General features: G+C 39.8%; 1 protein-coding gene, 1 long non-coding RNA gene and 1 pseudogene across 2 annotated transcripts; 2 read left to right on the top strand and 1 right to left on the bottom strand.

Moving 5' to 3' along the window:
• Nucleotides 1-2,305: 2,305 nt before the first annotated feature.
• LOC130071718 (uncharacterized) lies at nt 2,306-2,583 on the top strand. Its single transcript, XR_008804037.1, has 2 exons — nt 2,306-2,457; nt 2,553-2,583. It is a non-coding gene; the product is annotated as an uncharacterized LOC130071718 (long non-coding RNA).
• A 23-nt stretch (nt 2,584-2,606) lies between these two features.
• On the bottom strand, nt 2,607-3,998 carry LOC130071668 (putative nuclease HARBI1; annotated as a pseudogene).
• Nucleotides 3,999-49,352: 45,354 nt separating this feature from the next.
• On the top strand, nt 49,353-58,902 carry LOC130071679 (gastrula zinc finger protein XlCGF26.1-like). Its single transcript, XM_056236538.1, has 2 exons — nt 49,353-49,498; nt 57,289-58,902. The coding sequence occupies exons 1-2, from the start codon at nt 49,414-49,416 to the stop codon at nt 58,899-58,901; spliced, it is 1,698 nt and encodes a 565-aa protein (XP_056092513.1). The 5' UTR covers nt 49,353-49,413; the 3' UTR covers nt 58,902.
• Nucleotides 58,903-72,089: the final 13,187 nt, after the last annotated feature.

Raw genomic sequence — 72,089 nt, forward strand, 5'->3', positions numbered from 1 at the left:
ACTGAACATTGGTATCATGCAATTCACCATTTCGAAAGAAATACAAACGAGGAGTAATTCACTAATGAGTTTGCCAACTAACTAGAAATTTTGTGTGAAATGAATTTCAAGCTCTGGTGGTACCTAGCCTTGTAGATGGAAGAGTGATTTCTCTGAAAGGCGGTTACCTCATAGGCGCTGTTCTGGATTAGTGGGAGTGGCTTGCGGAGCTTTGCAATGTGGTGCATTGTGGGAGTTGTTGTCTTTCATACAAATGTGCCCTAAAGTTACTTTCTGTCTTTCCTCGGTCAAGAAGGCACCAAATTCGAAAGATTTATTTATTTTATTTATAAAATATATTTTATTTATTATTTTACATTTATTTTACATTTCGACAACATATGACCCACTTTCAATAAAGATTAATGTTCCCACGAGTGAAATGCTCCTTTAAAGATGACACCTATGGAATAATGCGATCTTCAGCTGCCTTCATCCCAGGATCCACCACTTTTTTCTCCGCTACACACAGGATTCAACACTAGCTTGAGAGCATCAATGTTGACTGAACGCTTGAACAATTTGACCCTGTTGTCTTTTAAAAGAGAACTGATAAAAACACTGGATTATGACGAGATCATCAGAATCTTTAATTCAAAACCCAGGCGACTCTTTTCTTTACATGTAGGCTTAATATGCACTATAGACTTGTAGAATGTATGCAATGTTGCTTTTTTTAATGAAGCTAAACGTTATGTTATGTACATAGGTGTTGAACTCAGCCTTTTGTTCAGGGCACGACATTTCGTTCAGTTAACATGTCATTCCTTTAAATGTGCACTGAATAGAGTGTTATGTTGTTGTTGTTTTGTTAGAGCTACGTGCTCTCTAATTGATCTGCCCTATGCACTATAGGCTACTATTGTCACATGCTTGTCCTGTCTTGTGCTGCACATGGGTGTTTTGTTATTTTGGGCCATGTGCTCGTGTCATTGTCTGATCCCTCCCCCTTGTTATCTGATTATTGTTTGAGTTCATCCACCCGGGGCCTGTACCATGATGGTAGTTGAACAAACTCGGGGTTACAGGATTGGTTTTTAGTCGACAAAACCAAACCGCTGCAATCAGGCTTTATTGGTACCATGACGCAGCTCATCAACTTTCTCTGTCAATTCAGGCTTTGATCCTTAAGCTATGATTACTCCACCCGCGCGTACACATAAAAGAGTGACGTCGACACTGAACAACCAATCGCGTTCGATATGGATAGAGCGAGAGCTATATATTTTTCCGCGCAGGAGCAAGAGATTATTCTTCAGAAATATGAAGAATAAGTTAAACAATTAATGTAAATTTATGTAGGCTATCATATAATTTTTTTTATTAAATGCTAAAATGAAAATGTGTTTATTCGTGCTAATATATACATGCGTGCGTGTGTGTAGATGTATGTAAAATGTGAATGTATAGGCTATTACTTCCACCCTAAGAAAGATTGATATTCATTGATTTTTAGATGCAACCCCAACTCCAAACGTTCTTGGCAGCAGATCAAGACAAAATATAAATATATTTACCAAAACCTTTTATTATTTTTGTGAACATTTAATCACAAACACTTGTTTGCAGCAAACAGAAAAAAGTGTGAAATAAGGAAAACTGGAGGAGGGCCACCTCCTCCAGAATACACTGTGGCGGAGGAGTTGGCGCTGAGTAACAATAAGGGGCGGCCGATTATGGATGGGATTGCAAGTGCTGTACAGTCTGACCCTGGTGCTGGCTCCTCGAAGCAAGTGACACTGGGTATGTGTGTGCAATGCATTACTAATGTTTTAAAAAGAGTTAAATATGGCTGACTCTGTTCTGCAGTAGAGGGAAATACAGTGTCCCTGTTGAAGCCAGCACACATGCACACAGTCTCCCACACAGAGGTCAGTATGCAGCAGACAGAACACTATGAACATAACCTGTTTTACAACAGTTATGCTTTACATTGGCCTTTTATTTATTAGGGTGAACCAAATGATGAAGACACTCTGTCTGTGTGTTCTGAGACAGTTGCTGAGGTGAATGCACTGGGCTTTTTATTATGCCACACATTTGAATGTCATAATTAAGTGACTGGCCCTTACACATTTCTTTTATTGTAGGATTTTTCACAACCTGCCCCAGAAACTGAAGCCTCTACTACCTCAATGGGCTACAGAAGGAATGTGAACAAGGTAATGCTTTAAACCCTTGACATAAATTACATTTGTAAAAAGTCATGCCACTTTTTGTGATTTGATCAACCTCCAGAAAACGTGTAATGATTATTTGTGGTGGAATTGTTTCAGGTGGAAACAGACTCAGTCAGGGCCCTTTACAAAAGGAGTCTAGAACTAGACTGTTCACTGAAGGAGCTGGACTGTGAACTGAGGAGGCTCAAAATTAAAAAAATTAAATTGGAGATCAAACAGCTGGAAAAAACAGATCTCAGTATGTGAACTTTTTTTTAACCAAGTAACCCTTTAGTATGAACACTATGAATGTTTATTAATGTAAATTTTCTTGCTCTCTTTCTTCCTCCCTAGCCACATGACCAATAAAACAGTTTGAGACCTATCTGCAGTGTCAGTGTGCTTTTATTAAGTAAAATATTGTGTTGTGATTGCATCTCTGACAGCTGGGTGGTCAAGTCTGATGGGGTCAATTTCATCAGGGAGAAGCTGGTTTTGTGGTGGTACTCGCTCCTTTCTGATAGTGGCTATATTGTGCAGAATGGCACATGCAGCCACTATCTGTGATGCCCGCTCTGGTGACACTCTTAAATGCCTAAGGCAGTTGAAACGTGCCTTTAGGATGCCAAAGGTCATTTCGATCTTGATCCTGGTTTTACTGAGGGCCACATCGAAGCGGTTTTGTGGCCCTGTCTGAGGGTCAGGATAGGGGGTTAGCAAAAACCTCTGGCATGCATAACCTCGATCTCCTACCAACAGGCCATCAAAAAGTCCTGTCATAGAACACAAAAGGGGAAAATTGTGTAAGTTTTGCTATTGAAATTAAAACTTTAAAATGTACTGTACCAAATTTAACTTGCCTTCCTCGAAGCGCTGACACAAAATAGACTCACGGAAAATGCGTGAATCATGCACTGAGCCAGGCCATTTGGCATCCAAACTTGTAATCATGCATTCATGATCACAAGTCATCTGCAGATGAAATGTACAGTAAATAATTGTCCTATCTGTTAGTTACTATTAATTTAAATATTGATCTCAATGCAAATAAAAATCATTTCACATTGGCTATATAATAGCCCTACCTGAACATTAAGGCTGTGAAAGGACTTTCTGTTCACATAATCTGCCTCATGTTCTCCTAGAGCTGTGGAGATTGCAACATGTGTGCAGTCTATTGCTCCTATGACTCTAGGGAATCCTATCATAGGAATTAAAAATATATATTTAAAATTCTTAACAGGTAGCTAATGCAGACTATTGTATAATAGATTTCTAAGTGTGAAATATGCTTTTTTGAAGAAGAAAAAAATTAGTGTGAAAGGTTCAATTTTTTCATGTGATGTCACCCTATCAAGATATCTTACCGGCAATTTTATAAAAGCCCTCTTTTATGGACATGGTCGATAAATGTCCAGGGAACACAATGAAGCTATTTATGTACCCTTGGAGAGCGAGGACCACCTTGCGAATGGTTCGACAGACCGTGTTTTTTCCTAGATTCTCTGCATCACCGACCGCATACAAGTATGTACCACTTGCAAAAAAACGCAACGCAATACATACCATTTGCGGTACAGTAAGTGCATGGCTTCAACGAGTCATATTTGTTATGTGCGGCTCAAGAAGTTCACAAAGATAAGACATTCCTTCCGCGGAAAATCTGTATCTTTCATACAAGTAAGTATCAGGAAAGTCAAATGGATTTTGTCTGTCCCTAAAAACTCTTTCTCTACGAAGTGCTCGTCTAACAATTTGCGCGGAGATGTCCACAGGATTTGGGAGAAAAGGTGAAGCCATTGCAACAGAGAACAGACGCTGGGAATTAGTTACGTCACCTATATATTTTTCTTTGCTCACAGCTGATTGGTCAAACTTCAGTCTGAGATCTTGAATCCAGAACATAACCTGCCGGTTAGCCGTGCAGCGTAAGATACTATGATAATCGGTCTTCCACAGAAGACCGATTAAAGCCGAGCTACTTTCATAGTACGTAAAACCCAGGGTTGGCGGAAACTAAACTGGAACATAGCTGGCTAGCCACCTAAACCGGCTTCATGGTATAGGCCCCCGTTCCCTCCTGATTAGTTTCCCTTTTTAAGTCCCCTCTTGTTTGCATTCTGTGTCGGTACGTTGTCTAATGTTTACCGTTCCCCCTGATCATCCAGCACGTTTCAGGTTCTGTTGTTGTTTTGGATTTATTAGTTGTGTTTTCCCCCTCGTGGGTTTTGTTTTGTGTTTGTTTTCTTTAGTAAATAAAGATCTTTCTCCTGCACTTGAGTCCTCGCACATTTTTTGTACCAGCCGTGACATAACGTACCGACCAAATGAGGACTCAGCGGAGAGGAGGTGCGCAACCAGTCTCCTGTTTGCAATGGGAGCGGATACTCCAATTTAAGGAGCTAGTCTCCCTCCGTCAGGTTCAGTAGCACAGCTGAGGGGCTGAACCTTGGCGAGGAGGCTCGTAAGGATTTGTTTAATCATGCGCTTGACGAGCCGATGGACGGGCTGATCCGAAGAGCTTTCGATTGGGTCAGTTTTGAGGCGATGGTGGAGGGTCTCATTCGTCATCGAGAGGGAATTGCCAGGGAGATGGTCCTGAGTCCGGTGGTCCCTGTTCCGGTGGTCCCGAAACGGAGGAGGAGAAGGAAGACTCCCTCCGTGACTGTCCTGGTGGACCTTGTTCCGGTGGTCCCGGTTCCGGTGGTCCCGAGTCCGGTGGTCCCGAGTCCAGTTGTCCCGGTTCCGGTGGTCCAGAGACGGCGGAGGAGAAAGGTCTCCTCAACGACTTGTCCGGTGGCTCCTAACCCAGAGACCATCCCGGAGATGACTGCCATCCCTGACGCGCCGCCCAGTCGCCCTGCACTGCCCGCGCCGCCCATTCGCCCTGCTCTGCCGGCCCCGCTCGAGCTGCTCGCCCTGCCGGCGCCACCCCAGCGACACGTCACGTCTGCCGATTTAGAGACTGTTCACGTCACGTCTGCGATCCAGAGACTGTTCCTGTTCCTGAGCAGCCGGGGTCTGTTCCTGAGCAGCGGGGGTCTGTTCCTGAGCAGCGGGGGTCTGTTCCTGAGCAGCGGGGGTCTGTTCCTGAGCAGCGGGGGTCTGTTCCTGAGCAGCGGGGGTCTGTTCCTGAGCAGCGGGTGCCTGTTCCTGTCCCGCCCGAGGGAAAGTCTCCGCCCTGGCCATCTCCACAGCCTGCTCCACCCTGGCCCCCCGAACTCTGCGAGCCGCCCTGGCCTCCCAAACCTAAACGTTTTGTTCCTCCTGTCCCGCCCTGGTCTGTCCCTCCTGGTCTGTCCCTCCTGGTCTGTCCCTCCTGGTCTGTCCCTCCTGGTCTGTCCCTCCTGTCCCGCCCTGGTCTGTCCCTCCTGGTCTGTCCCTCCTGTCCCGCCCTGGTCTGTCCCTCCTGTCCCGCCCTGGTCTGTCCCTCCTGTCCCGCCCTGGTCTGTCTGTCCCACCCTGGTCTGTCTGTCCCACCCTGGTCTGTCTGTCCCACCCTGGTCTGTCCCGCCCTGGTCTGTCCTGTCCCGTCCCGTCCCGGTCTGTCCCGTCCCGGTCTGTCCCGTCCCTCCTGTCCCGCCCTGGTCTGTCCCTCCTGTCCCGCCCTGGTCTGTCCCTCCTGTTCCATTCTGGTCTGTCCCTCCTGTTCCGTCCCTCCGCTGAGCGCGTCCATCTCTGGCTCAGAGCCAGCCAACGCGCAAACGCACAGTTTTGGTGCGGATCCACTTGTCCGTGCAACACTTCTGTCGCGCCGCACTCCACACTATTCCTATGGGTGACGTCAAGCAACTTTAACGCGCCCGCAAAGCATCCCGGGAAGGCGGCGCTGCATTTGGAAAAATGCTGCGCGTCAAAAAAGCTGGCCGATGCCCATCTTTATGCAAATGAATCCGTTGTACGCGACGCGACTATCCAATAGAAGTAGAGCACATGGAGATGCGGGGAAGTCTCTCGAGGGTCCTTTGTTCTAGACTGTCCGCTGGCTCAAAACCACACCCATAGCGGTAAACTTGAGGAACACCCATTAATGTACAATTGAGAGGAGGCATTGCAACACCACGCTTCAGTCGTGTCACAAAAGTGGATCTGTACTATTTGAATCTGGCAGTAATGTCATGTCCCTGTACATATTTTGTCCAGACTTTGACACCCTTGCAAGGAGAGGGAACAATGCTCATTGTTCACATAAACAATCAATCGGGGGTCGGCAATCACGCCGGCGTGATCTGCTCGCTTTTTTCCTTATCAGTGCAAAAGAGACTCAAAATACTCTGTTGATTTTGATCGTACATATAAGTGTTATACATCAATCGATCCTATTAAGTGTATTTTTTTTGTGGATACTCACAATAAAAACAAAGTGTTGTGCTTTTCGTCAAATAAAGAAAAATAAACATGATGCGCGTTTTGCCTTCTCTCTGTCAGTAAAGTCCATTCTGAAACGCGTCCGAAAAATTAACTGTAACTCAGTCAATACTTGTCACAGAGATCCGAGAGATGTATCTTTACGAAGCTGAAATTCTCTTCTTTTAAATGAAGTAATTTATTTAAAAAAATATATATATACAGTTTATGTAATCCGTTTGAAACCAAGGAGAGGTACAGTTTTTTCGTTCTCCCTTCATTATCTTTAATTAGCTGAGGCCGCCACGCCCCCAGAGCTTTTCACATGGTAAATAGGAGATCTATGCATCGCACACGCGGCACGCCCCCTGATCAATGCCATAACAACACGAAGTTTCTTCATCAGATTCAGAATCACTGATAGTTCCTCGCGTTTTGAGGATGGCAGCACGCTACTCCTTCAGAGGATTATTTACAGCAGGGAAAAATTCACCTTTTCCTCAGAGGAATTTGAAACTCACGACGAACGGCTGCATTTTGAAGAACGAATTGACCCCGCCGATGATACAAGCTCGGAGTAAGTTGTTTAGTGTTATATAATTCCTTTTCTGATCATAGAGCTCAAATGAATTTTCAGACTATATTTTGCCTAGTTTTGACATAGGAAATATTACCTATACGCTCGTGTAAACTTTTTGAATAACTGCTTAGGTTATAATGATTTAGTGATATAAATCGATCCGCAAGTTTTGTTTGAGTACTTCAGTGGTCTAGTGGCAGATCTTTTGCCAAGCGTGTCAGAGGTTACGGGTTCTAATCCGCCCTCGGTATAGTTTTTTCCCCTCATCCAAACTGAATATGTTCATCAGTGGTTACAGTCTATGGGTGCTTTCACACCTGGATCGATTGGAGACGTTGTTCCGAAACAAAGGGGCGTTTCCTTTTGGCCCGGTTCGTTTGGTCATATGTGAACACAATAATCGCACTCTGAATCGAAACAAAACAACCAAGCCGAGACCGCCTAGAAGAGGTGGTCTCGGCTCGATTCCATACGAACCCTGGAGCGGTTTGTTTGTAGTGAGAACACAACCGACCCACGAACCGGAACAAATCAATGTGTTGCCTGGCAACAGACGTCAATAGATCGCTTGTCAACATCCTTTGTTGTCACATTTTTATGTTACACTGTTTGAATATTGAATTGCCTTAAGCCTGCTGTGTCAACCTGATGATTGGAAAGTACACTATTATACATATATTTTTGTTTTCACCACAGAAACATATGGGTGTATCCACGCTCCAAATCTTGGTGGTTACACATCTCCAGCACCTGGACTGACCATGAATGGCTGTCAAACTTTAGGATGAGAAAAGGAACATTCTTGGATTTGTGTGATGCCCTCCGGCCTTGGTTGACCCGGAGCACAACCAAATACAGAAAACCAGTGCCTGTTGAAGTTCGAGTTGCGATCTGCATCTGGAGACTGGCAACAAACCTGGAATACCGCTCTCTTTCCCACCTGTTTGGCGTCGGCCTGTCCACATGTTGTCTTATAACACAGGAAGTTACCACGGCCATAAACACTGCTCTGAAGCCACAGTATATTAGAACACCCTCTGCAGCTGAATTCCAATTAATAGCCAAGGTTTTCGGGACAAGTGGAGATTTCCCCAAGTAGCCGGTGCTATTGATGGAACGCATATTAATATTAGAGCTCCCCATGATGCACCAGCAGATTATTACAATAGAAAGGGTCATTATTCTATTATATTGCAAGGCGTTGTGGACAACAAATTAAGATTTTGGGACATAAATGTTGGGCGGCCAGTAGGGGTGGAGCCGAACCCGAATACGGTATTCGGAAAGGTACAAATAACGTGTTTTTTACGAATAGTTATTTCGAACAAATACTTAAAAAAATATTTGTATTCGGGAACAAGAAAAACTTTATATCAAAAAGCTGCGTTTCCTCACGAGACCGCAGTGCGTGCACGGATGAGTGAGTTAGTGAGGTTCAGGAAGAGGTGACTGACACAGGCTGCTCCACAGACACAGCAACAGAGAGGGCTCGGCTGAGCGAAAAAACACTTAACTGCATCACTATTTTTGTTGAATAGATTTTTGTACCTTAACTGGGTTCCGGAGGCAGTTTATAACTTTCGGGAAGCGGAGTTTGATCGGGAGATTATTCCATTACGCTGCATTATTGACGTCTGCAGTCGGGTGCTCTCATGTTCGCTCTGTTTACGTACGTTCGGTTAAAAAATGCTTCTGTAGTTGTGTCGAATTGTATGCACTTGTGGGAGTTATATGGTACGCAGACATCCCAAGTCTCTATTGATAGCGGCTCCCTGAAATTAGTTCAAATCTCCCGGAATCTAACGCGCATGCGAGACAGAACATACTGTGCTTCAAACTGTGTTAGCGCGCGCACGGAAGAGAGCTGAGAGCGAGAGACCTTGCTTGTGTGCGTTATGAAAGCTAGTCACCCCCCGTCACCAATCCAGTCAACTCCAAACTAGATTTTTTGGCCTATTTTGAATTTTACTCGAATACGAATACAAATACAAATACTTTTCCCCCCTCAACAAATACAAATACAGATACAAATACCGGCTGCTTTGCACACCCCTAGCGGCCAGGTAGGATCCATGATGCCCGGGTGTTTGCGCTTTCAGGGCTGTATGAGCGAGGTGTCAGAGGTGAACTGTTACTAAGAATAGAGGAAAGATTCCAAGGGGTTAATGTGCCACTTACCATTTTAGGTGATTCAGCCTACCCTCTGTTGCCATGGCTTATGACGCCTTATCGTGAGGTCAGAGGAGTAACTGAAGAGCAGATAAATTTCAACCACCGCCATAGTCAAGCACGCATGACTGTAGAGCGTGCCTTTGGACGCCAAAAAGGCAGATGGAGATGTCTCTTGAAGGTCTGTGATGCCCATATTACTCTGGCCAGCCAAATTGTCTGTGCATGTTGCGTACTACACAACATGTGTGAAATTCATAATGAACAATACCTTGACGGAGACAATGTGCTGAGGAGAGAGGAGGATGTGGACAATTGACCCTTCGCTAAGCCACACCCGAAAACCGCCACTGGCCAATCGTGGCTTAGCAACCGTAACTAGGCGCGGGAGGTCTGTCAAGCTTTCGAGCGAGGGAAACATGCCGACGCGTTGTGCGTATGGATTGTGTAAATCTGATACCCGGTATTCTAAAAGTTTGGACGGTGGGGTGGCATTTTTTCTCTTCCCGAAACCTAAAAGCCAAAGGGGAGAAATCCCGGGCGTGGATCAAGCAGTGTGGAGACCCATTCACAACTAAATGTCGACAGGATTAACAAAACAAAAAACGCCTATTGCTTGGAAATAATGGCGGTTCTTTGTTCATAATGCATTTGAACGTAAAATAAGACGATTAAAGGCAAGACGGAGGCTCACTGACATACTTTAAAATATGTTTCAGCATTTTGTTAATCGACGGCGGACGGGCTAATAACGTTAGCTGCTACCCCTGTAACTTTACCCCAATCCGATCGCGGCTCTCCCGGTGTTAGATTGATGTGTAAACTGTTTGATTTGTAATTATTATATTATTTTTTCATTTCACTTACCCTGCTGTGCATGAACATAGCTGTTCAATTTGTGTGTTTCCCATTTGAATGGTCTGCTACGGAGGCGGCTGCTGCTTGCGCTGGGACCTAACGTTATAGGCTTTGCTTTAGCTTCAATTTTGATGAAATTATTCTCTAATAAACTGCATATTATGTCGTGGATATATCCCTCGAATGCATACTGCTGTCCCTTTTGTCTTGCTCTCTCAGATATTTCACTTGTTCGCCAAAAATGACTAAATATCTCCTTGGAAATGTCTGACACCGGTGCATTCACACTGTAATAGACGTGGCAGCCGCGAAAGCTTGACAGGCGTAGCAACAGTAACTAAGAAGGGCGGGGCTTAGCGAAGGGTCAATAGAGAAGCAGATGTGATGCAAGAGCAACAGCAGGACAACGCAAGGGCTCATGACATTAGAGATGCTCTTTGTAGATATTTTTCCAGCCTGTAATCTCAAGACACGTGCTATGATGTATCTAGTGGATAAAACATTCAGGGCAGCCTCTACCTGACCTCAAACCTCTTCACTACAATGGGCCCATGGACATTTACGTTGTCACAGTCGACTGATATTCCAAGTCACTCTTTTTGATGTCATGGTGTGAATATTACAAAGTTGTAAATAGTTTTTCCTGTACAAATGTGTTATGTTTGGTCATTTTCAGGGTTATACTTAAACAAAAAGTTAAAGAAGGCTGGCATTTAATCAATATACAGTTTTATTACACTAGACTATACCGAACTCAAGAACTATACCGTCTTTCTGGTCTTCCAACCCCCGTCCATCAAAGAAATATCCACGGCCAACGGACCACAGTGTGTTAGCAAGGCTACCTAGATCAGCTGACACAAAAGCCGGTAAGAATGATCTTACTTTTGGATTATGGAATATTCGATCGCTGTCAAACAAAGGTCCTCTTGTGCATGATCTGCTCTCGGATCTTAGGTTTGACTTTCTTTGCCTAACTGAGACGTGGCAACAAAGTAATGACTTCTCTCAACTTAATCATTCTACTCCCCCGGGCTATGTTTACATCTGCAAACCCCGTGCATCGGGCCGTGGTGGGGGTTTAGCAATATTACACAATGATAAATGGAAAGTCTCAGAAATACCCATGCCTGAATACACCTCATTTGAATCTACTACATTGCAAATTACTGGGTCAATTCCTACGATTCTTGCTACTGTGTATCGCCCCCCTAAGACCAACTCTGTTTTTCTACATGAACTTTCTGTGTTTTTAACTTTTCTTTCTTCACTGTCTCCTAATGTGATCCTGCTTGGGGACTTCAATATTCATATTGATAATACTGGTAGTGTATCCACAAGGGATTTTTTATCATGTCTTGATGGCTTTGGTTTACATCAATTTATCAATTCACCTACCCATGTAAAAGGTCATACCCTGGATCTTGTGTGTTGTTCAGGTCTAACTCCTCATAATTGTACTACTTCTGATCTGTCCATATCCGATCATATGTTGGTGTCGTTTAATGTTCAGTTACCTGTTTTTAAGCACAATCAATGCCGTTCTATCTCATTCCGGAACATAAAAAACATTGATGTTACGATCTTTGCTGAATCATTTTCCAACCTTTGTAGTAATGTTCACTATTCCACCCCAGACGACCTGATTTTACATTACAATAATGGATTGCAAACTATCTTAGATGTTTGTGCTCCATTAAAAACCAGGTCGGTTTCATTTGTTAAGTCTGCTCCTTGGTTTACTCCAGAACTACGCATATTAAAAGTTAAAGGTCGACGCCTGGAGCGATTATATGTTAAGACTGGACTTGTGGTGCATAAAGAACTGTATTCTGAGCATATGAAAAATTATAAGGTTGCCCTTACTACAGCTAAAACTGATTACTTTGCCAGTGTGATTAGTTCTGGCGAAGGGAATTCAAGAACTCTCTTTTCTGTGTTAAATAATATTTTAAAACCACCTGATTCTTTTCCCTCACATCTTTACTCTGCTGATCTCTGTGAAAGTTTTATGTCGTTTTTCATAAGGAAAATTGAAAACATTCATCAACAAATGTCTGTGACAAAGTTAGACAGCTGTCAATTTAACCCTTGCTCTGATCAACCTCCTAATTTTATGCTTACCTCTTTTGAACTACCAACCATCGAGGAAGTAAGTACTATTATTAATAAGAGTAAATCTACCACATGTCAGTTGGACCCTATTCCAACGTACCTGGTTAAATCCTGCCTGTCTTCTCTATCTCCTTTAATTATGGAAATTATACATTCTTCACTTACTTCTGGAATTGTGCCATCTCAACTGAAAACTGCTGTGATAATTCCTTTACTTAAAAAACCGGGGGCTGATTCAAGTAACTTTGATAATTTTCGCCCCATCTCAACTCTTCCTTTCCTTTCTAAAATTTTGGAAAGGTGTGTTGCAGCTCAAGTCCAGAGTCATCTGTCTCACAATGGTCTGTACGAGCAATTTCAATCTGGGTTTCGACCTTACCATAGTGTTGAGACTGCTTTAGTTAAGATCTCTAATGACCTATTGTTAGCTGCTGACTCTGGACTTTTATCTATCTTAATCTTACTTGATCTAAGTGCAGCATTTGATACTGTATCACACAGAATCATGTTGCACAGATTGGAGACTATTGGAATTACTGGCACCCCTTTGACTTGGTTTCAATCATATTTTTCGGACCGTACTCAATTTGTTCAGCTGAAGCAGTTCTGCTCAAAGACTTTGCATGTCAAAACAGGTGTCCCGCAGGGCTCAGTATTGGGTCCTCTTTTATTTATAATTTATCTTTTACCCCTTGGTAATATTTTTAGGAAATTTGGCATTCAATTCCACCTATATGCCGACGACACCCAACTTTATCTGTCCTCTAAACCTTCCGCTAATTTTCCTCCATCGGTCCTCTCAGACTGTTTGGCTGAGATTAAAGAATGGTTTTCTTTAAATTTTCTTAAACTTAACCCCAGTAAAACTCATCTGTGAAAATTGACGATCTACCGGTCTCTATATCTAGACAAGTTAAAAGTCTGGGGGTCATTTTGGACAGTACTCTTTCATTTGAAGCACATATAAACAGTCTCATCCGCTCTGCTTATTTTCATATACGCAACATCAATCGACTTCGTCCGGCTCTTTCAGTAAAGAGCACGTCAATTCTAGTCCATGCTCTAGTTACGTCCCGTCTTGATTTTTGCAACAGTCTTTATTATGGATTGCCTTCTAAGGTACTCAATAAACTTCAGTTAGTACAAAATTCGGCTGCCCGCATCATCAGCAGAACTCCCCTTTCTGAACACATTACTCCCATACTAAAACACTTGCACTGGCTCCCGGTAAAATATCGTATTGATTTCAAAATTCTTCTTCTTATTTTTAAAGCACTCAATAACCTTGCTCCTTCATATTTATTGGACCTTCTTAATATCTATACTCCATCTCGGACTTTAAGATCGTCTTCTTCGCTCACTCTTGTTCTCCCTAGAACCCGCACTACTTCTATGGGGTCCCGGGCTTTTAGCTTTGCAGCTCCTTATTTATGGAACCTGCTGCCACAGGATGTGCGAAACAGTGAAAGTATTCATGTTTTTAAATCTCGCCTCAAGACCCATCTTTTCCGGCAGGCTTTTATGTGATTATTTTTATTTTTTATTTTTTATTTTACTTGTATCTAAGGTTGTAAAAATGAGTATTTGATTATTGTTGATTTGTTTTATTGTGTTTGTAAGGTGTCCTTGAGTGTCATGTAAGGCGCCTATAAATAAAATGTATTATTATTATTATTATTATTAGACTGTCACAGTAAATACAATTCAATACTAGTATAGACAACAAATATGTAACATTTTTCCTTCCTTCAAGTATAGACAATCCTAAAGATGTATGAATTACAGTGAACAGTTTTTTACAGATTATTCTAAAATGCAAAATTATTCAAACAAACAAAACTTGTCTTTGACAATAACAAAATTCTCCTTAGAAAAAATAAGTTTGGTTTCATTAAAAAATATAAATAAGTTATTTGTTCTATTTATATATTGTTTTATCTATTTGAAAAATATAAATATAAATAAAAATGTTCTCTCTGAAAAAGTAAAGATTTTTCCTCTTTATATACAACACTTGTGGAACATGTTTGAACAATTTATCATTTTTATAATTAATTGTAATTTATAACCAGAATTGTATTAGGATTGGTTTTCCACACAACTAAGTTCTACTAGTTAAAGGATTCGTAAGAGGTGTCGTCAAAATGTATTGTGTTGTGACCAATATGCAAAATAGTGGATACACAGGCGGATCAGACCTTTCAACAGGCTGTGGGTGGACTGTGGGCTGTGGAGCATGAGGTGGTGGAGGGTAAAGAGAATGCTGCTGTGGATGCTAGGGCTGGGTATCGTAACAAAATGTTCGGTACCGATACCGATACCTTGACTTCGATACCGGTTCCTGAACGATACTTTTTTCGATACCAAATTACCAATTTTATGTAACCAGGTTTAACAATATAACATTACCTAATTTTTTTTTCAGTTTGTTGACTTTTTTTACACTCATATTTTGAGTATGTAAAAAAGCACCAATGCTAAAGTTTTCTATGTTTCCTAATCATTTAACAACATGTATTCTTTACTTCAATGAGCTCATTGTTTCTGCTTTAACTTAATGCATTAATTAAGGATGAAACTGAATGAAAATTAATTGAAATGCATTACACTGTCACCTCTGATAACAGATCACTCTAAATTGTAATTTAGACATGCATTTTCTGTAAAGCTGCTTTGAAACTATATGTATTGTGAAAAATGCTATACAAATAAATGTGAATTAAATTAAATATAGGCTACTGGGGGGCGGGATATATACCTGCACGTGAAGCTTGCAGCAAAGCACTGGCAAAAGTAGCCTAATGATTATGGATGTGGAAACAATAATAATAATAATAATAATTCATTACATTTATATAGCGCTTTTCTAGGCACTCAAAGCGCTTCACATGGAAGGGGGGAATCTCCTCAACCCACCACCAATGTGCAGCATCCACTTGGATGATGCGACGGCAGCCATAGTGCGCCAGAACGCTCACCACACACCAGCTTACTGGTGGGGAGGAGACAGAGTGATGAAGCCAATCAGTGTATATATATATATATATAGGGATGATTAGGAGGCCACGATGGACAGAGGCCACTGGGCAATAGCAAGGAGATATTTTAATTGTTTATTAATGAACAAGTGTTTACTAATGGTGTGTTCACACCGAACGCAAATTTAATTATTTGTGCGAGTAGATTACATACATAGTCAATGCAAAGACGCGAATAGACGCATCATTCGCGCCGGGCGTCGCGAATGACGCGAATGAGCTGAAGATTCAAGCGTCGAACTAGACGCGATAGACGCGTATTTGACGCTCTATTCGCGTTCGATGTGAAGACCATTACTCTCAAGTGTATTTTGTGCGCTTCAGTGCCTAGATTTACCGTGTTGCCGGTCTTGGCAGCAATGATCTTGTCGAAAATATTGCATCGCGTGCATCTGGCATCGAGTCTGGCACATGACATAGGTACACTTTGGATCATTTCCACATATTTTCTATCTATCTGGGTTGGGACGCACGCTTACACACACACACACACACACACACACACACACTGCAGCCTCACGTGCGACGAGCCGCGTCTCTGGGCAGCCGCGTAATCTAGTGTTTTTCCGCCACAGCCAATCATGCTGCATGCTTATTGTTTCACTGACGTTGACGAGATTAACCACTTAGGTACCGAAATGTGGTACCGAAAAACAAGACATGTTTCGATACTCGGTAGTATCGAGGCAATTCGGTCGGTACCTAAAAAGTACCGAACTCGGTACCCAGCCCTAGTGGATGCCACATCTGTGGTGGTCCAGCGTACATGGGAGGTGGTTCGGGGGGTGGTGGTCCAGGTTGTGTAGATGGGGGTCCAGATGATGGTGGTAGTGGTCCAGGGTGTGTGGGTGTAGCATTGAATTAATATGTAGGGGGAATGATGCAAGATGAATTGTAGGGCAAATTTTGCTGTGGTTGTAATGCACTCATTAATGTTCCAAGCAGCTGCATAAACATTTGCTGATTGGCCTGTTGTTGTGCCTGCATTGCACTGAACCTTCTATCCTCTGCCTCCTGCTGAGACCTCATCATATTCTCAAAGAAAGCATTATCTTGGGCTTGATGGGCTCCATCCACATCTCGCATCTGCTCCAGGAATCTTCTTTGTTCTGTTTGGTACTGAAACAGTTCCTCGACCGGAGAAGATTTTGTTTTCCTCTTCCTGGATTGACTACCGGGAATGGGCAGTCGGGGTGTCACTTTCTGTCTTCTGCTTTCTTCTGCCTCTATGTCAGTGGACTCCAGTGTGGTGTCCAGTGATTCTTCACTCTCCACTCTCAAGTCCTGTGCTGCAGCATCTTCTCCTGTCAATAAAAGCAAGTAACACAATTACTGATATGATTAATCATCAGAGGCTAAATGTGTTAATGGCAATATCAGTAGTATGGTCCCTGTACTTTGGCCAACAGATTTTAAATTTTAAACGAAAAAACAAAAACGAAAAATGGCTCGTTACCATCAGTAATTAGGAAAATGAAAAACGGGAAACAAACCATTTTTCAGCTCATTTTTCGTTTTGATATTAAAAAACAGATAACGAAAAACAGATAACAAAAAAACAGATAACAAAAAAAAAATCTCGTAATCCGATTTTGTTTGATCTGTTTAGATTTCGGAAATTCAAATATGAGTGTATAAATCTTATTCCTCAATTTTGCTTTGGTTTTTTTGCGCGCACTGTCCTTCAACAGAGTGGTCGTATGAGATAACCGAAGTCCGTACCACAGTAATTATGTAGGCTGTGTGTGCATGAATAATGAAATTAATAACAGAAAGATTAAATTGGTACAAAAAAAATTCTGCCATTACATATGCTAAATAAAATTATTCGAATAAAAAACATCGATGCACGGTCCACTTAAATGAATGGCATGAGGGCGCATTATTATTAAGGCTCTCTACCATAATTTCTCCATTAGCTCCATTAGTTCCTCTAAATTGTTTTGGATGTAGAATTCTGTTTCCTCTGCAGAGTTTCGTCTGCCTGTCCTGTCAAGTTCATAATTACTGTTTTTAGTTTTGTTGCATGAATATCCAGGGTATTTGCTGTGACATTATTTCGCCCATGGATATGTTTAATGACTGACACAGTGTTTCCGACACAATGACAGTATACAAATACGCTGCAAATACACTGCTAGCGTCAAATCAGATAGGCCTAATGAGATTTTTTTCGTTTTCTGTTTTTAATATCAAAACGAAAAACGGTTTGTTTCCCGGTTTTTGTTTCCATACTTACTGCCTAATTGGGAAACGAGCCGGTTTTCGTTTTGGGCTTTTTCGTTTCAAAAGAAAATCTCTTGGCCGCAAAGTACACAGACCATTAAAAGTAAAACTACTCTGACAAGTACAATTTTCTCAAAAAAAGTTACTTGAGGAAATGTAGCCTTTGTAGCAAATTGTAAATTTAAAATAGCAAGGGGTTACGTTACTCACCCTCTCCGTCCAAGTCCACATCAACTGAAGAGCAGGTGCTGGGAGAAACAACTTCACAGGAGTCGACAATATCCACTGGTTCCACCACTGGTTTCGTTCCAAGTATTTTGTCCAACTCATCGAACCAGGGACATTTGTCTTTCTCATCACTTGTACCTCCACTTTTGGCAAGGTGGTCTCGTACCTTTATGTACTGCTGTTGGAGTTTTTTCGCCTTTGCGCGGCACTGCTCGACGGACCGTTCATAACCCCTCTCTTTCATTTCATAACTGATCTTCTTGTACACTTCGGTGTTCTTATGTGAAGTCTCCAACATCCTGGAGATGTGTTCTTCCGACCAAATATCAATGAGGCATTTCACCTCTTCGTAGCACCAAGTCAACCCGCGATTCATTTTGTGTTTGTGTTTAGGCTACTGTTGTCATGGCGATGTCCCACAATGGAATGCGCGACCTGCACGCATGAGGTAGTAAAGTAATGGCGTAAGGAAAGCCCTGGAAGGGTGCGTGATTTGGACCGCTTTACAACAGTGTGGTGTGAACAGAGGGACGTATTAAATTGTTTTGGAACAAAATATTCTGTTTCGGATCTGTTCTGGAACAAAACAAATCGATCCAGGTGTGAAAGCACCCTATATCAAGCAGTTGTGTGCCTTTTATTTTGTGATTTCACCGGAATGAATAGTGTCCGCCACAACGGCGATAGATTGAAGAGCGCGTCCAAATGAAGACTGCGCGCGTGCCACCACAAGAGAACACTGTATCCATGACACTGATAGCAGCGGACACGAGCGCTTAGCTTGAGTTCAAAAACAAAACATTTTAGTGCTAGATCTCTTATTTAAGAGCGGACTAAATGAATGCTCTGCTAGTTAACTGGAGATGTTTTATTTGTATTAGGTACATCCGTGCCTCAATGTTTCCAAAAGTGGTGGGTACAAAATGACTCATGACGAAATCTGGTGGGGACGCGTACCCACCGCCCCCACCAAAATCGACGCCTATGCAAATATGTGATACTGTCTAAATACAATATATTTTTTATATATAAATGTTCAGTTTTGGTTAGTCTATTAACCCAGGCTGCCAAGGCAACTGCAAAAGGCTGCAAATATAAATGGACAGATGTCAGCATCAGTGAGATGTACCGCTAACTTACCTAACTAACCATCAGCCTTCAGAAATCATTCTGATATGATTTTTTTTTTTTTAAATCAATGTTGGAAACAGTTGTGGTGCTTAATTTTTTTTAACCTGTAATAGTTTTAAGTGATAGTAATGACTTTAAGTCTTTACGTTCTTAGGAAAGATTTCTATTTTGAATAAATGCTGTTCTTTTTAACTTTTTATTCATCAGTGAATCATTCTTAGTTCAGGCTGCCTCACAGCACCTTGATGGGCCATTGGGGGAGTGTCTTTAGTCTTCCCACCGAGGTGTAAATCACATTAATATTCATAGCCATTCACACTCCCACGCATACAGCAGTGCTGACCAAAAACTGAAGTAAGAAATTTAAATCATTATATTGTTGTTTGTGAAAGAGTGGTCAGAATGATTTTCACTTCATGTTGAAGTAAAAATTCTAGCCTACAAGAATAGTAACTCAAAAGTCTTGTGGACAACTATTCAGTATGTGTTAAATGGCCTTATTGCGGTGACATTTTTTCCCCCAAAACGTACTAACCACGCATAATTTTTTTTTTTTCTATAAAATGCAAACATGTACATCCATTTTGCTCACATATTATTGTAGCAGAGTTTGTGCTGAATACAGCAAATTTATATGTTGGCAAATGGTATGATTTAAGTAGCTGAAATAAGCACAAATGTCAGGGCATGTCAAAACATCTCAAGGGCCCCAAAAACACCTCAGACCCCAGAGGGTTAATAACCATGTCTTGGAAAGACAAAGACTAAGGGGTTGTTCATATATCGCGTCTTTTGCGTGCTCAAGTTTGTTATTTCAAATGTACGTGCTCATAATGGAAGTGATGCGGTCGCGACAGATGTGATCAAGCGTCTGATTGACTTGTCAAACGCGTGCGTTTCGACAACCAAGGGACACGCGATTTGCCATAAAAGTGCGCGTTCTTAACTTGCTTGTGGCATTTTGGTTTTGTTAGACCTTAATGCTGCATTCGATACCATATGTACATATTATTGGATAGATTGCATACAGGGGACCGACCGGTCTGTGTGGAACTGTGTTAAATTGGTTTAAATCTTACCTCTCAGATCATTCCCAATTTGTCTACCTGGGTTCTAACAGATCTCAGACTGTGCCTCTGTGTCAGGGTGTCCCTCAGGGGTCAGTTTTGGGTCCTGTTTTATTTAGTGTTTATATGCTCCCTCTTGGGCAGATCATTCAAAAGTATGGCCTGAGCTTTCACTGTTACGCGGATGACACCCAGATGTATATCAGCTCTCAGCCTGATATCAATTTCAAGATCTCAATTATGCAAACATGAACGCATTGACGTTGCTCGTGGGGAATATTCCCTTCGAAAACAAAACTCAGCCACTGTGTCTTCAGCGGTTCGGATTTAGGAACATTAAAATGACTGCTGTGTTCCTTATTACACCCAAGAACAGAATACCACAATCGCTTATGCCGAGTTCAGACTGCACGATTTTAGCCCCGATTTTGGCTTGCCGACAGGTTTTGAGAAATCGCCGACAAATGCCCGAAATCACAGGCAAATCGGTGCTCGTTCACGCGAGTGACAATCACGCAGTGTGAATGAGCAAAGACGCGATCTGAGAGAATCGCCGACGAGTCGCCGACGCCCGTGAGATATTTGGCATGCTAAATATCTGGACCTGTCGGCGATTCACAATCCTGCTGTGTGAATGTGTTCTGACTGAAAACTACATCGGCGATGACCGACAGCCAATGAGAGAGCAAGATACAGGGAGGAGGAGGAGGAGTTATAGACCAGAATATCAGTATTTTAATAGAATAGACCTATATTTACAATTATATCAAACAGAAACAAAGCACAAACATTTGCGTGACCAGCAGCAACAGCAGGACGTCATTTGCAAAATTATTTATTTACCCCCAACTCTCTTTGCAAAACACAGTCCTTGCTCCCCTCGTCTTCCCAACCATTTCCTGCATAAACTGTTTTTTTATTTTTTATTTTCGCTAATCAGTGCACAGACAATTTGGATCGCAATCTTCTTGTAGGCTATCATTTTTAATAACAAATTCAGTGTCGCGCGAGAACTCCGGTCTCACGCACGCGTGATCTTCCGTTATTTCCTATCACTTCTCGTGTTTGTTTGGTTGTGAAACGCATATATATCATATAGAGATGACCTATATGATGTCTATGGTGAAACGTAGTTTGCGGACCAGGCAGAAGTTGTCTGCGATTCTTTCTTTTGTAATGTCATGCAGTGTGAAACCTCCTGTCGCCGATCCATCGTGCAGTGTGAACACAGCAGCAACTGAATGTTACCCCAGATAGTCATGCAGTGTGAAAACAACAGTGACCCGATTATTTTGAAAATCGTGCAGTCTGAACTCGGCATTAGACGCCATTCTGCTCATAGACAGTGCTCCAGCATATCAACAATGACCGCGCCGGTCCGCGCGGACTATGATTGACATGAGCGAGGGCGGGTCTGTGTTGAAACGCTGCTGTCAATCAACAATCGTGGGAGGGGCTTCCGTTTTATTGATGTCACAAAAACGAACGGCTCAATTTGAGGCAGGGGAAAACATATAAGGAGATTTAAAAAAAAACACTGGATGGATTTTTATCATTATATGATGGTTGTGTACAGGCACTGCCAACACACATTTCAGTACAATCAACTTGTAAAAGTGCATGTACCATTATATGACCCCTTTAAAAATATTTACTAATTAAGAAATTAAAATGTAAACAAATGAGGTAAGGTAACACTTCAATAAATAAAGCTTTAGTGCAGCTTGTCTGCTTAAACATTTACAAAAATGAAATGGTGAAAAACTTGTACAACAAAATGTAAACAAATGCAATGAGGTACTGTAACACTTCAATAAATAAAGTTTTTTAAGTGCAATTTAAAGCAGCCTTGTGTTTTTTACAAAGTGCACTTATTTCGTTTACACACACTCAACTTTTTTTTACAAAAAGATAATGTTAAGACTAAGTGCTCACAGCACCAGTCCCTTTAGTTAGTAGTTCCAGTTTAACAGTGGCAAGTTGCAATGCAGGAAACAAAGTTTCTCTGCGTTTACTCCAGTGAGCCTGTTCCTCTTCTTCTCATAAATTTAACCAACCTCACTAAACCAACCTCTCTCACTTGGAACAGTTGATATTTCCTTGCCAATGGTGCAAGGAGGCTCAGTCGTGACCCATTCTGTTTCCACCATTCTAGTGATTGACCACTCTTTCGGTCAAGAAGTGGCTCCCTGAGGTAAAGATTCAGTTCCTCTGTGATGTTCACTCTCATTTCCAGAGGTGTTTGAGCTCCAAGGAAGTTGGCAAAAATTTGATCAACAATACCAGTGGGTTCCTCTGCCTCTCTTCTTGATTGTTTAGGATGACTTTTTGGTCCTTGGCCTTCTTCCTGGGTGGCAGTGACTTCTGGTTGTGCTAAGGCAGTAGCATGTTCCTCCACTATCCACTTTTTGGCTTTATCCAGGGTGTCTGCAGCTGTAAACCTATGGCCTTTATAATGCGGATCCAGCAGTGTTGCCAACACCAAACATTTGTTGTCTTCTATTTTGGAAAACCTTCTTTCCGAGCTCTGCACCATTGTCTGTCTCAGTGTTTGGTTTCCTCGGGTTGTGGGACCCTCTACTTGAAGAAGCATCTTCAGCAAAGCAATACTGGGAATAATGCAAGAGGAAGATGCTTCTGCTTTGCTCATTTCAAGGGTGACTTCCTCAATGGGGCTCAGTGTGTCTACCAGATTTGAAAGGATGTCCCATTGATCTGCAGTTGGTCATGAAATTTTCCCATGTTCCCCTGCATAAACACTCAAAGCACGCTTCTGCTACAACATCCTTTGCAACGTGCAGAGTGGAGTTCCAGCGGGTAGGCACAGCTTGAATGATGCCATTCTTTGGAATGCCAAGCTCTTCTTGTATGGCCCTCAGACATGGTTTTGCTAACACGGAGTGATTAAAGTGGGTTGCACATGTCCTCAACCTCACAATTATATCCCCAGATACTCTCTGGCTGCTGATGCCATCATTCACGACAAGCTGCAGCATATGAGCACAGCAGCTAAAATCTGGCATTTCTGCAAGTCGCGTGCCTTTTACGACATTTGCACCACCATCTCTGAGCACAAGCACAACTCTATCCTTTGAAACATTCCACTGTTCAAGCAGGTCAAGGAACATCTGACTGATATAATCTCCAGTATGAGAGCCAAAAATGGCCTTACATTCAAGATAACTTGTCTCCTTTCCCAGTTCTTGTCAATAAAATGGCAGGTGAGGCTCATCAGCGATTCAGCTTTTCCAGACCAACAGTCTGTGGTGAAAGCTAAATGGGATGCAGCATTCTCATGTGCAATCAAATTTCTGATCTTATCTGTTGCTTTTTTGTGCACACTGTCAAGCATTACTGTGCGGTAGTATTTTTCACTTTTTAGGGTGTACCTTGGCTCAGCCACAGCCAACAACCGTTTAAAAGCCAACATCTGAAACTACTGTAAAAGGCTGATTGTCAGTGGCAATCATCTCTATTATTAACGTGCCAATAACTTTTGACCTAGGATCAGAGTTTTGCCATTTAAATTGCGTGTCAAAAATGTGCGTGAGTGTTGTCTGGACTTTGCTCATTGAGGAAGAGCTTGAAGCAGCATCTCTTTTCTTCTGTGCTTCTTCATGCACAGATGCATGGCGAGACTTTAGGTGACTCCACATGTTTGTGGTATTTTTTTTTCTTCCCCGTTGGAGCTCCCATTTTCACCACGTCACTACAAATATTGCACTTTGCATTCCCTGGTGATGGCTCTGTAAAGTATTCCCACAGGGGATTTGTTTTCTGTCCAGCCATCTAGCAGAATGAAAAAACTAAAAAACATTTTAGATTAAACTGTTGTGTAATCATATTTTTCAGTCACATAAATAATTACTGCTGCTTACTGTAAGTTACAAATAACATTTATCATTAATAAACCAATCTAAACAATATTCATAAATTAATGGCAAAATAGTATGTGCAATTCCATACATTTTATGTACAATACATAGTTAAATATAAATCTCACATAGTTTATTTACACTATTTACTTTAAATAGGTTGTTTTACTTTAAGTATATTTAAATAACAATGATTTATGTCTGTTTAGTTTTGTTTGTTTGTTTCTTTGAAACTTTGCAAGCCGTCACATGTATTTGCAAGCTTGATTCGCGCCATGCAGCTTAGCATCAAATCAGACCGGAACATATTGAAAGGTATACTACACACAATATTACACCTCACGGGACCACTGATCTGTAGTGCAAGCGAGTACACAGGCTTTTTTTGAGTCCGTGGGAAAACAGCGTCTAGTTTAAACGTAACCGAGAACAACACGCGTATCTGAGGAACAGCCAGTCACAGGATTTTTTACTGTTTTTGAAGTAAAATGTTTTCATTTTTATTTGAATTCGTTTATATCACATCTATGACCCCCACTGGGCTGCGGATCTGACATATCACGGTACTGTTTGAATAGACTTTGCTGCACGGCGGAGTGTTTTTGTATGTAACACAATGTAGCGTCCTGTTAGAAAGCGAATGCTGATTGGTCATTTACTGTGTCTGTCAGATGTATCTGTTCACTTCTGAGTGGCTTGTCTTACGATGCTGGGCAGAGCAGAGCGAGCGTATTCAGTTCATTCACAAACTGTTGGCCGATATTTAGAATTTTTTAGATATCTGCATTTTAGATATCGGCCGATAAATATTTCCGTTTGGCCGATATATTTAATATATATTTCATATATCGACCTCGTGTTTGCCATTGATGGACCCAAGGCAGTTGGGAAAGTTCCACCGATGGAGGAAGTCAGTGGCGCTGCTTTGCCAGTCCTCAGTGGTGGGGTTTTGTCATGACCTCCTGCACCAAGGCGTCCCATATTGCCCTGGCGACCTCTCCAACAATCCCTGCCACGGTGCTCACTCCCACACGATAGCTGAAAGCTATGGTGCGGTAGGAGTCTCCAGTGGCCAAGAATCGGCAAAAAAAACAAATGATTACTTAGGCGAAATGGTGAACAGAAGCTAAGTACATTTACTTTTTATTTTTTTTTCACCTCAACAAACTTCCTCTAAGAAACTCCAAATTCTGCTTTTACATGAATGCATGAGTAATAATAATCTAATGATATAATGGTATAATAGTCACAGCTCGCTTTTACTTGCCCTTGGTGGGGATGGAACACGGCTCTCTGGTGCTCTAAGTGTAAGTAGTTACTCACTGAGCTAACTCCCCAATACTTAAACCCAATAGCAGAAGATCAAAAGAGCCAGGAGATTTGAGTCTTGCTGTGAGGTAGTGAGGTGACAGGGGTGTAAAGTTTATGGGCAAGCTTACGGTCCATAAAATTGCCCTCCACTCCTGAGGCCAGTAAGGTGTGACAGTCGTGAGTGCCGGCTGCCCATCTCAGTCTTACCGGGAGGAGCGTGAATGATGGTGATGAGGTCTTCTCAGCGGAGATCCCACCCGATAGTAGCCTCAAGTTAACTACCGGGCTTAGCCTTTTACTGGACAGGCATTTAGGAAGTGGCCCGCTCCCCCACAGTAAAGACAGAGTCTCTGGGACTTCCGCCTCTCCTTCTCCTCCCGGGAAAGCCGAGCCCTACCCACCTGCTGGGCTGGTGATCGATTACTGGGCTGACCGTGTCCCCGCTGCTGGTTCGTGGGTCCTCCGTAACTCCAGGAAATCGGACTGGAAGGACGCGACGTTCCATTCTGGAGAGTTGAACGTCCACCCTACAACGCATGGATTCCGATTTTCTCAGATCGGATTCAGGCCTCACTCATATGTGGTAATAAATCAGATTTGAATCGGATACGTTTATTTGCGTGTGCCATGTAAGCAGACAAATCGGATATTCCCCAGTAAATGCAAGTCGTACGTCATTAAAAAAGTGACGTCAACTCAGGTGGACACCACCAACTGAGATCACATGACTTATTATAGGCGCGATGAAGGACGAATGATACACACAGTGGAGCAATGCGGCGGTTTCATGTTTTTTGAGTGTTTGGGGCGAAGAGACTGCAGACAAAAATGCAGGGTTGTTACAGAAATAAATCCTAATTTGAAGACATTTCACGAGATATGGGGAGGCACGGTTTTAAGCGCTCGTGGCTACAGGTCCACCGTAAGATAAAAAGCTTATTGACTTATTTTCTTTAAAATATTGTGGAAAGCAAAACACTGATAATTTTATTCGTATCTGCATCCATTGTATTTCGTGCTGTTTTACTTCCTTTTCCGGGTCAGAACGTCTACATTTGGTAATTTCAGCAGTGTATAGTGTAAATCCAAAAATCGGATACGGGTCACTTTTAAAAGATGATGTAAGCGGGTCGTCAAAAAAATCGGATATAGTCAGAAAATCGGATTTGGCCATCAAGACCTGCAGTGTAAATGCAGCCTTGGTTATGTTTCCCTGTATATCTCCACAGCACCACAGCTGTGCTGCATTTGTAATCAGCGCTACTGCACCTTTCTCTCACCTGTTTCTTATTTTTCCTTGGCAACCACAGCTGTGCAGCATTGTAATTAGTGCTCTTACACACCTCTCTTACCCGATTCCCCTCTTGTTTGATTTCTCACACTATTTAGATCCCTTCTTTAGCTGCCTTCTCTGACAGAAAAAAAAAAAGTCACAACACTCTGGCATTCTCCAGTCACTCAAAAATTGTTATATTTAGTCTTGTCAAGTTATTTGATCTTGTTTTGTTTCTCCTACCCCTGTAGCTTAGTTTTCCTTAACCATTTCGAATTTTCCTCTGTTATTGGACCTTTGCCTGTACCTGGATTATTCTCTGTCCTGTTCCTTGGACTGTGTTTGCTGGTTCTGACCCTGCATGTCTCTTGAACACTCTCCTGTCTTGCCCTCTTGCATTGTTGCCTTGTTGGACTGCCTACCCGTTGCTGACCCTTGTCTGTCCTTGGACTACGGAATCATCTCTTCACCCTATGCTCGGTGGCTCAGCTGCCTGATTTAATATTGTTTCCTTTTACTTTGCTTTTTGCCCAATAAACACTGATGGAACTGATCTGCTCTTGGGTTCTCTGTTTTTTTTGTCCAGCCGTTACAAAAAGGTGGCAAAGAAATAAGTGCAAAGGCTATGGGCCCTCCCTGCAACGCAAAGTTCTGTCAGCGAGTCTCAACTCGAGACTGCCAAGTCATTACAGAAGAGCAGCGGCAGTGGATATTTCAGAAGATTTGGGCAATGAACACCTGGGAAGAACGTTGGTTATGAATCTACACTCTGGTCACAAAGGTTAACATCAAGCAAAAGAAAGTTGCTAAGGGATCCCGACGCAATTCATCATTGTCCTACCAACTGAAGCTTCAAGATGGAACGATTCTCAAAGTGTGCAAGGCACTTTTTTCATCTACACTTGGTCCCCCTGAAAGAACCATTACAAACTGGCTGAACAAAGACACCATCAACCATGACGAACAAGCAGCAGTGCCTCCGTCTAAATCTGGACCTACGAGTGGCAAGCATGCAAAGCTTAAAGCTGATGTCAAGGATTTCCTTAACCCTCTGGGGACCAAGAACGCACCCGTGCGTTTTGGCAGATTTTTTTCACATAGCAGAAAAATAGACTTAAACTACTCCATAATTTCTGGTCATACAGAGTTATGAAACATATTTTAAAAAACTGTTAAATGTCTACTTTTTTATGTGCCCACCTACAATCGAAATAAAATATTGTGCTTTTGTAAAATAAAGAAAATAAACAGGGTTCTGCCTCTCCGTGTCCGTGAACTTTTTTTCTGGAGCATGTCTCTAAACTTAAACAAAACTCAGCGAATATTATTCACCCAGACATGAGCAAAATATGTTTATGATCATCTAAATTTGTACTTTTAAATTATCTAATTTAAAACTAAAATAAATATTCCCTGTTTATGTAATCTATATAAAAAGAGAGAGGTGTCAGCCGTTCTCATTATCGTTCTCGCATCTCATTCCGCTAATGTGAAACGCCCACGGAGAGCGCGCGCTATTCAAATGCTAATGATCTGAAGCAACCCATTGAGACGTGTAAACGCCCACACAAACTCGGTAAACACACTATTTTTAGTCAGATTAATGTACAGTCGTCTTGCGCGGCTGTGAGGAATAATCCTGGGACATTTACCTACCTCAGAACAAGTGCTGGTTTATTTTAATTTCGAGGAGCAACAGATCTAGCCGAGAATTGGGAATAGTACGTTTTTTATTCTTGTGCTTTGTTCTAATCGCGATATAGTGTCTGTAAACGCAAAAATACTGTTTAATTTTTAATTTTGAACGTTTCTGTGTGTGAATGAATTAACGGTACAGATGGGGGCTGTTCTTTACTATGTTACAGATGAAATATGAAAGACAACATTTCGTAGTCATAATTTAAATCAATCTATTGTTTTAAGTGAATGATTAGGCAGGATGATTTTCAGATCATTTTGAAGCAAAAACTCTAAGCAACAACATCCATTAGTCAAAAGTCTCGTGGACACATATTTAGTATGTGTTTTGTGGCCTTATTTCAGAAACTTAATTTTTTGTTTTTTCAATAACCATGCATAAACATTATTCTCTCAAAAATACAAACATGTACATGTTGCTCACATATTATGGTAGCCCTGTGTGTGCTGAATAGAGTGTAATTACAACTGAAAAAAAGCACAAATGTCAAGGCATGTCAAAACATCTCAAGGACCCCCAAAACACCTTAGACCCCAGAGGGTTAAGTTACAAAGCCATGTTCAAAAATGTGCCCAAGTCATTTATTCCTGTAATGTTACATAATTGACATACATTGTTATTAGTATACCAATGGTCATCTTCTGTCATAACCTTTTTGAGTGACATTATCAATAAATATCATATATTCAATTCAATAGTTTTTTTGTGTTTTCTGAGAAACCTGAAAAAAATTCTTGGGCAATTATTTTAGGAAGGTGACGATATTCAAAAATATTTAAAAGAATCTCATAAAATTATTTAATGTAGTTTTTTGTTTTTCAAAAACAAATAAACAACAAACAATAAAAAAGTACATTAAAAAATAAAAATAAAATTAAATAATAAAAAAAATATCTCCGCATCCTTAGAAAAGTTTAAGACCAAGTTAGGGTTAAAAAACAAGTAAGGGTAAAAAAAAAAAAAAAAAAAAACCTAGGGGGTAGGGGTAGAAACTAGAAAAAACAGGGTGAAAAGGGTTAGAATCACATCGGGAATATTCCCGGATAATCATTTTTTAAGTCCCTATGCATATGCGGGCTTAGGGAATGGACCAAATGCCCAGATAGGTCTTACACTTTCTGGTCCATAAAAACATTTCCTGTAAAAGTCTATACTCAAAACACTCTAAAAACGAATTTGTTCAGATATTAATCGATTATATATCTTGTACCTAGGACACACCAAAACGGCATCATGACAACCGACGAGAACTTCAAGAAACTGGTTAGGGACTTCTATGCATACCTCAGGGCCTTCCACCACGAGAAGACCCTGAGAGAGGGCGAAGCTAAGGACACTAAACCACGTCGGCTCCAGGTTTTTACGAAGGAATTAAATGAGGCCATCAAACCAGCTCTTTTAGCCATGAATCGGGGCACAGAGGATCTAATTTTCGGTAACGCCCAAAATTGGCTCCAAAGAGGAGTAGAAATTCTAAAGGAAGTTTGGTTCTGGCTCAAGATAAGATCACCAACATGGCGGCGAACAGATGGGATGAGGCATGGGGAATTGCTATAAAATGGGGAAGAAAGAATTTAAAAACCTTGAGGGAAAACACCATTGAGCAGGCATCCCAAGCAGTTCGAAGCTTCATGAATACCGAGAATTCGACAGAAGCCACCATAACCGACACCACCGCATCCAATTCCACCAACATGGGGGGTACCCGCCGGAAATTAGAAGAGAAAACAACAGATAATAAAGAAGACCCCGCTCCAAAGAAACACAAATCGGTGCATAAAAACGTAGAACCCAACACAGTAGCTGCGGGAGATTCTGAGGAGGAGGAGGTTTTCTACCCCACAGAGGAGACCCAACCCCCAGACGCATCAACCTGTAATTCAGAAGAAAAAACAACCACAGAAGTACAAACTAGCTTCGGGGAGGCCCAGATTCGGAGTGGTTCAACAAGTAGTACAAAACCACATTGTCCTAAACCTCAGACCGGGTCGGACACCAAAACATATGGTCTCTTCGAAAGGCATGTTAGCAGACAAAACAAATATGCTAACTGGTCCCTGACACCTAGGAGACCTATCCTCCTTCTGGGGGATTCAAATCTGTCCCGTCTCCCAAGAATTAACAGCGACCAAATCCAAACAGTCAGTTACCCGGGAGCAAAGTTAGCACATGCATACTACATCATCAAAAATAAAACCATCACCAACCCGGACACACAATTGGTCGTTATGAATTTTGGCCTCAATGATAGGGAACAAGGTAATACCACAATCCTCGGCAAAACCATTGAGAGGCTACAAGGCGTAATAAAGTCCACATTCCCGTCAGCCAACGTCTATTTTCAACCCATCAACTATGTCAAGGGACTACCAACTAGAATCCAGGAGAACCTAGACTTCCTCAACGACATAATCAGAGTGAAAACACAACACATCCCATTCTTACCAGTAAGACAGTTCAGAACGGAAAAAGATAAAATACACTGGACACCGGAAACAGCTGATGCCATAACGAAACACTGGTTGAAGTTCCTGAAAATAGAAAAAACACAACACCAATAGAAGTAAAAACAGTAACCTGGAAAATTTAAAATAGCAAATTCAAACAAAAATTTGATCAGCCCCAACTAGGGTATAGTGCCCAAGTATTCTAATCGAAGATATTGATCAAATTTAGGAATTTAAAACGAAAAATAAAGCATACATTTAATAAGATTAGGGGGAAAATTCCCTTTAAAGATGCAGATACTGCAGATTGATCAAAGCTGATTGAACACTGATGAGAATATTGCTTTAGAGTAAAGTATATTTACAACACAAAAAATAAATTTCCGGACAAGCAACATTTTTATTCGAACAAGTGAATGACAGATTTACTTGTCCCAAGGATAAGCACATGAAAAGGCTTAATGTCGAGCCCTGACGGATATATATATCATACACGCTGGATGTTAGCGCGTTGCTAGTGTCCATGTGAAAGAAGCTTCTGTGCCCGTGGCAGGTGTGACTACCCTGCACAGCACCACCTAGTGTCCGACAACCGTTATTAAATATGAAACCGGTATGAAAATTATGATATCATGGCAATACTAATTTGCATTGTCTACATAACCTACTGAGAATTTTTTTTTTTTTTTTTTTTTTTTTTTTTTTTTTTTTTCATGTCATTACATTGTTTAGAGCATAAGAAACAAATGGGAAGGGGAAAAATATTTTATTCTTATGTGACTTTAGTGGACACCAGGACTCAAGAGTTAAAAAAAATAAAACGACATGAAGTGTTTTTAGGTTTAAAGATTTTTAACAATATGTTGGTGAAATGGCCAGTAATTTCTAGTTGGTCAAATTAGTTCTTAAAACACAGTGTTTTTAATTTGACCAATTAGAAATTACTCAAGAAGCAATCAGTCTTACTTTTCTGATTCAAATTAGAACAATCTAACTTTTTATGTAACTGACTTCAGGGCCAGGGCCCACTAGGGCCAGTCTTCAAGAAAAAAATGATTAGCACAAAATATTATAATATTTCCAAATTTCACTAAATTAATGTCAGTCATTTTTAAATACTAAGGAGTTGTTGTCATGATGAAACCTCCAAACATTTGGCATCTCTGAAAAGTCCTGAATGTGCTCTTTAAAGGACACCCAGACTGTGACATGTTTGTTGTCAAAGAAATTCACTAAAATATTATGTCCACTACAGAGGACACAAGTCTATTCCTGGGTCCCATGAGGATATATACATTTACATAAAATGTTATTTACATAAACTACAGACATGCATGTGCTTCAATTCTTATAGAAACATGGCACAATTGGGAGGTTTGAGTTCTGTTACCAAATGGAGGTGTGTCCAGAATATACTTCACGATCTCCATACTCCACAAAAAAATGACACTGACACTCTAGTGGCAAGTCGCAAGGAATCTTTTATGCCAAATGAACCAACATGTGATGAAGACATGATCTGTGAGAACAACACAGACAACAACATTGACCTTGACAATGACAGTGACATTGATGACGATGACAGATTCACTGGCTGTCTCAGCAACTTCAGTGAGAAAGAATTTTTTTTCAGTGACACACTTGACACTGGCAACTTTGATGACTTGCCGGACGAACTGCGTCAATGGGTTGTAGAGTCTGGCGTGACAAAATGCAGCCGACAGCCTACTTAAAATTTTAAACAAACACATCCCCTCACTCCCAAAATGTATAAGAACTTTAATGAAAACATCACATTCACATAAGGTGAATACAATTGACGGTGGGGAATATGTCCATTTTGGAATATTGGAACATTTGCTCCAAAAGAGAGATGGATTGCTGTCACAAACTGACACAATCAAATTGCAGGTGAACGTAGATGGATTTAAAAGCCATTATTTAAAAGCTCTCAGAAGCAACTTTGGCCAATTTTTGGAAAATTTCCTTTTGAAAGGGCTCCATTTTTTATAGGTGTCTTTTGTGGAAACAGCAAACCACTGTTACGTACTCGTACGTAGTTTAGTGTTGCAATATGGACATGTGGGGGTGTTGTTGTTGTGGTCTGTGTTTCAGGTGTCCATTGGATCAGTCTACTGCCAATCTTAATGAAGGGCGATGACGTCTCGGTTCACCTCTGCCAATCACATCTTACTGCTGCAGTTAAATGCCGTGATTACTCCGATGTCGGACAGCTGTGTGCTCACTTTGTCTGTTGCGCTTGTTTGACTTGTTGTCAGTGATTTGTCTGTGTGTCTAACATTCGTGTTCTGTTAAATTGTTGCATTGTGTTTTGAGGATACTGTTCAGGCTGACCAGTTTACACGGAGTGTGTAAAGCTGGGAAGAGAGCAGGTTAGTAGGTCGCGCGACATGCACTTAGGATTTGTGAATATGTTAGACACACTAGTTTAGGAGAGTGCCCACTTTGTAAGTTTTGTTATTTAGTTAGTGTAGTTTAGTTAGAGCGTCTTGACGCCGAAGATTTCTTTTCTACATTTTTTGTTTGGTAGTTAGGTTAGTCGAATTAACTTTTAGCTAGTTTGTTTTGTTTTATTGATTTCTTTGATTTGGCATCTCTCGTGCGCTCGCCTTCCCACCTTGGGGTTTTGTTTGTGTTTAAATGTTTGTTTTGTTTGTTGTTGTTATTTATCGTTTGTACATATTGTAAATATTTTCTTCAATCATTCGTTATGGCCTTGAGGATTAATAAATCCCTTTGAGCTGAATTTGAGGAGTACGCTTTCTTTTCTTGCTCTGTCCTGCACTTTGAGGCACATACACACCATTTTTAAAAGTGTTATTCCCTTAATCTCTAGACAACATTAAAAGGGACGTAACACCACACAATCCAATCCAATATATTCAAGACTTTGCTGAGGAGGTTTCCATTTTAGAACAAGGTTTCACAGTCGATGAGAGGATGTTTCATCTGTCCCTCGACTGCTTTATTTGCAATGCTCCAGTACAATCATTCTTAAAGCAAACAAAGGGACATGGAGGCTATAGTGGTTGCGATCGCTGCACGCAGGAGGGATCCTATGTGGGATGAAAAATGACGTTTCCCGAAACCCGAAAAACCACCCGGAGAACAGATGATTCATTTGCTGAACTTCGTGATGAAAATCATCACAGAGGTCACTCCATATTACGGAGGTCGCAACCACATTACGTTTGGGAATGGTCACACAATTCGCATGACTATATGCAAAACTATATGCATGTTGTTTGCCTAGGTGTGACAAGGCAGATGCTTAAAAAGCATCTCTTTTAAAGGGCACCTATTCTGCCCCTTTTTACAAGATGTAATATTGGTCTCGGGTGTCCCCAGAATGTATTTGTGAAGTATCAGCACAAAATACCCCACAGTTAATTTATTATAACCATTTGAAAATGTCATGTAAATGAGCTGCATATCCCCGCCCTGCCTTTGGATGAGGGCGTAACTTGCATACCTATGGCAATAAACAGTCGGTAGAAGCAGAATGGCTGAGAGTGAGAGACCCGCTGTTTTGTATGGCATTCAGCCATATGATGAAGAGACTACGGCAGAAGAAACACAAATGAGAATGGACCAGGACGTCTCGGAATGGTTATTTGATACATTTATTACTTTATTATTTAGTACTTATAGAGTTGTAATCGCGTCCCCTTTGCAATTATGGATGTGCAACACACACACACACACACACACATACAAACTGTGATAACGTTGGCGCAATTTTTTGAAACTACAAACACAAATACTGTGATAACGTTTCCTACGTACAAACAAAATTACATTTCTGCGAGGGACCTGTTGCGTCATGTTTACATTACTTGTCGTACAGGTGCTTATGTGGCAAATGTGAGAAGATGGCTATAGAACAAGAACATATATACTGCAGGGAGATAGAACAGGTATTAATTTATTTACATTTGTAAATGTTGCAAAAAATAGTAGCTGACATAAAACTGTCTGACGCTATTTGTTGTACTTTAGACGCATTTGTTGTTGAATTGGCTGACATCGACTGAAATGACTATTTGCTAAAAAATCATAAAATACACTTACTTCTTCAAGAGGTGACATTGGATCGCGAACAGTAGGCAACGATCCACACTTGAGGATTAACTTTGAAGCAAGACCTGCTTTGAATTGACCCTCGTTCACAAAACAGTCAGTCAGAAAATGATTCGCGCAAACATAAACGTATTTTGAAAGTTTAAGTGGCGCCTTTACTTTGTAAATCAAATCCATCCCTTGCGTTTTCAGTGGCTCTGATGTTGGAAGTAAGTGAAAACTACTATGTACATTATTACATCCCACAACTGAACACTTATGTTTCTTAGGAGACATTACCGGCTGTCGTTGAAACAATGGAGGATGGTGTACAGATCACCGAGGGCGGGGTCTATGCCAAAACCACAGTGTCAATCAAACTACGTCGGTGGGGCTTGCGCAATTCTACGTCACAATGCACCGAATCTTAGAACAGCTCGTTCTGAGACCATGCTTATGATTTATTGAGATTGTAAAAAAAACACTGGGTGGATTTTATCATTCTAGGGTGGTTTTGCTCACACACTGCCAACACACATTTATGTTTAAACACCATGTAAAAGTGAATTTTGCATAATAGGTGCCCTTTAAAACCCATGGGGTATGTGAAGGAACTGCAGGGGGTTCGAGTTGATAAATAGCTAATCATTTATAAAATCGTAAAATTAAAATAAATCACTTGCTAAAAATATTTAAATATTTAATTTGTTTATCTGTATGCCATGTGACTATTAACCAACATCAGAGAATTGGGGGGTTCTTCATATCAATATTTGAGTTCAAGGGGGTTCGGCTAACAAAAAAAGTTTGTGAATCCCTGGTTTAATGTGACATACTCAGCATTTTCCTGCAATGTTGGACTGACTAATTTGTTTGATTACTTGTTTTGTAGGCAAAGGGAGGAAGGCAAAAGACAATCACGAATCACGAAAACAAAGAAAGAAGCTACATAATGAAATTAAACAGCTCCAGAAAGCCCTGGACAGCCAAAAGCGGTTAACAGAGAAGTATAAAAAGAGAGTACCTTAGAATCTCCTCGGTCAAAAGTGAAAACAACATTATTGAATTGCCCTGTAAACGCAAGAATTAGGAAGATCTTGTTGTATCACGAAGCTCTTATTGCAGACATCAAACACAAATATCGTAATGCCAGAAAGGAAAAAGACTCTCAAGATAAAGGCCTGAATAAAGTGCCTCAGCCACACACACACACGGTAGCTCAGCACTGTGGTGCCTCTATGAATAAATATGGATTAGACCTTTTATTTATTTACATTTGTTCAGGTATTTTATGCAAATGTTCATAAAGTAACTATTTTAAAATCCTGTTTATGTTGAGTTTTTGTGGTAACATGGCATTTTCTTTTGTGATGACCCACTGATTGTTACTTATGTTATTATGAACTTTTATCTGCTGCAGTTTTGTTTTATGTTCCAGCACTGAGGAATGTTTTAGACACTATAGTGAATTTACCTATTGTGCCCATTTGATAAAAGGTTCTTTTTGGTAATCTATTTTTGTTTTTTCTTACCAAAAATATTGAAGAGTTACTAACGACCGTACTGTCTGCAGTAGTTTTCTTTGTTTAAATTCTCACTGCAGTTCAGATAATAAAGTAAAAACGAAAATATTAAATATAACTATGTCTTTATTACATGGTTGCCTAAAATAAAATAGTGTTTTGTTTGAGTCTCAAAGAGGGATTTTCGTATTAAACAAATACAAATTAAAAGTAGGCCAATGTGTCCTTTCAAACCTGTTACAGTATTCAACCCCATCACAGTATTCTCAACCCTGTCACATTAATATTTTTGGAAAATAAAATAAGGAAGACAATAAAAAAAATTAAAGCATATCTTGCTGATTACCACCGGACATGTTAAGGGCTAACAAAGTAAAATTGTGGTTTTAGTGAAACATCTAAATATTTTTTTTTCTTACTAAAATAAAGAGACCACGGACAAACAATTTGGATATTTGTAACTTCCATCACATACAAATGTGAAAATTATCATAAATGTTACATTTGAAGTCATTGAATTGGTATGAGGGACACATGAGCAGTAGGTAGATGTTTGTTTTATAACAAGTTTTGTGTAAAATCCTGTTTAAACTAATTCAATTTTGTCCGTTACGGGGTTGAGAATAAAAGGTCTTTAATGAGATGGGAAAATATGATTTTCTGAAGGTTTGATATGTACCTAATAATGTGGGGTATTTAGAAATGTAATGTAGTTCAAAAATTAAAAAAGTCCAAGTTGAAATATTACCAAATCCCAGGAATGACCCATCTACACAGCGTGTGAGCTTGTTGCAGAGGTTAAACTATACAAGCTTGGTACTGTACATGGCTGGTGAGGATGCTTGCTATTGGCCACCTTCTAAATTTCCCAATTATATAAAAAGAGCTCAGCTGCAACATGAAAAACCAGGAGCGGACTAAGAAACCTACAAAGTCCGCTCACTGTACAAAACAAGTCATTTAGAAAATGTTGCTATACATTTGAGGTGCATTCACAAAAGCCTTAATTTTTTGGAATTAGAGACAATTCAAGTCCAACTTGTAACGCATAAATTATATATGCTCTTCAGACGGGATTTACTTTACAAAGGTAGATGGAGTAATGTAATTTTACCACAGGATGTCTGTAATATTAATGGCCAATTCCTATGGGATAAGATATCTCAGTAAAACTAGCAGAAGTGGGAGGGGTAACTTAGTTTGCGCATTGCCGTCACCTTCCTGTTGTCATGTGCGCATTACGTTGCTTCCTGATATCACATGCGCAAAGACATAACCTATATGTATATACATATATAAAACAGTTATGTCCGGTTGAACGATGAATTAACTTCAGATTGGATTGTGTTGGTAATAGGCACTTACCTAACGCTAAAAGATGTTTTGTGCCTCTAACAAGTGCTTTCAATCTTTCTGATCTGAATAGAATGTGGAAAACACTTGAGTTTTGCCACAGACTTGTCCCAGCGTCTAGAACGCAACTGAATGCTTTTTCAAGCGTCTCCATACTTGAAAAATGCGGAAAACTACTTTTAAACACGAAATGACTAAATATTTACGTACATATTTACAAAGGGTCTATTCACACAGGATTAGTCATTTTTCCGGACCTTTTTACTGAACGTAAAAGTCGCCGTAATCTTTTTCTGACATTGTCCATAATGATTACTGAGATGCCACATTCGGACAGGACATATGACATTAACTTAGTTTCTATCCACATTAGGAAAAATGTACGTTTCAGTCACGTAACATCGGTTAATGAAAACGCAGTCATTCCACAATAGTTTTTTAACGACATTTAGAAAATAAATGTATCGTTTTCATTTGGCTAGAGAAACTTTTTATCCGATAAGAAAACATGCGCATAAACTACGATGGAACCACGTTTACCAAATAAATTCCTCGATGTATAAAAATAAAAAATCATGTCACTTTGACATGGGACAGCATCACTGGACGAAACAGCGGGCCGATCTCGTTGTACAGCATCTGAAATTATGTTCTGGATGTTCTGAAATGCCTGACCAAAGTCTGTCATCAAAGTGGTTCAGTATAATTACCTACATTCATATGAATTAAATAATTTTGCTTATAAATGTCTCCTTGAATCTCTTTATTAAGGAAAAACACATTTTTAGTAAATTTCCATTGCGCCCCTAAAGATCTTGCTACGCTCCTAAATTTTTCAACTTAGGAGCACATGTGCTCCTTCTGAGAAAAGTTAGCGTCAAGCCCTGCTCCCAGAAATGGAAGCTTTAGCGTTAAAGGGTCATGAAACCCCCCTCTTTCAGCTCAAGTCTAGCTCACAATCTTTTTGAAAAATGCAACTTAAATGGGCGTGGATGGCTGTGAGAAGGGGTGTGGTAAGGCCATCACTGTCATCGCCAGTATCCCATGCATATCGACTGTCACTAAAAGCAGTGGTAAAACGTGAGGAAATGCTAGATTTTTTTTTATAGCTGGCAAAGTTAAAGTCTTATGAAATACGACACTTTATTATTGTCCTTTCAAAAGTAACTGAATGCCCTGCTATATTAGCCTACAGTAATCATAATTCTATTGAGAACATATTAATGTAGGCTACATGTATAGTTATAATGTTATTATAAAATATATAGTTGTTTATATAGACACTATAAATACATATATTTGAAAATTATTAATTTTCCGCTTAAAAAAACCGTTACGTGCATAGCTAGATCTACGCGCCCCCTGAACCCCCATAATAAAGATGGCTCTGTGGAGGTGGATGACGTCTCATTTTAGACACACACACACACACACACACACACACACACACACACACACCTCTGAAGGGATAGAAAAGTCCTCGGGACTTGGTACCGCATCACTCGCAAGACGCAACCTGCATTGGTCGTCAACAAGGCGAAGTCCACCATTCTCCAATTCTCGAAGCTCTCTCTCTCGAAAAATGTTTGCGGCACACGTTTAGATGTGTCCGTGGTTGATGGAAAACCAACCGCCCGGAGCCAGAGTCTAGCCCGGGCAGCATCGCGGGGAAACATATTCAACCCAATTGGACTTTTGCACCACGAAAACAAACACTTGCGTGCGTCCCATGATTGCCTCTCTCATCTACTACGCGATATCACAGTTTGACATGTCACTGGAAAGATCCACGTGGTGTCATGAATAATTAAGAGACAGTGTCTTCTCATAGGATATGAAAACTCAGTCTCATTAATAATTATGAGACACCGATGAGTCATCAACGCACTCACAGTGCACTGCCACGTCACACGATGAAGGTTTTAAACCCGGAAGACAAAAAAAGCGGAAAAAAACTCAAATTCAACCATTTTAACCCTGCTATTAAATCTAACTGATGCTAACATTGTCTTCAATGGTGTTCAACACATATACCTCTGATAAAATCTCAGAAAATTTGGTTTGGGGTAAATTTGGTTTGACCCTTTAAGTTCTGCCAGGAAGACTCAATTGCTACGTCACTTCCCTGCAAAGATGCCCCTGTGGGGCCCACGCATTAAGCCCATGATGGCCCACTGTGGGCCATCCCGTTCGGGCACAGAGCAGGTTTTGCACCTTTGGGCCCATGCAGGTTTTGTTTAGGTAGCCCACTTTCATTACGTTTTGGCTCCTTTTTAAAATTTAATGTGAAATTCAAGACCTTCCATTTATCTGCTCAGTAGGAATAAAAAGAAAAAATCCATTATTTGCATCAGACATTGTGTCTACAAGACAACGCATGATCCCTTAAAAACGCTAAGAACAAATCGTACTTTAAAAAGCTGTAACAGCAATTTTCAGAGGTTAATAAAAACAGCATCAAAAGGTGTAAGAAACTTTCAAGAGGCAAATTGTAATAAAGAGAAAAGGTTTATTTTCTGAGCACTCTTTTCACAATCCGCAGCCACCCAGCTTGGAAACAGAAATCCTGTTTGATTCCACAAAACATTAACATTTTATACAGCTTCTTTGGCATCGTAAACCCCTCCTTCTCAGTTACTGTAATTGTTTGGATTGGTTTCTACCTCCAGTCACTTGCTTTAAAGCCACAAACTTCATAATAGGCATACTGCAATTAAAACATATTCAAGAAAGACGTTTTTTTAGCCTTATCAAAGGCCTCAGAGCATGGCCATGGGTTAATTTGTTATGTAAGAAACACATTTTTTTTCACGGATTATCACTTTCGTTTTAACAGTCGATAATATGCAAAATTATGAGAACATTTCGGTCTCGGTGAGTATACTCTAAACACATTCGCTTATGTCTTACTCTTAAGCATAAAACAGTATAATGAAAACAGGGTACGTAAGCTCTCAAACATTTACGTGAAATAAATGCCTGCATAAATTCACATAATGATTCAGTAAGGATTATGCAATAGCACGCATTGTGTATTATCGTGCAATTTATACGCGAAAATTAGTTTTCGCATGAATTTGATACGCAGTTTATTTGCGTGTAAAACACACGCACCCCACACCACTAATTCTACCCAAACGTATAATACACACGCACCCCACACCACTGCTAAACCTACCAGAAGCGGTTTTAGGCACGGGCGAACCGGGCAGCATTTCTTCATGTCACATGGGGGGGGGGGGGGGGGGGGGGGGGCCGGGGGGGGGGGGGGGGGGGGCCGGGGGGGGGGGGGGGGGGCTGTACGAGCAGTTAAAAAAGAATCCGCGAAGGTTTTCTATTTTTTATCATTTCAATTCAATTATTGGTAATGGCGCCCCTGCTTGCTGAGAAGGTGCATGGTTGTATAGCAACAACAGCCATGGGAAAATCTGACCAAATTTTACTATTAATAATAAAAGATAAGCTACTGTGCATTATAAATGTCAGGAATGTATCTTTATTGACTCATTCTTTTTATAAAGATGATTTAAATGCTGAAATATGTGAGGATTATCTTTTTATAAAATTTTATTTGAACGTGTGCATGTTAGTAGATAACATAAAAGACACTTCTTTAAAATTTGGCCATCATCTTTAATGTTATTAACCTAATGGACCAAAGAGCACGCATTTCGACATTTGCAGTAAAAACTTGAAATATAAATTCTCAGAAAATGCCTTTAATACCAATATATTGAAACGTCTGTTTATATACTCTATTAATAAAGGAGTCCAGACATTGGAAAAATGTCAGTCCACATTTTTTGTCCACAGTCCACGTTTTATATTTAATATGAGGGAAATAGACATGCATGCGTGACACAAAAAATCTGTAACTTTTAGGTAGCTAAATATATTTTAATAATTCTGTCAATTAGCCTATACTAAGGTTAGATTTCATTGAAGGTAAATTGCGCGTCCACACTGAGCTGTGCGTAACGCCCACAGGCGTGAAGTGAACGACCCATTATTTTATTTTATTTAGTCATTTAATGCCGGGGTACAATAACGAAAGGTATTTTAGATGTATACAAAACTTTTTTTTTTTTAAATAAAAAAAAAATATAAAGTTTATAAAATTACATAGTTTATAAATTATCACTCGCGTAATGCAGAGGGCATATGTAAAGCTGCAGTCAGTGCCCTTCGCCCACATAGCGGACGGACATCTCTTCTGACTGGATCACCACGGACGACTGAGTTTTCCTGAGGTAAAGTACCTACTTATCACTATCAGATTATTTTAATTACCTTAAAGACTACATTTAATTACATATAAACAGATTGGCTATGTAAATGATGTAAAACTAGCTATAAATAGGTTTTGACATTTCAAAATATGACCAGAGTACGGTAAATAATAAATTATTTTAGGACGCAGTTTGAACAGTTTTTTTTTTCTCAGCTATTATAACAATTAAACATAAATAACATCCGTTTTCTCAAATGAAACAAATTAAATGGTTAAAAGGTTGTCAGACGGCCTTTTCCCCACACAAACAATGACTTTCCGCCTTTTTTCAACATTAGGCCCCAAGACCATACAGTAGGCTACAGTTAAATGCCGTTAAATATGCGTGACGTCATTTGCACCCAAGTTATTTAAACCCCCTCCCTCTCTCTCCTCCCCTATTTCGGGAACTTTTTTGCCCCATGCACACAAGAAGTCATTCAGACATTTGCAACAGTTTATTTTTTTTACACAAAGTTCAATTTTACGCAATTCATCTGTTTTGCAGTTCCTGCCTCTGTTGTTTTCGCCAGCAGATTGCTGTTCACAGGCTTGCAATACTTTTGGCCGCATTTGTGCGCAAAAACGGTGCCAAAAGTGTAAGCGCGGAAAAATGAAAGTCTGAAGAATACAGGTCTTATTTATTTCGCGTTAGCATGAAGCTGCAGCTTCAAAATACATGAATTACACTTACGAAGAACAGTTAAATGCAGCAAATATTTTTTTTCTTATACTTGAAGGGCGATTTACACCTTTACAAATCTTCTCTTGCGCATGCAAATTTATTTTACGCTTGCAATCTTATGTACTCTTTCACAAAATCTTACCCTGCGCATGCGATTCTTTATTTCATTATTTTACCTTCATAGACATCTCAATTCTCTAATTGCACCGTGAGGAGACTTCCTGAGGAGTCATGAGCGAGGATACACAGGTGTATCCTATTCGGAAGAGTTTTATTGACTAAACGTAACACACGTATCAATTCTCCTCCCCCTTCACATCGGTCACAATCATTTTAATTTATACTTTACCTTTGCAGTTTATATAAACCACACATCTCACATATTTCAACAGTGTAGCCTATATTTATTATTATTTAACAACAACATAAGGGCAGATCCTTTTAGCGCTGCTGATGACACTGTGGAGAGACGCTCGAGTGATCAAGTATTCCAATGTATATAAAAAAGCTTTTATTTGATTCCTCCGTCCTCTTTTCCTCGCGTCCTACAGGGGGTGGAGCTGAGACGGAGGGAAGGAAGCGAGGAAAGGAAACGAGGATGCACAAATAAGAAATGAGAAACACCCATAGTTGTTGTCAGCTTATGTATGTGTAACCCCTTATAAATGTGTAACCCCGTTGCAGATTGTCACGCAGTGTGAACACCACAACGACTTCAAGACTCCAGAGCAAGTCGTCTGAACAGCACAGCTATCTTCTGACGTTTAAAGTTGTGTAGTGTGAACTTGGCATTAGTGAAATCAGCTGGCTTTATTCTCACTCACCTGCGGACAATTTCAACTCTCATCAACGAAGATAGCAACTCTATTGGCCTCCAAATTAATGTTGATGGGTTGCCCTTGCATAAGAGCTCTGCTTTGCAGTTGTGGCCAATTTTGGGAAAAGTATCATTTGAAGAGGAACCTTTTGTTATTGGAATTTTTTTTGTGGCAATAGCAAGCCTCTGGATTTGGAGCAGTATTTGTCTGACTTTGTGCAGGAGATAGTGATGGGCAGATCGAGGCTTCGTGAAGCAATGAAACTGTTGAACCAAATGGGCCATATTGTTTCGAGGCTTCGAATCAATCCGACACCCGTCTCCACTGTGGCACCTAGTGGTCACTTGCAGGTGTTGATCTGAAACAACCTTGACGAGCCATTAAAAAATGTTTGTTTTTTTATTATTGTATTTTTCTAATATGTGAAGCTTGTAACCTATAGGCTCCTCACTGTGCATAATGTTATTTTGGTCCTGCAAAATGAATATTAATAAAAGAAATCAAGCCACAATATCTCACATTTTTTAGAGATTTGTATTCAAAAATATGAATTTCTCTGCTGTGGAAAGACTTAGCCTACTTCTTTTTTTACAGATAATTTCTCCAGCCTTTGAAAAAATCCCCTCACAAGGGACATTTGTTGCTACTGGCATGCAAAGATATTTTTTAGCTAGGACATACAAATGAGGAAAGATTACTGCTCTCTCTTTCCAGTATGTTAGTGGATCATGAGTTCTGGCCAAATCTATCTATTAATCTATCTGTCTATATTTATATCTATGCATCTATTAATGTGTCACTGTAGGCTATACTCTGTCTGTCTCTAGCCTATCAGTCAATGTGTTGTGTAAATTTAAATGTAGGCTAAGCCTAAATAGCCTAACTAATCAAATCGCACTATGTCACTATATCACCAAAATCCGCTATCTCAAAATCAAACCCCTCTCACAAAAACCCACGAGGTCAATATGCGTTGATTTCACTTTTATACAGATGTGCGATTGTGTGGTCTGTTGTTCCCGACCGTGTCAATCAAACGCTGATTTGGCAGATCACACCTGATGAAACACTTGAAACATTTCGAGGCTTCGTTTGGCCATAGTCACGTGACATGGGTGTTTTGAATCACGCTTCGGATCAGTGTTTTGAAACATCTGCGCTTCGGGATCTCGCAAAGCTTCGGAATGACTGTTTCGTGTCAGCCATCCCTAGCAGGAGATAGCTAGCCTTGAGCAAGGCTTTGAGGTGGCAGGAAAGAACTTTACTTTAAAGATTGACTGCTTCATTTGTGATGCTCCTGCAAGATAGTTTATTAAAAACGTTAAGGGACACAATGGGTACTTTGGGTGTGAGCGCTGCAATCAAGAAGGAGTCTATGTTAAGAACCACATGACTTTCCCAGAGAAGACGGCTACACTCCGCACAGATGATCAGTTCTCTAGACAGGAGGATGGGGAACACCATAGGGGCAACTCTCCCCTTGCACGGATTAACATAGGCATGGTTACAATGTTCATTCTGGACTACATGCACCTAGTTTGCCTGGGAGTGACTCGAAAATTGATACGCTTTTGGATGAAGGGGGATTTTTCTTGTAGGTTGGGCTCGCATGCAGTGATGGCTATCTCTGTGAGATTGCAGCAGCTAAGGCAGCATATGCCAATTGAGTTTCAGAGAAAGCCAAGATTAGCAGACATTGACCGGTGGAAAGCCACTGAATTCCGCCAGTTCTTACTTTATACGGGCACAATTGTTTTACAATACATCCTTTCCTCTTCTCACTACAGAAATTTCATGAATCTCTCAATTGCCATGTACTTGATGCTTTGTCCTGCCTTGTGTAATTATTACTGTGACTACGCTGATGCTCTCATGAAACATTTCTTAAGCAAATTTGAGCAGTTGTATGGTGCTGATGAATTGTATAATGTGCGCACAGTTTGACTCATTTGGCTGATGATGTTAGGAGGTATGGAGCTTTAGATGGAGTGTCAGCTTTTCCATTCGAAAACTACATGAGGAAATTGAAAAAAGCTTCCCGGAAACCACAGTTTGTTCTTAAACAAATAATTAACCAAACTACACTTGAAAGGACATTTATTACATCAAAAAAAGCAAAGAAGACAGACAGCAAGACACCTTTGCTGAAAATGAGACACTCATGTGGTTCATCAATACCTAACCTGCCTCACTGCACCCAGTTTAAAAAGGCAATCTTTCAACAGTTCTGCGTTGCCACAACTACATACTTTGTCCATATAGTGTATCTACTAGGGCTGAAGCATGTCTACACTGCTCAATGACTAAACAAAACTTAAAACATTCCATAAAAGCAAAAACGGTAACAACTTAAAAGTTAACTTAGTTTTCTCAAACTCTTTTAAACACTTAGTAGTTAACAATTTGGTCTTAAGTGTTGGAATGTGCACCAAATAAAGTAATTTCTACGTTGAAATCATTCTAAATTATTACATTTTCAGATTTTTATGTAGAAACAAAAATTGATCGACATGCTCAGGGTTAAGAGAGTGACAGCAGAATATCTCGCTTGACTTCATCATACAACCGGGGAATTGCCGTTTCTGTTAAAAACTTTTATGCTTATTTAAGACATAACCAACTGTGTTTAGAGGATAATTACCAAAAAAAAAGAGCAGGATGTGCAGTATATTGAAAAGAAATATTAAAAGTGTGATAAGTCGGGAAAGAGAACAGAATTCTACTGGCAGGATGCTGTGCACATGCTCTGAGCGCAACACAGACAAGCATAGCCTTTGTCTTCGGTTGTGCACCTAAATGGCCAAATAAACATAAAAATATATCAAAATGCCAAGTCGAGTATTCACGTAAACACAGTAGATGTAAGTACTGTGTGCATTTTCTCTCTCTCTCTCTCACATGCAGACAGAGGATTTATGCTCATCAAACACAGTTACAGTGAAAGCCCTTCGCATCTAATACGTATTGAAACTTTATTGTTTGCTGAATATTTGTTTGTTTTTAGTTGTCTATCTATGGACCTAATAATTAGCTGTTGTTGAAATTTTATTGAAAAATCCCTTTTTAATTTGTGTATGTTCCTTCCTGTTAGACTGCCTATCTAGGAACCATTGGTGGGTGTAATGTCCAGGTAGCAACTAGGAGAATATTGACAACATTGATTGGCCATTCTTTAGCTACTCAATTGAACTGGAATGGCTCAAACCAAAAGAGACCTTTTCAGAAACTGAGGCTAAGGAGGGTTGTAACAGGTAAGCATGTGGTATTAGAAATGGCATATATTAATTACTTCCCATACACAGTGTTGTTTCATGCCTATTTGCTTTTCAATGATTCAATGAATGATTAGCACACCAAACATATATTTTTTTTCCAGCAAATGTATTTTTATGTTTATTTGAATTATTTTTATATTTGTATAGAGGATTTTTAGTCCCTTTCAGAGTGTTAAATTAGCTTTAAAGCTAATAATTATTAACCTGTATTAACCTGAATTGAATGTTTTATATTTTGTAAATAATAAATACATTGATTTGAAATCCCTTTGACTACTGTATATTTTTAAAAATACAGATATTAGTTATGTGGTGACTGCATTCATTTCAGATGTATAGAATAATTGTTTTTCCCAAAGACTTATAGTTATAGTAGCCAAAAAGTATTTATAGTGAAACAGATTAATTGTGAACAAGATCTATTGTTGTAGATTAATAGTGCCCTGTGTGGGCGCTTTGCCAATGAGCAAATTGGGCCTGCTGGGCAGTGCAGGCTTGTTTGCAGGGTTATTACCTTCTCATCTATCCAATCGTGTCTAATACTTGCGGTATAAAAGACCAGTACTTACACATGTTTGAGTTTGCAGATGCTGACGCTTTCATTCATGCTCTCGTTCAGTCGCCAGCCAACATGTTTCAGGACAGTATATTGTTTACTATTATTGAGTTCCGACGATGGATATGTCCCGCCGTATCTCCTGCTACACGTCAAGGTTCCCGCGTTCAGTGCCGCATCTCCCCGTATGCACAGTGGTCTTCGGGGAGTTTTTGATCAGCCAAGGCCTCTCATGAGAAGTTCTGCTCCTCTAGGCCTAAAACACCCTGGATAACCAATCAGTTTCCATTTTCACGTCATCAAAAGCCTCAACAGCGTCAGCTCAGCCAGGATAATCCGGCAGGAAGAGAACTATGTCATCCTCAACAACTTGTCCAGCAAAAGAACCTCGCCGTCTGCACGGGTGCATTATCCCGCAGATCACCGATCCACCGAAACGAATCAACAACTCCGCAAGTCACGAGAGGCGATCTTCTCTCGCTGGTTCAAGTTCAAGCTCCACTTCCAAGGCTTTCAAGTCAGTTTTTCAAGTTTTGGTAGGCGCTTCCACCAGCCACTGTTAATATGTCCCCTCTATCATGATTAAACTTCATCCAGGTAAGCTGTTAATATGTCCCCTCTATCATGATTAAACTTCATCCAGGTAAGCTGTTAATATGTCCCCTCTATCATGATTAAACTTCATCCAGGTAAGTATTTCTCCGTTGCTTCCTACACCAGCGGCAGAGTTCAAATTGGAGTCCACGGTGACGTGGCGTACGTGTTCATAATTACTAATAATCTGCAGACTGCAATTAGGATAACATGACACGTAAATACTCCAGCGCGAGTACTTGGTTGACCTCTCAGGTGGCTGTATTTCACCCGCTGACACCTATCAAACAAGAAGACGCAGCCCGGGCCGCGCAGCTCCGCTGAGAAGAACGTCGTCTGAGCGAGAGAGTGAAACACTCTGTAGGTTTAAGATCTTTCCAGTTCTTCAGGAAAGCTTCATTTTGAAACCAGATAAACTTCACATGCTTGTCTTTTGAATTTTTAAATACTGAAGGAAGTGAACAGAATGCTAACATAAATATGCAGTACCAGTCAAAGGTTTGGAAACATTACTATTTTGTTTCTGAAATAAGTCTCTTCTGTTCATCAAGCCTGCATTTTTTTTAAATAAAAAATACAGTAAAACAGTAATATTAAGAAATATTATAACAATTTAAAATAATAGTTTTCTATTTTAATATTCAAAATGCTTTTTATTTCTGTGATGTGTATATGTGTATATATATATATATATATATATATATATATATATATTCACCACAAATACAACTATGAATACTTCTGTTTTCTGCATGCACGACTTGACATTTCTATGCACAATACGGGACTTTTATTTTTATATGACTGACGACGTGACGTCACAAGGCTGCGCCGCGCTCCGTCTGTTATGCATAGCTGTTATGAAACGGTTAAAGAAAGGTTTGTGTTTTTAGCATTTTAATCGTTCAGGCAATTGTTGTGGTTTTTAAAACGAATTCAACACTGTTGAAAGTAACATTGCAATACTGCATCTAACATACATGAACGTTATTTTGTGTGAGTAAATCGCATCCACACATGATTATCAGAAAAGGTGCGTCTCATTTCACTCCCAATATCGTGAATCAGTTTATCATAAACAATGATGAGAGAAGCGGAGCTTTTCTAGACTCGAAATCTAATACTTTCCCGACCTATTATGCAAAAAAAAGAGTAGTATGTCCGAATGTCATTCATGCTACCCATATCCATACTGTAGAACGTACTTTTTAAAGGTCGCGAAGTAAATTGTAGAATGCATTGCCTCCGACAGTGTGGGATTTCGGAACCAAATGATTCAGTGATTCAAAGCGCTTGAATCATCGCGCGCTGTCGAGACAAGCTGATCAAATCAGTGTACATGCAACGAGAACAAACTAACATGTGTCATGGTAACTTTTGTGAAACAACTGCTAATGGGTTCATGAAAGTGCAGTCTATTAAATATAATCTACAAATGATTGAATAGTAAATAAACATCATAAAAGCATTTAATGTCTTTAGTATAATTTATGTTCTTGTGTTAATATGGAGATTTAAGTCCATTAACTCTCTCTCTCTGACTGACTCTTACCAGTGCACTGAACTACTGAACTAGAGCTGATAGAGCAAACCCAGAGATTTATTTGATTTATTTTTCTTTGTTAATTATTCTCTTCTTAAACACACAGAAAAACTCCTGGTGAAGCGACTGAGATCCACGAGACACTATTATAAAGATGGCGTTTATTAAAGAGGAGAGTGAAGACATGAAGATTGATGAAACATTCAGAGTGAAACATGAAGAAACTGAGGAACAAACAGGTTGGCTTCATTCTCAAAGCTGAATTCAGTCATTTGATCCTTATTAAAATAACCAGCTCTACAGAAATTAATGATATTTTTGGATTTGCTCTATCAGCTCTGCATTGTCTTGCCAATTTATACATTCAAACAATTTTAATCACGGAGGAAGAGCCGAAAATCGGGACTCCAGCATTATCTGTGCGCACAGCCACAGTTTGAGACAGCACTCGAAAACAGAATTGATTCCTCTTTTGCGTTTACTTGCCGTTGAAGGGACACAAACACAAAATTGTCAAAATACCCATCTAAATTGCCATCTTGACAAGTATTTTCTCAGTTATGTCATAAGAGAACATGAGAAAGAAAGAAATGGATGTTTGTTAGTTTTTTTGGGTCCGTGCAGTCAGTCTTAAAGTGACAGCACACACCTCATATTTTTTTATATATATGTATATAACATCACTGTTAGATAAAATTATATATATATATAGTGGTGTCCGTGTCATTAATATTAATAAAACAACGAAATACATCTTAAACAAAGATGAAACTATATTTATACAGTGAACACATAGTGTTAATTTACATTTAGGTTTAATTAATTTCTGTACCTGAACATTACTGTTAGAGTTTGTAACTTTGTTATTTAGTATTCATCTCTGCTTGTAATTTGTACTTATTTTATTACTGACTGTTCACTTGTTTTAAATAATATCAGTTAAGTATAAGTTATTGTCAAAACATGTGGTAGCCTAAATAAACCATTTCATTACATTTAGTGACTGCATATTATGGTGCAATGACTGGTAGGCTATTGCTTTTATTATTTCTTTGATACAAATTTTAAAATTTCAATTCAATTATTTTCTTGTATCATATTTGTTATTGAAGTTTTTTGTCGCGAAATATTGTAGATGGTGAAAAAACGTTATCTTTAATCATTTTGCATAGCTGTATGTTATGCTACTATCTAAGCTAACTAAAAAAACACTAAGAACCAGAAATGTTTAATTTGACAATCTATAGCTTCGGTTATATACTAGTATATGAAACATAAAGTTAAAAGACATTATTTATAACGTAGTTCAAACGACTTGAAATCTGATATCTGATGAGTAACCAGGCACTAAAGCGATTACCCATAAAACGTGCTTTGAACCAATCGGATTGCTTGGGTCCTAAGCTGGGACTTGTCTCTTTACAGACGACAGTATCAGGCCAACATATGCTCCAATTTGACATGACCCTAACTTGTTTGTGACAGTATTAGGCATCCTGAGTAATTTAGGAGACTATAATATGGTCTGGGATATATATATATATATATATATATATATATATATATATATATATATATATATATATGCTGATATTGCTCATATATGAGCAATATCGGCCGTAAGGAATCACAGCGTGCTTATATACAGCCATATCGCACGGCTACGAGTGTGATATTGCGTTTATACAACAGTTCGACGACACACGTGAGTAAATAAATAAGAAACAAAAACATAGTGTCCTTAAAAACCCTCTTTTGTGCAGAACTACTTCCTTCTGCCAATGATTCAATCTCAAGTTGACAGTTGAGCTGAACCCTCCGTTACTAATTCCAAAATGTCACTTTAAACTAGTAACGAAGGAACGTTGAGTCGCTTCATTGAAGCTTTTTGTATTATGTAGACAGAGTATGGTATTATGAGAGGGAGATCGACTGAACGAGTGTATTGCCTGCATTTGATATAGCATTTATTCTTCAGGTCAATGTCCATAATATTATATCCATAAAATCAGTTTGAATGTCCGCTGAGGAAAGCGATATGTTCGTCTCTGTCATTCCCATGAACAACCAAAACAACTTCCTTGTTCTGACTCACTCATAAAGACTGAAGTCCATATCACAATCCTTTCTCCATAGCAAATATGGCATATTATTTATATAGAATAATAATTATTGAACAATTTTTAAATGAACCACAATAGCCATTATAAAAGATAATAGGAAATAAACACAAGCAAACAATTCAGTCAAACGTACAAACAGCACTCTAGTACAGGATTCAAGTGAAATATAGCCTAAATATAATTATGAAACTTAATTTTCCTCTTAACCAAAATCGATTTGCTCTGAAACAAGTAATAGATTAATAAGACCAAAGATCGCCCATTTGATATACCCCAAATTAATTATATCTCACGTTTAACCACTATCTACATAAGAGCCAGCGGCAAATTCCCGAAGGCCTGGCCGAGATGACGCTGTTCTCAGCGGGAACATGAGCGCTGAACGGCCAACGACGGAGCTGGAACCTGCGAAAGCGTCTCAACAGATCGTAAAATTAAGATTATACATATAGTAAGATTATACATTAGTCACATATTTGAGGTCTACATTCTCGCCTAAAAAAAACCCTCTTAAAACTACATTTCATGACACAACTATAGTAGTATTTTTACACCATATGGTGTATTTGCTCGACCGCCATGACAGGTGCCGCAAGCGGAGTGATACAAACGGTGAAACGGTTAGAGTGCTGTTACTGCGCAAATATCGGTACACCTGGAAAAGGCTCTCAGCCAAACAGTTTCGAGAACCAGAAAGAACTGTTGTAGATGTTTATATATACGCCACCTTTCTTTCTTTTCTTTTTTTTTTGTTTTCCCCAACAGGCCAATCACACCTAGATAGAATGATGCATACAATAAATTAATAAGGAAAATATTATACAAAATAATAAATCCGGAACATAGCAGATTCCAAAAAATCTAGGGCTTTGTGCAGCATAAGCATTGATGTAAATCTGACTCCACAAATTGCTGTCAGCACAACATCTGGGTTCTTAACTGGAAAAAACCTGGATAACAGAACTAGCATGTTTTTTTGTTTGTTCAATAATTAACTTCTGTTTTGGCAGAATTTAATACAAGAAAATTACTAGCCATCCTAGACGGCTGTATTTTCAACCATTACGCTAATCTTCAGTGTCACATGAACCTTCAGAAGTCATTCTAAAATAATTATCTGGTGCTCATCAATGTCTGGAGTCAAAGTGACCATTAAAATAGTCTTTAAACAAGTCAACACAATGTTTTTGTCTACCTTTGGGAATAAATGAACAACAACTCTACAGATTGGTTCAGACCGTGACTGACTCATCTGTTCCCTGGGGCCTCATGTATCAACACTGCGTACGCACAAAAACACAGCGTACGCCAGCTTTCACGTTCACGGCCAGATGTACTAACAGTGAAATTAACGTAAGAATGTGCGTTCCTCCAAGTAAACTTCATGTCTGGCGTACGTATATTTGTCGTGATTTTTGTCTGTTGGCGACTCATAGAGGCCATTGCACACTGAGTCCGAAATTCGCGTCCGAAATTTTCGCACGCTAAAAAATAAATACGACCTCACGTTATGTCAATCACGCTTGCACACCGCCTCCGAAACTTTCGTGCGTCAAAAAAAAAATCGAACCGGGTTCGATTTTCTGCGTTTTTCGCATCCGTTGCAAGCAGTTTGAATGGTGTTTTGACAATTCACAGCCTCCGAATCACGAATACGAAAGAACGCATACGAATATTTCGGACTCAGTGTGCAATGGCCTTTAGAGGCAATAAAGTGAAGTGGCAAACATTACACTACGAATTGTTCTATCGCACCACCAGCTGTCAGATATTGCTTATAATTTGTAATTGATAAATTATTTGACATATTATTGTCACACGAGTTTTATTAATATATCATATTATGCTATTAAGTAAGAACATATATAAACCATGTCCAAATTGATACAACCCGTCTAGCAATGGCAGTGTTGGCTTAACTAGGAATAGAAAATAAACTTCATTAATTCGGTCAGTAAAGATAAAAAAAGAAAGTAATATTTTTATTCAGCAAGGACACATTGAAGTGACAAGTAAAAGTGACAGTAAATGCATTTATAATGTTACAAAAGATTATAAGATTTCGACATCTGTTTGATTGAAGTTTTTATTCATTAAAGAATCCTGAAAATACTATATCATGGTTTCCACGAAAATATGAAGCAGAAGCACAGCTGTTTTCAACACTGATAATAATCATAACTGTTTCTTGATCATCAAATCATCATATTAGAATGATTTCTGAAGGATCATGTGACACTGAAGACTGGAGAAATGATGCTGAAAATTCAGCTTTGATCACAGGAATAAATTACACTTTACTATATATTCACATACAAGACATTTTCAGTGAAATTTAGTTTCTTCCTTGCTTTAGCCATGTTCTTGCAGGCTTCTTTTGCCAAATTGGACTAATTATCATATTTAAATTAATTGAATTGGGGTAGGAGACTGGGTGGGATGTAATTGGGATGTACAAAGAGAATATGCGTGGGATCCTTCGTACGCAGAGATTCATACATCTGCTTTTTTTTGTGCGTATGCACATTTACAGCTTTGTCCGTACGCAATGTTTTAGTATGAATTCAACACAAGTCTTTGTACATGAGGCCCCTGGTCTGTTTGTGTGTTCATGAACACAAATGTGCTCAGTTCTTCTTCAGAGGAGATCCCGGTTCCAACACTATATAAAAATATGAGAGAGAGGAGAAAGTTCCACATGTCAAATTATTTTTTTGACATTCATCATACTATTTTTATTATTATTTATATATATATAATGTGTGTGTGTATGTAAGCAACAACCTTTTTTCTAATACTTAGTTGAACTGTAAAGTAAATTATGCCAGATTCAATTTTAATACTTAATATCCTTTTAATATCATTAATTCTCTCCACCAATGCTGAGATTAATGGAGAGAAAGACTGCAATCAAGGATTTAACCAATTTCAGCTCATCAATGGCGGAGAGTCTTCAGCCTAAAAAAATCTAAATAATGCAAAAATAAAAACTTATGTTTAGAATGCTTGACTTGGAATAATTGAATGAATGATTCAGTGAGTTTTACTACCTGGATAAATTCAATCTGGTGAGAACATAGGAAATGAACCAGTCTGAATATGAACCATTTTGTGTGTAATAAATAGACACAATGTTATTTTTAATACACCATTACTGGCACCATTTCTTTGACAACGTCTAGAATCGAGTAAAATGTGCAGTCACGTGAGATTGCTTGAGAAATTTTGTATGTGAAATCAAACAGGGATTTAATGTGGATCAAATCCACAAAGTACTTCACAAATCAATTGAAAACTATAACCAAGCCATTTGATATTGCTAATGAATTTAATAATTATTTTGTAAATGTAGGAGCCAATCTAGCAAACAATATTAAAAGTAGGTGTGGATGTTGACATAATTAAATCAAATACAAGCTAAATGTTTCTAAAGCCAGTAGAAGAAAATGAACTAATACATACAATAAATAAATTTAAAAATAAAAAATCTACAGATTTTAATGATATAGACATGGCACTAGTTAAGGACGTTATGATATTTGTTGTAAAACCATTAACCTATATTTTCAACTTGTGTAAAATAGCTAAAGTCATCCCTATCTATAAAAATGGTGACAGCCATTCACTCTCAAACTATAGACCAATCTCCCTCCTTCCACAATTTTCAAAAATACTAGAAAAACTAATTGAAATAAGACTAGACAGTTTTATTAGAAAACAAACTATTAAACGATCATCAATATGGCTTCCAAGCAAATCGATCCACAGAAATGGCTGTAATAGAGCTGGTTGAAAAAATTACTCCATTGGAATTTTTATAGACTTGAAGAAAGCATTTAAAGCATTGATCACACAATATTGTTAAAAAAAAAACTTGAAAGATATGGCATCAGGGGCGTTGCACAAAGATGGATTGGTGACTATTTTAGGAATAGATTTCAGTTTGTTCAATTCACCAACGACAGTCACAGCTACAGAGAGTCACCTGTGGGGTTCCACAAGGATCAGTCCTTGGACCAAAGCTATTTTATTATACATCAATGACATTTGTAAGGTGTCTACACAATTAAATTGTGTCTTATTTGCAGATGACACAACTCTTATTTGTTCCAATCAAAATTTGGGACAGATTCTGGACACAGTGGAAGCAGAAATGAAAACAAAAAAAAATGGTTTGATGTTAATAAATTGTCATTAAATGTAAATAAAACTAAAATTATTTTATTTAGTAATAAAAAATAAATACAAATGCCCAGATTAGAATTGAAATGTCTGAATTAGAAATAGTAAGTGAGATTAAATTCTTAGGTGTCATTATTGACCACAAACTCAGTTGGAAATCCCACATAACCTACATAGTCAAAAATTTCAAAAACTCTGGCTATCCTGTCTAAACAACAATAAAACCAATTCTTATTCTGCAAAAACGTGCAATACCAATTATAAATAAAACCGATTATTATCACCCAACAAACGAGCTATTTATAAACTCCAACCTACTAAAATTGAATGACTTAGTGGAATTTAAAATAGCCAAAATAATGTTTAAAATAAATAATACATTTCCAGACTGTGTCCAAAACCGGTTTCAGATTAAATCTACTCCTTATGAGCTCAGAGGAACACTCATGTTCAGTAAACCACAGATTAGAACCAATGTCAAACAGAGATGTCTGTCTGTTCAGGGGATTAAACTGTGGAATAGTCTTGATGATGAACTAAAAACATGTAAATCCATTCGTAGCTTTAAAAAAAGATTACATTATACAAAGGTGAATGAATTTAGCTTCTTTTTCTTTTAGAAATTATTTAAGTATGCAAGATGACTTTGGTGTTGTGTGTTAAATAAATAAAATGTAAAAAGGATCGGTGTAATAAGCATAAGCTTCAGCCGACACCTTTTCGGTCAAGAAACTTTTTTTTACTATTGTTTCCATGTATGTTTGTAAATTATTTTTCTTTTTTGCCTTTTCTTTTGAAGTTGACCGAAATAAACTTAACTAACTAAGAAGTGGAAATATTTTTGATTTTATCTGTTTCAAGTTAAAAAAATGTGGTTTTGTATTTACTGAGTTGTCCAATAGAATTATTTCAATAGAAAGCTGCTTACAACAATATACAAGTAAAAACAAATTGGCTAGTCGCTGTCATTAACAGACTATGGACTGACTGTATTCTGCTGTGGGTAAATTCCTAAGTTGTTCATTTTTAAGTTACACATAAATGTGAAAGGTTATTTCTTATACACGTTTTTATTTAATACTGACACAAAATTGTGTGACTTTTCTATACATTCCTTCTAAGAGTGTAGGTTGTGAAGTACTATTAAACTGAGTATCATTTGCATCAGTGGAAAAAAAAGATAATGTTGCTCAGGGAAAGAATATACAAGGAGAAAAATCCAAAGGACATGTTACTGAGCCCTGTGGCACTCCATACTTGGGTTTGATGAGACGTCTCTTCATTTACAGAGACAAAATGGTAGCAGTCAAATAGATAGGACTTAACCCATGCCAATGCTTGTCCACAAATGGCAGTATACGGTTGAGAATACACTGTTTTTCTAATATTATAGACATAAAGACCTTTTTCGGTAGATTAGTGCAGTGTTTCCCAACCCTGTTCCTGGAGGCACACCAACACTACACATTTTCCAACTCTTCCTAATCGATCACACCTGAATCAACTCATCAGCTCGTTAGTAGAGACTCCAAGACCAGAAATATATAGGTCAGAAAAGGGAGACAATCAAAATGTGCACTGTTGGTGTGCCTCAAGGAGCAGGGTTGGGAAACACTGGCTTAGTGCATACGAGATCTAGCATACATGTTGATTTTGATGTTTGTTGATTTATACCATTAAACCGGGGTTAACTTTGTATTTCTCTTTTTTTTTTTTTACCCTAGACCTGATAACACTGAAAGATGAGAGTGGAGTACTAGATGAAATGGAAAAGAAAGATCAGTTTGAGAAACATCATGATTTCGTAACTGGAAAAAAATCATTTAGTTGCTTACAAACTGAAAATACTTCCCCTCAACAAAGATCTCAAAAGACAGAAACTACAAAATATTTCACTTGCCAACATTGTGGAAAGAGTTTCACTCAACATGGAAGTCTAACTGCCCACACGAGAATTCACACCGGAGAGAAGCCTTTCACCTGCAAACACTGTGGAAAGAGTTTCAATCAACGTCGCAATCTTTTAGTCCACATGAGAGTTCATAATGGAGAGAAGCCTTACACCTGCCAACAGTGTGGAAGGAGTTTCAATCAACTTGGAAACTTTAAAGTCCACATGAGAACTCACAATGGAGAGAAGCCTTACACATGTCAACAGTGTGGAAATAGTTTCACTCAAAAAGGAAGCCTTAAAAAGCACATGAGCATTCACACCGGAGAAAAGTCGTACACCTGCCAAGAGTGTGGAAAAGGTTTCACTCAGAAAGGAAGCTTTAACAGGCACATGAGAGTTCACACCGGAGAGAAGCCTTTCACCTGCCCTCAGTGTGGAAAGAGTTTCAGCCAAAAAGGACACCTCAAAGACCACATAAGAATTCACACTGATGCAAGTTCTTTCACCTGTCAACAGTGTGGAAAAAGTTTTAACAGAAAACACAGCCTCGAAGTCCACACGAGAGTTCACACCGAAGAGGGCTCTTTCACCTGCCAACAGTGTGGAAAAAGTTTTAACAGACGAAAATACTTTAACTCCCACATGAAAATTCACTCTGGAGAAAAGCCGTACTTATGCCAACAGTGTGGAATAAGCTTCAACCAAGTAGGAAACCTTAACAGGCACATGAAAATTCACACTGGAGAGAAGCCGTACACTTGCAAGCTGTGTGGACTAAGTTTCAACAATAAAGGGAGCCTTGAAAGTCACATAATAATTCATACGGGCGAGAAGCCTTACACATGCCCTCAATGTGGAAAATGTTTTGCACATAAACCGACTCTTAAAGTCCACATGAGAATTCACACTGGAGAGAAGCCGTACACATGCAAGGTGTGTGGAAAGAGTTTCACTGATAAAGGAAACCTCAAAGTGCATATGAGAGTTCACACCACAGAGAAGCCTTACACATGCAAACTGTGTGGAAAGAGTTTTACTCAAAAGGGAAACCTTAAAAAACACATTAGAGTTCACACCACAGAGAAGCCTTATACCTGCAAACTGTGTGGAAAGAGTTTTATAGGAGCACTAAACCTGAAACAACATTTGCAAACTCATTCCGGAAAGAAATTGAGTTCTGAATGTGGTGAAACATTTAGAAAAAGGAGTATTTTCAAAAATCATCCGTCTATTCACTCTGGAGGAAGGCCGTTTAAGTGTGATCAGTGTTATACATTTTTTTCTTTGCCTTTACACTTAAAGATACACCTGAAAAGTCATGCAGATGTGAAACCACATTCTTGCTCTTCGTGTGGAAAGAGTTTCAAATGGCTCAGCAATTTAAAATGGCACCAGAAAATACTCCTCTGTTTAAAATCAAGGCTGAATTCACAGCGCAGCTGAATGTGAGCCAAATCTGAACATTCATATTAAAGTGAGAGAATTAACTTGTCGAAGCAACAGAAGCAAACTATTTGTATGACCACTGATAACTTAATGCACATCATGTCTTTCCCTCCAGTTGCATTGCGTAATTAAGTCATGGAGGGCTCATGGTCAGCAGTTTTTGGTGCTCTCAGAGCAAAGGCACATGATGAAATGCATAAAAGTATCTGGGCAGCACCACATGACATCACCGTTTTCTCAGATTCTGTAGTGAAATTTCATAGTTTACACAGAGACGGTAACAATTTCATTTTTGATCTAGTCGTCTTCCGGTAAATCATGGTCATCTGCCATGTTCTCCAAAGGTTGCTGACTCTCAATTATACCTTGTCATTAAATCTTCCAACTGGTCAGTATCTTTATTTGCAGGTCCTCTTAAACCTCTCTTCGGGCATCATCTGAATTGAATAACTATTGTACCGTTGACACACATATTTCACAAAACAGTAAGGTAATACAGCTGATGATTCTTAACTGAAGTTGAATTGGTCTTGTGTGGTCATTTGCATTGAATTAATTACAAATAGATTTCTAGATTTTTATTTAGTTGTTTTCATAATAATAATTTTTCTGGACACTCAAAGCACTTTACATATGTAAGGGGGGAATCTCCTCAACCAACACCAATGTGCAGCACCACCTGGATGATGCGACGGGAGCCGTATTGCACCAGAACGCCCACCACACACCAGCTTATTGGTGGAGAGTAGACAGAGTGATGAAGCCAATCAGTATATATGGGGATGATTAGTGGTTCGACTGGTCGAGACTGTTTTCCAAAGATGGCTCCTGCCTGTATACGCGAAGTGGACTGTCTTTATAAAATATCTTCTTATTAAACTGTCTGTACACTTAGGCTACGTTCACACTGCCGGCTGAAACGACCCAATTCCGATTTTTTTGCCCCTATGCGACCTGTATCTGATCTTTTCATGACAGTCTGAACGACACAGATCCGATCTTCTCAAATGCGACCCAGGCCACTTGGGTATGTGGTCCAAATCCGATATGTATCCGATCTTTTGAAATGAGACTTAAATCTGAACGGCCAGGTCGCATGTATCCGACCCGCACGTCATTGATATGCACTGTTATGGGCCGCCGCAGACGTGTCTCTTCCAGAGAGTTGGCTCTTCCAACAGAGTTGATCGAAGACGCTCACAAATATAATCGAAAGTGGATCTGGTCATTCGGAAGTTACTGATGAATTCTGTATTTGTGAAGCCACTCAAATCAGTATCTCACCACTCCTGGCTGCGACTCCGCACCCACACGTTTCTCTGTACCGAAGTTGCTACCACTGCTCCACAAAACGCCATGGCCAAAAACCTTGCTCTCCTCCTTTTTAATTTTTTTCTTAAAACTAGAAGATTGTAAGTTTGTAAGTGTGCTGGCTCTGTTGGGAAAATAACCTCAATATCGCTAAACGAGCTCCACTGTTGACATCCATGTTTAGCTACTTCCGCAAACAACAAGTGACGTCGTTGACCGTTGAGTACTCTTCTGCGCATGCGGGTCATTTCTGGATCATGTCACGTTCACACAGGAGATCACAAAAGGTCGCATTTAATTGGAAATGTGAACGGCCTTGCAAAAAGATCGAATTTTTTCAAAAAATCGGAATTGAGCATTAAGCCCCTGCAGTGTGAACGAGGCCTTACAAAGTTCTCAATGCTTCAATTTGCAGCTAGGGACCCTCATTATGCTACTGTGTTACTGTTGGGCTATTTTGAGCCTTGTTATTGTTATTTTTCATTACTTTATGCCCTATACACTAGCGTTATAAGCTAAACAGTTTTTGGAGATGCAAATCTTTACATTCAATTATCATGAAAACAAATCTCAGAACGGTTGACTAGGTACTGTAAGACCGTAAAACTTGTTGAAGAGAAAATATCTGACCACATGGTCTATTGAGACAAAGGACCTTGGCAAATTAACATTTGGCTTCCCCCCTCTTCCCCGGAGACAAAGGTCTCACCTCGTCTGCATTTCGTTCTCTCACCCAGTGACAGCTAAAACTCACATAAGAGTATATATATGGTTTAATGTGAATGATTATTGTGTTTAGTATCATTTTAAAGGTCTCAGGGTGGCTGGTACATATGTCTCATTTCCAAATAAGTAAAACAAAAGGAAATAAGGGTTTTAAGAGTTTAGGAATAACTGGCACACACAGGAATGTGGTCTAGGCACTCCCAAAGGTGTAAATTCATGAATGCTAATTTCCACTGTTCTTAGCAAAATGGTTCCTTCTACCCCCAGTGAGTCTGGGGGGGGGGGGGGGGGGGGTGAACACAGTAAATTTCCACACAGTTGGCTCGAATTAGACGGACTTACAGTACCAATGTGTTATTAGAGCAAAGGTTCATTTTGCCCCAGAGTTGTCCTTTAATCAGGTCGAACAGAGGGGCATTTGCCTACATGCTAGCTTTTTTTTAATTATTATTAAATTCAACGTTTCCATTTATAGTGCAATTTGAAAAAGTCGGCAAGTCCGACATAGGGGCCTTTGAAGTAGGATCCACGATAGCTGGGTACTGCCCGTGATGGGCACTTGATGCAGACTGTACGTTGCTCCAGTCTCGTCTCTCACGGAGCCCAGTAAGCCCGCAGACTGCTCTCGCATTGATGGCTTGTCACCGACATTATTTGACGGATCTCCAGTCCAGCATCGGAGAGTCGACCTACAGCGGTGCTTCGGAGGCTGTGGTTAGTGTAGACCTTCGAAAGACCCACCTGAAAGTTAAATTGATGATAATAATTATAATTATAATAAAGGTAGGTCTACTAGGCCTAATAATACATTTATATTGACATAAAGTGTAATTACTTCTTCGCTGATCTTTTTCATCATGTTCCTGAGGTAGTGGATACCCATCAGTTCCCGGCTGTACCACACTTCGGAAGCGTATGTCACGGTGCGCTTCGGATGGTGGTAGAAAGCCTTTGCGTCAGATGGACATTTGGACACAAAGGACTTGAAACTTTTTACCGGACACATCAGATCCCCGGGTCTGCCAAACATAAAACCTCTGAAGTTTTCCTTATCTGGGTCATTCGGATCTTTGTGGTTTTTGGTGTGCGGATTGTAAGCCAGGGTGACAAACTCAACCCCGTCCTCGTCTCTCCGGACTTTAAAAGATTGCATGCAGAGCTCCCGGTTGCCCTCCCTGCCACGCCGAGCCAAACACAGTTGGATGTCAAACCAGACTTTTCTGACCAGGCCAAGGGGTGTATCGGGAGACAGTACAGCTGAATTTTTTATGATTTCAAGATCAGACTCAGAAATACGTGGATGGTGAACGCTGGTATCTTTGCCGCTTTTCCGGTAACGCTTAATTATTGCTTTAAACACAGCATTACAGGTCATGAATCTGGTGTCAGTTATAATACTGAATTCCGTTAAATGACGGTTGATACCGGCTCTCAGACTCCTTAGGCTTAAAACGCTGTACTCTCCTCCTGCCTTGGTTGACTGGACAGCTGCGTAAAACTCCCGCAGGGTCTCATTCAGAGCATCGGTGGTGTATTTTTCAAAGCTGATTCCATTCCTTTTTAACAATAAAGTCTCTGAGTGTAGTTAGTTACCATTTCATTTTTTTTTTTGTGTTGATCTCATCTTTTTCGTCTTCTATTCGATGAAATTTTTCCGGTGTTTTCTCCTTGTGTCGTTTCTCCGTTTTATTTACAATTTTTCTTTCTTCAGCAGCATCCCAGTTGTCAAATTCTCCAAAAAGCTTCAAAGAAATAGTCGCTCATTGTTGTATTAGTAGGCTATGTATAACGGCTAACTAGATGTTTGTTTTCATACAATAAATTGTAAACAGATACTTTGACTGCCTGTTGCTATGGTTACTCACAGCTGATGTAGCCAGCGCATCTATGTAATAATTTCGAACGGTAAACAGTCAGTTTCACCAGAACTCCTTTACTAGGTGTCCTCTATCACTTTTTAATGGACACCCTGCAGCCAATCAGAATCAAGTATTCACCCAGACCATGGTATAAGCTTTATTATTTGCTCATCTGCATTATATCTGTTTTTTATTTGTTGAACATTAATTACATTTTTACCCTTGGACGGGTTTAAACGTTTTTTTGCATTTCCTAACTCGGGGAACATACACAGTGATGATATGATGATATCAGGTAAAAAGAGGCTCTATGTGATGGGCTTTATCTGACCTTGGTGACATGAGATGGCAGACGGTCAGTTTAGCCAGTCTGTCTGCTTTCTTTCTTAAGAATAATAATCTTAGAGAATTTACAATTAGCATTAGCCAGTAGTGATGCGCGGGTCAGCTTTTTTTCCAACCCGCGGGTCCCGCTTTTATGAAATTATTTGGCCCGCCCCAGCCCGCACCGCACCACTGTATCTATTTTTACAACCCGCCCCGCCCCGCACCCGCGACCGTTAAATAGACATACTACTAGGCATTGTAATGTAAATGAAAACAGCCTTTATTTCAGCCTGAAAGTGCTTGGAAACATCGCCCTGTAAACTGGCAACAAGAGACGATTATGAATATGAATCATATATCGGGTCACATGATACTTAAACATTTTCAACATTTACAAAGCAGCGTTTGTATTCATCTAATAGGCTAAACCATTTTTTATTTCTTAGACCCCCCACAAATATGTCTTGACATGCTTGAAGTGCCCGTTTTGTGGCGCTACTGTTTGTATATTTTTCACACGAGTTGCACTTCAGGTAGCAGCTAGCCGATTTAGCTACTGTTGTCTCCTGCTGCAACTATTTCTGAGAACAGCTCCCAAACATTAGATTTAGCAGCCTAACCTTATTTTTCTTTTCACTTTTATTTCTCCGTTGTTGTTGTTATCGTGGCTGGCGGCGGGAGCTGCTTGGCGCGCCGCTTTCGTGACGTGTCACGTGACGCCAAAGGTTTATAGACCTCACGCAGGTTAAGTTGCTACGGCAGTCGTATTGTAACCTTATCAAATAACCTAATAAAATACGAAAATAGATATTCCCAAATATTTAATTTAGGCTGAAAATTGCAAGCAACATACATGGATTAAAAAAAACAATAATAATGACCCGCCCCAACCCGCCCCGCAAATAAAGTGACAATTTCTTTATTTAATTTAATTTCCGCTCATCACTATTAGCCAGCACTTTTAAATTTGCTTTTGATGTCAGGCGCTCTGGCTCCCGGCAAACATGTGACTATGGTGGCTGGTGTCTCTATTTTCACGTTCCTTGTAATAGAATAGCCAATAACTAAGGCTGTTTATGAGTGGGGAGAATCTATTTGTTATGGTAATCGGAACGGAAGAGCGGTGTTTTGTCCCACAACTACAGCGCCTCACCGTCTCCCAATTGCCCTGCTGCACGGGCTCTATAGCCGGAACCGAACAATGTATAGAGTTCACTAGGCTAGTCGCATCCAAAGCAGTATCTAAAACCCTTGCATTCTTACTATCCTCGATTCAAGATTGGATGCGTGTCTCTAGTTCTGAAATCTTCTTCGTCAGCCTATCTCCATGCATTTATCACATGTAAATCCAGTGCTGACAGAGAAGGCTATGCTAGTATACATGTTACATGAAGTGCAAGTGACATTAAGAGGAGAAGGTGACATGACTCACCGATTGTGGACTGATCAACAATCTACTCATCTAAGGTTTGATGAACTCGTAAAAGGTGAGAGAGGAAAAAATGTATAAATAAAGAGCGTACGGATGGCCCGCTAACAGGCTATCGAATTACTAGCGTGTTGTGCTAGCAATAACGATTTAGTTTGAAGCTAGCTATTTCAGGTTAATGTGTGATGTTGAGTAAGCTATATTTAGCAGTATAAACAACAAGGACTGATGGTAAATAAGGATTCAAAACACAAAGATATACAAATCTTATAAAAAGTTTACAGACGCAAACCAACTCTCAACAGCAGCAGCCGCAACGAGGCAGACAGGAGCAATCGATGTCCTGCCTAAACCAGCCCTTGTCACTCCAAAAGGCACAGAAGACCCAGGTAACACGAGATAAATGAATGTTTTTTTAATTGCATTAGCTGACAAAAAATATACTTTTCTAGAGAATAATGTTTTGTTACAAAAATAGTACACTAATAATATACTACATCCAATATTAACACTTGTTATTTATGCAGATTTGTCCTATTTCGTTTCCATCTGATGTCCTTCCATATCATGCCAGTTTGTGCGGAGAAAAGTAAGCAGTGCACACATGGTTATACTATATGTATAACCTCTTTAAACATTTTAATGTTCATATTTGTAACGGTCACCTGCTGGAGTGGCCTTGAGAGCCACCAGAGGGCACTCCACATCAGAATATTGTCATTCTCTCACAAACTACATCTCCCATAATTCTCTGCCTTGGCTCATCAGCACTCATTGTTTTCAGCTGTGTCTCATTACCTTTTTTAAGTACTTTAATAAGTAATCTTAGGGGGCTTGTCACATATGGTGGCCTTCTGCTGCTTGCAAACGGACTTTTTTTTAGGAAACATTACCAAATTTGGTGCCCTGATTCCACGCGCAATGCACGAATACACTGCAGGCTCACTCTTGCTCGTATCCAAGGTAAATCATCAACACTATCATCCCTTACAAGTGTTTTATTTAACTGAATACATCACAATAAGCTAAAACGCATGCGTAGGTCACTTTTGCTTCCTGAACAAGTGCGCACCTGAGTCCGTGCTGACATGGCCTGGAAACTCAACTGTCGTTTTGCTTGTTTTGCAAAATGCTTGGCATTCTTTGCAGCGAGTCATCAAAGTAGTTGAATTCACGGTTTGCAACAAGTGGTGTTTAGGGCAAAAGTGCTCCACCCTCACTTCTGCGTCCACTATTTCCCCTACCACTGTCGTCTGTGAATTCTTTAGCTGCAGCACAATCTTCCATCTGGGTGATGGTCGTCTGCACGGTGGTGCTCAGCATTGCCATTCCTTTGAACTGTCCCACAGACACGTTCTCCAATCGGTACCAGGAGCCTTGCACCAGATCATGCTGACCCCAGAGAGTGAGCAACAGCTAGTCATTGGCATCCGCAACTACGACACTCTTTCTTCGCACCTTTGCCCCCGAACAACTGTCTCCTTCTCCTCCAAAGCATGCATCATTCTGATGTTGACCGTGACCTACAAAAATAAATGCACAAATAAATCACTGTTGGTACACTACTTAAACATTATGTATATTCATAGTAACACAACATGTAGTCTCCACTTAGACGCTTATAATATCTGTAATCTCATTAACGACCTACACACCTTTTCTTTTATGCCTACATTCCGCTTTTTTTAAGTGCACCACCCTTTGAAGTTTACAGCTTTTTCCACACCACCCGATTCTCTCGACACCCCATTTTAATAATTCACTATACAGTTCTTTAAAGGAATTGCCTAGCTCGCCCAAAAATTATAATTGTGTCATCATTGAATGGTTTCAAAACTAAAAATGTAAGAGCTTTCTATCCCTCCATTGATTTCATCAGCAACTTAATTTGTGTTCCACACAAACACATATTTTGGAAGTTTAAAAACAAACGTTTAACACTTACCCTCTGATACTCTCGCAAATCTTTAATGATGTCACCGAGCACCCTGACTGTGCTGCTTGTATTCAATTTGTCCTCAAATGCAAAGGCCAAGCGACGAAAGATCGACGCCTTTGACTTGCTGTTGACAAGTATGTCATTTGTGTTCTTTATCTGCTTTGAGGGTGAAAACCCTACACCACTGAGCTTCATAGGAGTCCTGCAAAACACACAAAACATCTTAATTTAGTATTTGCATTTCACGCACAATACAACCTGCATTCCTCTTTCATTTACTATACACAACAACAATTCCATTAAACACTCTTCTTAGTTCCTAACATTTTAATTTACTTGACTTCATTCCTACACATCCAATATTAATTCAAATTTACATGTAATTACCTCAATGACTTTATGTGATGTCCATTTATACATTCAGAACTTTGAATACTGCTTAATAATAAAAATCACATAAAACCCCATAACTTTCATACTTACCGATCTCTCTCAGCACACTGCATATTGTTGTGTTTCTGCACGTCGAACTCAACAACATGAGTGTTCTTGTCAGCCTCCTGAAGTAAAGCAGTAAAATAGCGCGCGTTGCCCGACTTGGACTGCACCACTGGCGACACTTCATGTACGTACTCCTCCACCTCATGATATGCTCGCTTCGGCCACTCACAAAACATCAGTTTTTGCCATGTTTCTAATCCCTGCAATTCGGTCACACACCTAAAATTTCCTAGCACTCCAAAACGCCTTACAAATACGCACGCATTTTATCTTCAAATAGTACATTCAATGAAACCAATACCATTCACTTGCATCTTACAATACAGTTCACTTACATACATCCTCTTCTCCAACAACACAACAAAGCTTGTCAAAACGTTTTTTTTTTTACAGATTTGGTAGGCCTATTACACAGTTATCTTTCTTACTTTCCAAACATTTAACCACCCATTAACGAATGCTACAAATACCTTCGCTCTTAACGTACAAAACATAACACCATTCCATTTGAACAATGTTGTCTTTACTTTGACAATAAAGGGTCATACCCGATAAAACCGAACAGTTGTCCACACCAAGCGACGAACAAAACATATCCTTCCAATTCAAACTGCTAAACGGATTCAAATATTTTCAACTGCTGACTTCTCGTCATCCCATAGGTTGACGTTACGCCACCGCGCTGACGTCAGTCGTTTCAACCAATCTTCTGTCCCACCTGGCTCAAATTTGACGCCCACTTCAAGAGCCACTGATTACGAGTCGGAGGCGCCCATGCAACCCCAAATACCTAATTAACACTTAGAATAAAAGTGAGCCACACATTTGTTTTCAATGTGATTGGGATGTTATTGTGAAAATAACTTTTAATGGTCCATAAGAATTTCATATATTTCTTTGTTTAAACTAATTATATACATCTAGCAGTGAACTATCATTCTTTATATAATTTTTATTTATTTTTAAAAAGGAAAGAAAAAATATTAATACAAATATAAACTCATTATTTTGTTATTGTGTTGTGATGGATCACGGGGTGTAGTATTTTATTTTGTCCAGTAGGTGTCTCTGGGTAACACTATTTGTGTCCTCAGGTTTATTGCTGTGAAACAGATGTGGAGAATTGACGGTGATTAACCATGCTGCTCATAAGAAGCTGGAGAATAGCTGTTGGCGGCTAGGAGCTTGGTCTTGCTGTTTGGTTGTCATGCTGACTTTCTCACCCTCTCCAGTCCAAGGCTTGATGTTGTTGTTTTTGTATCTTTATATTTTATGTTATACTTTAATGTAGTTATGTTTGTTTTCTTGATTAAATACACATTGGTGCAAATTTGATTATGTTGTATGGCCTCTCCATTCATGTTGCTACTCCTTGAGCCAAGGGGTCGTAACAGTGTATATTATTTAAAACATATGTAGAGCCCGAATTTTCAAAAAGGCTAAATAGATAAAATGTGTACTGCAAGTGTTGGTTTAAGATAAGCTTTTTCATTTTCAATTTGTTTTTTTAATTCCATCCACTAGATCAGTGGTTCTCAACCAGTGGGGCGCGCCCGGGAGGGAGGGAGGGAGGGGATCGCGAAGATTCGCCCCCCATGTTAAAATGAAAGTGTTTGGACTATGACTATTATAACACACAAACAAATCATCCTTCTGCCGACTTTTTTTGTTAAAAGCGACAAATCTAGCGACTTTTACTGGTGTTACTGGAGACTCGAAAGCACGTATCACTCTGCAGTTACTGTGCTCAACGAGCAGCGGGTGCTGCCGTGAGCCCCTCCCCCGTCCAAAAGCACTCGCATGCGGTCAGACCAGAGGAGAGACACACCACTCCGCATCCAGGCTGGAAATGATTTGCGCATGTCCGCCGCCGTTCCCGCCCTGGCTTACACAGCGGGGTGCATAGGCCTCACTAGGCCCTTTATAGGGGCGCTTCAAAGCAAACTTCTGCCTAGCTTGTTGTAATCAGATTCAGCGCGTTCTTCATCTTCAATCCGCAGCGGCGCAGAGCTGAGCGCACGTCAGAAACAGAGGACAGGGTGTGTGTGTTTATCTGAGCCTTATTGGTCTGTCACTGCTCGTCAATGTCAGAATATTTTAGATGACCAATCAAATCAAAGTAGGCGGGCTTTATGTTCACAGACGCTGCTGAGCGCGAATTTTAGCAGCGCGTCTCGACGGATCAGTTTATGGGCAAGATAAGAGACAGTTTTTTAGCATAAATCCCCCATCTGCAATGAACCATCTTTGGGGGGGCCCAGCTTGCAAAAGTTTGAGAACCCCTGCACTAGATGATGCGTGCTTATTGTCTTTCCCTTGTGACTAAAAAGGAAGCCATTTTGTCTACTTTCTGGAAAGGTAAGACATGCGGTGTAGGTGCTCTGTGTGTAATCCAATTCTGTTGTAATCAAATACTTGAGGTGAGGAGTCGGATACTTCCCAGCTAGCAAACAGACGTTGGGCCAACGTCAATATTGGTTGGTTACTTTGGCCCAACCTATATGACAGAAATACAACGTTGGGCCAACGTTGGTATGGTCAGCTGCAATGGCCCACCACTTCCCTCAAATATATGCATGCAGCATTTCATGTTTTACCATTCTTCCCAGTAAACATGGGGGAAAGAGTGTCTATAATAATAGTTATGGGATGGTTGTCATAACATGGACATCCTACGACAAAAATGATGGATTATATCAGCAATATTTTCATGAGTATGTACTTTGTTACAGTAGGAAACTTATCTTCCTCGAGTAGCCATCAATGCCACCGAATATCACCATGTTATATCTGGTGAAAAAAAGGACATGGTTTTGTTGCATCACCACATACATTTTTTGTTCGCTCATTGAAAGCAGTCTGAGGTTGTTTTTTTTTCCCTTTATTGTGGATTACTTTTTTGGACCTTTTTCGTTGGATTAACAAGACTGTTTCCTGGATGTCTTCGTTTGTGCTTCATACTTTGCCACAGGGTTTTGAAAGACTTGCTTTGTGGAAACTGTTCCGTGCTGACGAATGCGCGTGGCTTGTGCGCATAGACATTCAACCGGTCGTATGGCCTGTGTGATATTATGTGAATAAGAATGCCCGTTGTTGTATGTGATATCGTTTGTCTGGGAAATATGTCACCTTCAATCTATTGCAATTCCAGTGTCTTCCTGAAAATATCTAAGAAGCAATTTCATTAATGTGTAACTCCATGAATCCCGTGATTTCTTGTTAATAATCTAAACATATATATATATATATATATATATCAGATTGTTACAGTTTAATTATAAAGAAAGAAGTAGAGGATAATTACCCACAAAAAATAATGCCAATGATAACTATTAAGTCCTACTATATTCAAATGTAATAAACACACCTAATGAGTTTATAATTGGTGTCTATGTGCTGCAGAAAATGTGGGCCTTGAACACAGTCCATACTTGTCATTCTTGACGAGATGCCCTCTGTATCGACTCTATGCATAGAGGCCTTGAGTCTGGTCCATTGTACATGGTGGCCCTCTGCTTCAAGACACCCCTTGACAATCTGGTATCCAGCATGAGGTAGTCTAAATTTGATGGCTCTCACTTCATTATCCAGAGCATCATCAGTCATGGTGGAATACAGGCTCCTAACTGACATGTTGTACTCCTGCATCCTCCTGTATATGGTTCTTCTTGAGACTCCAAGAATGTCTGCTACACATGTGGCAGGTAGACAAAGATGAAGAAGACTTTGGAGGTGGTCCTCTGTGACCTGTAGTCTAAAACGTCCATGGGGACCTATACTCTTCACCACAGATATTGAGGGGAAGGTTTGTTCCGCAGGTCTAACAAACTGCTCAGTTGATGGAGGGCTTCACAGATATCATTAGGCAGAGCTACATTCTCCATTGCATTTATGAAGGCCCTCTCTTGGGTCACTATGTATTACAAATAATCAAGATCAGGAGGGTTGTTGTTGAGGGCACACTGCATTCTTTCCCTCCGTCTGGCTAAGCACTCCTGAATGACAATGTTCTGCAAAAGCAATGTAATGAATTGTTAACATACACCATCTAGTAATGAGCTATTCTTTTCTGATATCACTGAGAATCACTGTCATACTATGTATTAGATGACATAGATGTCATCTAATACATATTAGATGTCATATATTACAGTTTTTCTCGATTGCTAAGACACATTTCTTGAAAGCTGCTCTCCTTTTCTCCAAACTGTGAACACAAAGCCCAATTTTCAAGCTATATTCACAAAACCTCAGACTCTTCTTGCAAAACCAAAATTTCACCTCAAAACAGTTCAATCTGTGCTCAAAACTGAACTATGTTGTCAAATCGTACCCCGAGTCAATCAAAATTAAAAACGCTACAAAACAGTCACTAAACACTACGTAGAAAAATAGAAAACACAATGCTCAGGACATGAAGCTGGAGAAATAAATGTTTATTGTTCACTGTAGGCTAAATGCATATTGCAAAACAAAAAAACTGTGCATTTAGCACTTGTACAAAAAGACAAAACAGAAATCTTGTGCATTTACACGTAGCACTTGTAAAATCAAACAGAAATCTTATGCGTTTGCCACTTGTGTACAGTACGCCCATGCAAAAATAAAGTACAAAAATATACAAATAAGTGCATTACTCAGCCACAGCATCATGTCTCCGTACTGGGTCAGGCCACAGGACTTAATCCACATCACAGGCCACATTTTGTCTGGCCAGGCAACGGGGAAAACCCCTGACATGCCGTATCTAGGCTTGGCATGCCTCCACACCTGTGCCACCACAGGCGAGTCCCATGGCTTGCAGGAGATTTACCCTGGTGTAAGGTTGGCGTTCATATACCTTCCACCGCCATGAGGAGAAGAATCCCTCAATGGGGTTTAGGAAAGGGGAGTACGGTGGAAGGCAAAGATTGATAAAACCTTGGTTCATATTGAACCACTCTCTAACCTGGAGGGCTCTGTGAAAACTCACATTGTCCCAAACAACACCATAGATGGGATGCTCCTCCTGCTGCCCTAACAGAGCATCTCGCGTGTGATTGAGTGAAATGAGGAGCTGGTAAGTGTTGTAGGGCCCCAGGTTGGCATGATGG

The sequence above is a fragment of the Rhinichthys klamathensis genome, unplaced genomic scaffold (genome assembly GCF_029890125.1).
Source record: "Rhinichthys klamathensis goyatoka isolate OS25496 unplaced genomic scaffold, OSU_Roscu_1.1 h1tg000452l_1, whole genome shotgun sequence".
NCBI classification, from domain to species: domain Eukaryota; kingdom Metazoa; phylum Chordata; class Actinopteri; order Cypriniformes; family Leuciscidae; genus Rhinichthys; species Rhinichthys klamathensis.

What these genes read in the sequence shown, in the direction of transcription:
- LOC130071679 (XM_056236538.1), top strand. Translation starts at nt 49,414, where the DNA reads ATGGCGTTTATTAAAGAGGAGAGTGAAGACATGAAGATTGATGAAACA. An exon ending in AGAAACTGAGGAACAAACAG is followed by an intron (nt 49,499 to 57,288) that starts GTTGGCTTCATT and finishes TTTTTACCCTAG; the next exon opens with ACCTGATAACACTGAAAGAT.